This window comes from Quercus suber, unplaced genomic scaffold (assembly GCF_002906115.3).
Source record: "Quercus suber isolate HL8 unplaced genomic scaffold, Cork oak 2.0 scaffold_137, whole genome shotgun sequence".
Classification (NCBI taxonomy): Eukaryota; Viridiplantae; Streptophyta; class Magnoliopsida; order Fagales; family Fagaceae; genus Quercus; species Quercus suber.
The window spans coordinates 1,145,641-1,208,443 of NW_027069599.1; the positions used below are offsets into that span (position 1 = coordinate 1,145,641).

Sequence of the window (62,803 nt, forward strand, 5' to 3'; positions counted from 1 at the left end):
ACTTTAGTTATGTCTTCGTCCAGTAGTATGGAGAGAGAAATAGATGAGTATCAGGACGTTTCGTCTGAAAGCTATGAGAGCGGTGAGAGTAGTACTAGTTTAAGTAGCAGTTTCTCGGACGAGCAGTACTTGTCCGGGGTGCCTGGCATTTCCTTAGAAAAATTTTAGGAAATGCAACGTAGGATGGCTTCTGGAACTGGGGCTAGCTCGTCCAGAGTGCCACCCAGCCCTTCTCAGGACGAGGAGGAGGAAGAAAACATTATATATAGCTGTGCACCTGAGGTAGCATCCACTTTGGACGCTCCTAAGTTAAAAACATTAGTAGATAGATACCAAATTCCTACCGAGTTTAAACCTCGTCTGCCTAGGGAAGGAGAATGGTGTTGTTCACCTTCTTCTAGTTTGGGGGTTTACTCGTCTTATCTCTTAGCTGGTCTAAGGTTTCCCCTTAATTCCTTTTGTAGAGGTCTGTTTCATAGGTTAGGTATTGGTCCTAATCAACTTAATCTCAATGGTTGGAGGACGATAGTCGCCATGCAAGTGTTATGGCGTGAGGCACTGGAAGGGGATCGTCCTATAACAGTGGACGAGTTCCTCTACTGTTATAAGCCTTCAGAAATAAAACAGTTAGCTGGTTTTTACCAGTTCTCGTCCAGAGGCTCTCCCTATAGCTTAATAAAGGGCCGTAGCTCGTCTGATAGGCTCTGGAAACAAGAATTTTTTATCATTTCTGGTAACTGGGTTGGGGACCCAACAGATGTTAGTAATACCCCCTTCCCTCCTTTTACCAGCCCCATAGGTCGCCTTCGTCCTGAGGGTATGTTTTCTTTTCATGTGATTCACTTTATTATTTATATTCTTCATCTTTCATTCGTCTAACTATTTTTCTTTTGTTGGTGCAGCTGTTACTCGTCCACGTTTAAACAAAACTTTCTTAAAACGAATTGACCGTGTACGTGCCTTCCCTAGAAGGACCTTCCACGATTTAGTGACTCTCAGCAGTTTAGCCACGTGGGGTCTTGGTCCAGAACCAACTGCTGAGAATTTAAGCCACGAAGAAACTACTCGTAAGAGTAAGTATCATCCAGCTTCTTCCATTTCCATCTTTATTATTAACATTGCTTATTTTTTATTAACTGACTTCCTTCATTGTAGGAATATTTACGATGAGAGAAAATAGAGAAAAAACAGTAACTAGTGGGGACGAGGATGCTCCTCCACCTCCAATCGTCCAGAAGGCTACCGTCCAGCCTGGGAAGAGGAAGTCCAAGAAGATTTCAAGTTCCGTGGACCTGGACGACCTTCCTAGTCGTCAGGCCTAAAAAATCAAAAACCACTCAGACTCCTCTTCCCAAGGTCCCCAAATTCACTCCTCCCCCACGTGAATTTGGACGAGTCTCCTACCGACGTGGAGCCCGTCCAAACAGTTCATCCTGTTCAAACTGATCCTGCACCTTCAACCAAGACTTCTAGGAAGCCTCATCCGTCAGAGCAATCAGATCGTCCTTCTAACTTGGTGCTGGACGAGGGGTATGCGTGGAAGACGTTCAAAGGGATCGTCACTGACAATGAGGTTAACGAATGTTACAACATGTCAGTGAAAGAATTTGAACGTTCTGGCATCCACGACCTCTTTAAGGTAACCTTAACTCGTCCTTGTGCTTTATATATATATATATATATATATCTTGCTAACTCTCATTCGTCCATGTACAGGCTATGTCAAAGTTTTATACAGCGACGTGCCAGGCCAAGGAACTAGCTGAGGAGGCCAAGACGGCAAATGAGAAGGCTAAGGAGCTAAGCAACAAAGTTTTGCTAAAAAAGGGGGAGGTGATCAGGCTGACAGATGAAATCAACCGTTTGCTAGGAACTGAGACGAGATTGAAAGACGAGGTTGAGGAACTTAAGGCAGATGCTGTTGAAAAAGACACTCGCATCGCCTACTTGGAGGGACAAGTCTTGGAGTTCAACTCGTCCTTGGAGAAGGCACGTGAAGAAGCCATATCAGCCTTCAAGAAGTCTGGCGAATACAAGAATCGTCTAGACAGCCATTACGCTGCTGGGTATGAGGACTTCTGTGCTGATACCAAGGACGCATTCCCTGACTTGAACTTCGACGTATTTAAGATTCCTCAAGCCACAGAAAGTTCTTTGCTTATGACGGGCTCTGAGGACGTGAATGTGAAGGACGATGCCACTAATGAGGTGAACCAGGACGATCCGAAGACAAACCCAGCAGATTGAATTCATCTTCCAGAAAGTTTTTATGTTTTTTGTTTTAATGTGCCCTAGTGTTTTGGGCTTTTACTTCTTTTTTTTTTTTTTTAAATCTATTCAAGTACAATTTCTTCGTCCAAGTTTATGGACGAGTATTATGGATAAGTATTTGTTACTTTAAGGGTTTTTGGACAGTGGTCGTCCACCCTATGAATTTTATGCATGTATGAATGTTCCTTCTTTATCATTGTTCTGTGTTCAATTATTCTTTATGCTTTGCAAATGAATTCCATTTATATCGTCCATACCATTTTTGTAGTGGGATTTTTCCTCCTATTGAGGTTTTATCTCGTCTTGATCATATGGACGGATTCCTTCTTATATCATCATGAGATGTCCATTTTCAAGTAAAGGTCGTCCATGAATGACGTCTTTTTAGCAGATTTGATTGTCGCTCAAGCTTTTAGATGACTATTTATTCATCCTTAATGAATTTTTCCACATGCTCATCCATGGGTTGGACAAAGCTGGTTAGGTTCGTCTATGGGCTTGTGGTGTTTTAACACGCACATTGTTCGTCCATGGTGTAGACGATTACACTTAAGGTTTGTCTCGTCTTGAGCTTAGACGGACATACCTTTTCTTGCTTTATCCTTATTCAAAGGAAAGCTTTTAGACGATACTTCCTTGCGTCCAAGGATTTTGCTCGTCTTTGGCTTTTCGCCTTCCGTGGATCATTTTGAATCATAGAAAATAAAGGATTCCCATACAACCATACATATTTAAAACACACCATATGTATATTCAGAAATCCATACTTTGTAATCATTCGTCCACAATCATGGCACATGCTTAAGAGCTTGTGCTTTTAGAGAATTAAAAACACATAATACATAACTTCGTCCATAAGCAGCATAAAATACTTATACACTTAACAAACACTAATAATAAGCAGGTACTGGAAAGCATTAAACATATTACTTTAGACGTCCAAGGATCTCGTCCACAATCATGGCTCGTTCTTGATCACCCTTCATTGATAGTACCTCCTTAGGTGTTCAACGTTCCACAGGTGCTCCAACTTCCTTCCGTCTAGGGCTTCCAAATAGTAAGATCCTTGCCTCTTGCAGTTGATTACCCTGTAAGGTCCTTCCTAATTTGGTCCCAATTTTCCGTGGGCCGGATTTTTGGTGGCCAAAGAAACCTTCTTCAGGACGAGATCCCCAATGTTGAAGCGCCTAGGTTTCACCATGGCGTCATGCTATCTTGCCATGAGGTTTTTGTACCTTGCTACTCTTTGCTTTGCGTCCATCCTTACCTCATCTATGAGGTCGAGATTAAGACGAATCTATTCATTATTCTCTTCATTTTGATACTTCATCACCCTATGGCTGGCCATATGCACTTCTGCGGGCATGACTGCTTCGCTCCCATAAGCTAATTTGAAAGGAGTCTCTCCTGTGGGAGTCCTCACTGTTGTTCTATAAGCCCACAAAACACTTGGTAATTCGTCTGGCCATACTCCCTTTGCCCCTTCAAGCCGAGTCTTGATAATTTTTAACAAGGATCGGTTTGCTACTTCTGCTTGCCCGTTGGCCTGTGGGTGGGAGGGTGAGGAGTAGTGATTTTTAATTCCGAGTTGTTCACAAAATTCTCTGAAGGGTGTATTATCAAACTGTCATCCGTTGTCGGACACTAACACCCTTGGTACTCCAAATCTGCATACAATGCTCTTCTAAACAAAGTTTTTGACGTTTTGCTGTGTGATTTTCACTAAGGGTTCAGCTTCCACCCATTTAGTGAAATAATCTATCCCCACCACCAAAAACTTCATCTGTCTGGTTCTAGTTGGGAAGGGGCCCAAAATATCCAAACCCCATTGTGCAAAAGGCCAAGGGGCCATCATTGGGGTAAGTTATTCAGATGGTTGCCTAGGAATATTGCTGAAACGTTGGCATTGATCACATACCTTAACATATGCCTTAGTGTCAGCTTGGACGGTTGGCCAATAATACCCTGCACGGATGACCTTGTGGATGGGTGATCTGGCCCCCAAGTGGTTACCACACGCTCCTTCACGAACTTCTCTTAGTACATAATTCACCTCGTCTAGGGCCAAACACCTTAGATACGGTTGCGAAAAACCTCTTTTGTAGAGCACCTCGTCCATGAGGTTGTACCTGGCCGATCTAACTCTGAGCTTTCTGGCTTCGTCCTTCCCTTCTGGAAGCCTTCCGTCCCTCAGGTATGACACTATTGGGGTCATCCAATTCTCTTCACCTTCTATCTGCAACATTTCTGGGAGATCTATGCTGGGCATGTATCGTATTTCATTAAACTTGTCTATTGCATCATTAGCAGAGGCTTCCTTCGCTAGAGTGTCCGCTTCCATGTTCTCTTCCCTTGGGATTTGTACAAAGTTAGCTTCCTTGAATTTCTTTGCAAGGCGTAATACTTTCTTCAAATATTTTTTCATTCTATCTTCCTTGGCTTCACACGTCCCATTTACTTGGCCTATGACAAGCTGTGAGTCTTCGAAGACGAGTACTAAGTCCGCTTCTACAGATTTGGCCAACTCCAACCCTTTAAGAAGGGCTTCATATTCTACTTCATTATTCGTTGTCTGGTATTGCAAGCGAACCTTGTACTTCAGCTTGTCTCCTTCTGGTGACTGCAAAACAACTCCTATACCTCCTGTATGCAGCGTAGATGATCCATCTACGTGGACGACCCATCTTTTACCATTTTCTTTCTCATCCAAGTCCTCATAACTTGGAGTGAATTTTGCAACGAAATCTGCCAGGGCTTGAGATTTTATTGCATTCCTTGGTTGGTACCGAACATCAAACTCACTGAGCTCAACTGCCCACTGAATTAGTCGTCCTGCAGCTTCAAGTTTGTTCATTGCCTTCTTGAGTGGATGATTAGTCATGACATTTGTTGGGAAATATAGACCCCGGTTGATAGAATTAACAAGTTTTAAACCCAAGTTGTTAATTATATTTATTATGAACAAACCTTGTTAAAACAAACAAACATCAATATCATGTCAATAATGAATGCAGCGGAAAAGTAAATAAGACAAGATATGATGACCTAGGAAAACCAATGAAACCAACCAGTTTCATAGTAAAAAACCTGGGGGGAAACCTTCCCGAAAAGCAATCTACTATAGAAAAGAGAAGTTTCAGATCTAGTACAAAACCTTTGTCCGTAGACTCTACAATCCCCATAGATAAGCTCACAGCAGAAACCTTCTACCGCTTCAGAACCTCTGAACTCTTCAATATATGAACGCCACCCTTTTTGTTGCACGGATCCCAATACGTGACTAACTCCTTTGCACGAATCCTAGTACGTGACTCACTCACCAACTTGAGGAAGAAGAATGTTGGCTGCAAAGTTCTTCACTTCATCAACAATGAAGATCAAGAAGCACTTGGTTACAAAACCCTAAGGCGCAAAGACGCAGTAGCTTCTTTTAGAGAGAATAAGGCATCAATCACCTTTTTGCATATGTTCTCCTTGTATTCTCTCATGTGACGGCTTTTAAAATAAGTCTTATATAAGTCTAGGGTTGTGAGAAAAGAAACCCTACTCAAATACATAAGCCTGGCCCAAAAATCAAAAAGATGGAAATTCTGATTTCCTGTAACCTCGATCGATCGAGAGGTGTCGAGGTTTAATGAATCTCAACAGATAGCAGCTATCGAGGAGGTATCGAGAAGGTGTCGAGGGGACAGAAACTTTCTCGATCGATCGACCAGCTATCGAGAAGCTATCGAGATTGCGATAAGAATCAGCTGAAGATCTCGACAGATAGCCATGTGTCGAGGTAGCTATCGAGAAGGTGTCGAGCTTTAAAAACTTTGCACTTCAGCTTGCTTTTTCTTGGACAGACTTGATGACTTCAACACTTGACCTTGAAACATTGTTTCTTGAAGTATTAAAAACACCTAGAACTATCCAATTACAAGTAGAGTGCTTTTTGTCAAAGGATTAGCCAATTTACATAACTAAGTGACATATGTTCTTAATCAAGTTAAAACATATATGTCCTAACAATCTTCCCCTTTGGCAATCCGTGACAAAACCACAACAAACAAATGAGCATATGAGAGAAGTCATAAATCTCAACTCATATTCACTTGTTGAATACAATAAAATCTATCCTAACACAAACTCTTGAAAAACTTTCAAGAAGAGAGCTTATGATAAGTAGACTTTGACAACCTGTATTTTTGAAACACTTTAAACAAAACTCATCAAGGCATCTTGTGTGAAACAGAAATAATAGATTGCATACAAGTAAAGAAACATGTGTATAAAGAAAGAAAAGAAACAACACATGTAGAGATAGGTGAAAGAAACATACATCAGCATATAAAGAAGATAAGCACAATGTATGTAAACATGGTCACAAGACCCAAGGTACAAGAAGAAGGAAGTAAACACTCCCCCTAACAAGATGAAACACATCTCCCTCTTACAAAGGAATGTATTTCTCCCCCTAACTTGTAGAATGTTAAACAGAAACCACAAAAGTTTCCACAATTTCTCCCCCTTTTTGTCATGATTGACAAAGGGTACAAGAAGCTAGAAAGCTTAATCCGAGAAACATAAAGATGATCAAGGATGACCAAGGGGGTACAAAGAAATCCATATAAATGCATGAATGTAATGAAACAAGATGCTATGGATGGCAAGATAAAAGAAGGATGCAAAACATGAAAAAAAAAACACATCTCTCAATAAGAAAAAAATGTTATGCACATGGATCCCAAAAACACACACACACACACACTAAACAAGTCTAACAAATTTTATTTCAAAAATAAGTCATGACAGTTTAGTGAGCATACATTAGCACATGTAAAACCTTTGTGATGGCCAAATCACATTGTGCCTGCACATGTATCAAAAGTAGCAAAGAATATTGCGTGTTGTGTGTGAAAAATATCGCAAGATTGCATATGTGTATAGATGTTATGACGATTGAGATATGAGAAAATAACTTTTAACTCACACACAATCATAACTGTTTGATGGGGACTATCACCTTCGAGGTACATCCTATAACTCTCACATCTCCTAGAATACACGCTTGCAACCATATTTAAAGCATTTTTAATCTTTTTGCTTTTTATTTTCTTTGCATGTTTTCTTTTATTTTAGCATATCATACATGGGTATATAAAAGAGAGAAAAGAAATACTCAAGATGTTAAGCATTTGACATCCCACTTTTGCTATGCCGAAGCATATGAATGTCTTTGACACTACACTTTTGTTATGCTGAAGCATACAGGTGTCATATTATGATTGGCGGGGCAACAGTGGTGAGATGGTTATTTATGCCTTTCTCTTAGGATTTTCTAGTCCTACCCGTCAAAAAGAGTGATATGAGTGTTAAGTTTTAAGAGATAACCTAATCTTACTCATCACAAACAAGAGCCACAAAGCTCACTTACTTAGTTGTGCATAGAGATGCTCATCTAAGTTACAAGAGATACAAAGTTTAGAAAACTTTGTTTCATTGGCCATCCAAGGTACACAAGTACCAAAGTACACAAACACACACTGTTTTTGTATTTTTCTGATTTTTCCTTTTTATTTTTATTTTGAAAACAAAACCAAATAAAAACTAAACAACCAAACAAAAACAGATAAACAACATGTATGCATGAAAGAAAGATGCATATGCATGAAAACATGATTCCAAAAGCAGATAAGAAATCAAGCAAAAAGTCCTACTTTAGATAGAAAGAATCAAAGCAGAGGACAAACAGAAAAGACAATTAAGTCTCAGGCTCCTTTCTCACCCACATAGCACGAGTCTTTGGCCGTGAAGATGAAAATGCACGTGTCCTAGTACGTCTACTAAAGGACATTGAAGAATTAGAATTCTCCTGAAATTGAGTTAAAAAGCTCAAGACTTTTAATAACTCTCCAAACAAATGTGTAGGTCCTTGAGAGGAAACCTGTGACCGTTTGGACAATTGATTATAAGGATACAACTTAAAGCAATTAGGACGAATGTGTCCAGCAACACCACAATGGTGACAAACATGAGGTCTAACAAAGGATTTAGAATTAACCAGAATAGTTTTAGATTTCATACCTTTATTACCTTTCTCAGATTGTGGCACAAAGACAGTCCTTGATCCAGAAGCCATGGACGAGGAGGGGTTGGAGGAAACAGCATATCTTAAGCCAGTCTTATCAGAGGCTTCCTGAAGGGTCATCTTCTTAGGTACTTCATCATCAGAAGAATCCTCACTGTCACTAGCACTTTTCACAATCACCTTGTCGGTTGATGCAGCAAAGGCCATAACTTGACGACATTCATCCACAAACTCATTAGAAGAGTCATCCTTAGTATCACTCCAGGTAGCAACCAACCCTTTCTCTTTTGGCTTCTCGGTCTTTTCTTTCATGAGGTAGTTTGGACACTCTATCCTCATATGACCAAAACCTTTGCACTCATGGCATTGAATAAGGGGTTTTTCATTCTTGCCCTTCCTAGAGGATTTAGGTTTCCTAGGAGGTCTACCCTTATCCTTTTTCCTAAACTGAAGAAGCTTGATAATCTCATCAGTTATGAAGGTTAGATCCTCATCCTCATCTTCACTTTGATCTTCATCTTCAGAGTCCTCAGTCTCTTCCTCTATACCCTTAAGAGCCAAGTTTTTGCTCTTTCCACCTTTTCCCATTGAGCCTAATCTCATCTCATAGGTTTGAAGGTTCCCTACAAGCTCAGTCAAAGGAATTTGATCAATGTCCTTGACTTCTTCAATGGCAGTGATCTTGGCATGGAATCTTTTGTTAGCTTCCCTGAATTTCTTTGCAAGGCGTAATACTTTCTTCAAATATTTTTTCATTCTATCTTCCTTGGCTTCACACGTCCCATTTACTTGGCCTATGACCAGCTGTGAGTCTCCCAAGACGAGTACTGAGTCCGCTTCTACAGATTTGGCCAACTCCAACCCTTTAAGAAGGGCTTCATATTCTACTTCATTATTAGTAGTCTGGTATTGCAAACGAACCTTGCACTTCAGCTTGTCTCCTTCTGGTGACTGCAAAACAACTCTTATACCTCCTGTATGCAGCGTAGATGATCCATCTACGTGGACGACCCATCTTTTACTATCTTCTTTCTCATCCAAGTTATATTTCTTTGAGTGGGGGCCGTGATGACTCTTCCATCTTCGCTTTCAATTTTTCATCTTTATGATCTCTTCCAACGGAATGCCTCAACTTTCCTTGTTTGATGAGATTCTCAATCTGCTGTTTCAAGTCATAACACTCATCCGTGTCATGCCCATGATCCCTATGGAAGCGACAATATTTATTCTTATTGCGCTTGTTAGGATCTCCTTTCATCTTTTCTGGCCACTTCAAGGAAGGATCATCCTTGATTTGCATGAGCACTTGATCGAGTGGGGCATTCAAGGGTGTGTAATTCTGATTCCGTGCTGATGGACCTGCCTTCCTGTTATCCCTGTCTCGATCCTTCTTGTCTTCCGTTCGTCCCTTCTTTGGACGAGGCCCTTGGTCAGGATGATGCGGGGGGTTGGCTTCCATTCTCTCAACTTTCTTCCTCTTCTTAGCTATGATAGCGTCTTCTGCATTCATAAAGTTTTGGGCTAAATGGACGAGTTCAGCCATGGATTGGGGCTCTTTTTCATACAACTTGTGAATAAATAAATAAGAGTTAACCCCATTGTGGAAGGCTGCCAATAGGAGCTTGTCGTCCACCTCGTCTACTGTCAAGGCTTCCCTATTCAAGCGCGTGATGAAGGAACGCAGGCTCTCATTTTCTCCTTGCTCTATGGTCAGCAAACTGGACGAGGAACGTTTGTGTCTTTGTCCCCCAATGAAATTATTGACGAATAACTTGTTTAACTCCTCGAAGGAACTTACAGAATTCGGGGGTATTTTGCTGAACCATACTCGTGCTGGTCCCTTAAGGGTGGTAGGGAAGGCTCTGCACATGATCTCGTCCGGAACTCCTTGGAGATGCATTGTAGTCTTGAAAGTAGCGATATGATCGAAGGGATCACGTGCTCCATCGTATGAGTCCAGGGAAGGCATTTTAAACTTAGGCGGCAAGGGATGCCCATTGATGGAAGCAGTAAAAGGGGAGTCTGTTCGGTGGACCAAATCCTCTACGGGATTTGCCCTTTTCATGTTCTCCTTCATCTCATCCATAACCTTCCTCATCTGATCCATTTCCTTCTCCAGATGTGGCACCCTTCGCGAAGTGGTGCCTCTTGATTGAATCTCAGGCTCAGCATTTCCTCCTCCAACTCCTTGACTCTGGGATTGTCTCTCAGCATGCCCTTCTCGTCGCTGCCTTTCTATCTCCCTAGTCAACTCTTGGTTTTGACGGGTTAATTTCGCCATCGCAGCCGCCATGGATTGTATATGTTGGATGGAAGGCGACTGCGTGACAGGTGCTGATTGGTGATTTCGATGGGGATGGCTAGAAGCATCCCTACTCCCTTGGTGGCCTGGGCTAGTAGCCCTCGATCTGGTCCGAACCATTCGACTTTTTGTCCCAGAAAGAGCAAATCGCAAATCGTTTCACGAATTTTTCCCACAGACGGCGCCAACTGATGATGTATGGAATCAGTTAGTTGAACACTTCGGCTTCGGTGGACTACAGCGTTAGCGGAGGCCTACAAAGAGAGAAAGCAGTCAAAGGGTGACCGGGGCGAGCCGGCCAAACACCCTCCGATGATGAAGTTAGTTTTTCTCTTCTAATGGAGTTCCAACTTTATTCAATGTAAAATCTCAGGAAATTCATACCTTTGCATGGTGAAGACCGGGCCTTATATAGGGTACTCTAGGGCGGTTACTAGTTCAATAACTTCCCCCAGAATCTTGGAATCCGGACATAACCTCCTCAACGGCTACAAAAAATCATAACCGCCGTTGGAAGTTACATACATTGGAGGGATTGGCGGCGGTGAACGCGGGTTGATGAACCACTACGAAGTTCGCTAAGTGTTTGCGTAGTCGTCTATGGGCTCTGCGCATGGACGACTCTTTGTCATGCCATTGTGTGGTCGTCCATGCACCTTGTGCATGGACGATTCTCTCGACTTGATTCCCTGGAGTGATCAATTGCCCAACATCCCAAGGACGAGATATCTGGACGAATCGGAGATGGCCTGATGTTTGGCTAACCGCAACTCTCTAGACGACCCTTCTCGATGAATCGGAGATGGCCTGATGTTTGGCTAACCGCAACTCTCTGGACGACCCTTCTGGACGAACCATAGATGTGATTTTTTGTTATACATCATATAATATATTTAAAAATTAGAAAGTTTAGATCTACAGAAAAAAAAAAAAGAAAAAAAAAAAAGGAAAATGGTATGCACTATAATAGTAGTTAAAATAATATGGACCACCTTTAAAAAAGCAATCAAACACACCCAAATATAAAATAATAGAATTTTATATTTGTATAAATAGAGCAATGGAAAATACTTATAGAAATTGTTTTATTTTTAGAGGGAACAAATTTTAGAAAACATATTAGACATTATATTATATCACAAAATAATTATATATTCTCACATATTGCATGAGTCTGTAATGGTTCTACAAGTATACAACAAATCTCAAGACAATAGATAAAGTCTCATGCAACAACATTAAAACATATTTTATCTCCAAAAGGCATATAACACCCAAAATAGTAAAGAAAAAAGTTTACCTTCAATTAGTTTGAAGGAAAATTCTTTCAACTCACTACGTGGCAATTAATAAAATCATCCACATATGTTTTTAGTCATAGGACAAAATTTGGATACAAACTTCGTTGAACCAACAATAGTAAGATGACATGCGTCACTCTCATGTAGGGATGGAACTAGGATTTAGAGTCTCATAGCACTCACATCAGTGCTTGTATAATAGAAAATTTATCACATTTTAGCCAACCAAGCACAAATTTAACTCACATCAAACTATGCAAAATTGTGTAAAAATATATTGTTACTACAATATCTGTGTAAATTTACACTAGCATTATTCATGTTGTATTTAGTTTTTTTTATTCTTTCTTTACGTATGCCAAGGATAAAGGAAGAAAGTGGATGGTGGTTGTTATTTGTGAAGAAAGAGAAACAACAAAAAAAATAAAGAAAAATTAATATTTTAAAGAAATATAGTGTATAAGTAGATAATCTGATGTGAGGTGTTTTCGAAAAGTGAATATGTAAAATAAAAAAAAAGTAGGTTTTTTTTGTTAAAATAGATAGAAATTTTTTCATGAGCTAAGGTGAATAGGAGACCAAAGTATGAAAAAAAAAGTCATAAAACCAATTTTTTAATACATTGAAATACACTAGTCTATTAAAAGATGCAAATCAATGGTGCAATCAGTAAAGTGTCACAAATTTCATTCTTAATGTGAAAAAAAATAAGGAATTACATGAAATAATTTTATTCTTCATGGGCAACTTTTATAAGTTGGATGGGCTGATTTTGTAAGGTTGATAGCTTTTAGGACTGAAAAAGAATAGTGACTGGGTTCATCAAGCTCTCTTTCTTATTGATTTATTTAATAGTAATTATAATAATAACAAATAAGAATGATAATCACTCGGTGCATTAAATTTAATAAGAAATTGATCAATTTTTCTTACAAAGAAACAAAATTAGGGATGACTCTACATGAAAGTGATTGGGTTCATCAAGCTCTCTTTCTTATTGATTTATTTAATAGTAATTATAATAATAACAAATAAGAATGATAATCACTCGGTGCATTAAATTTAATAAGGAATTGATCAATTTTTCTTACAAGGAAACAAAAATAGGGATGACTCTATAGGCAAAAGTTGTTTTCAAGTTTGTATGGAAATAATGGAATGGAACCTTAGCTTCATGGAAGCTATTTGTTGACTCATGGCTTGAGTCTTGAGTCATGGCTTCAATTGGATATGAAGGTGAATGGAACATCTTTCACATCACCCACACCAAATTTGTCCATTATTGTCGGAAGCCTCTTACCATTGAATATCCAGGTAAGTTCTTTTACCCTCCAATAACTTTTCAAATTATAAAAAGAAATTTATGTTCACAATATTTTCACAACAAATTCTAATAGACAGGTTATTACTAGCTGTTATTGGTGATAAAAAAAAGAAGAAGTAATTTTAGTAAGGGTTTAAATTAAAACCAGTAACAACAAACCATCAAAGATTTGTAGTGAAAATATTGTGTACGTAGCATTTTTCTTTAATAAATTCTATAAAAGTTTTGTAACTTAATTGATATTTAATAATGGAATATATTGGCCTAAGTGGTATATCTTCAAGTACAATGTCCTTGAAAGTTGGGCATAGAGGTTGCAGATGCAACAACTAATATTTAGTAGATATTCTAAGCAATCTTTTAACAAAGAAAAAAAATTACACTTTCTATTATTTATAGCAAAAGGTATGTGTTTTAATTACCCCACCCCATTGTCAATTTAATAGAAAAAATAAATAAATCCATGAGTTCAATTAGAGCATTCACACAAGCTCATAGAAAATAACATAAAGCCTAAAGAATTCAAAAAATCACCAACATCATATCATGAACTAGTTATGCAAAATAGGGGGGGTCGTTTGGTAATGTTGTTTTAATAACGTTGTTTGTATTTTTTGAAATATATGTGAGTGAAAAAGTATATGAAAATGCATATAATGTTATTAAACATGTTGCTAAAATGCTTGTGCAAGATAATTTTTTATTATTTCTTTACGTTTCTTGAGGACCAAAAAAAGTGAATAATAGTCATGTGTGAAAAGAGAAAAAAAAATTGATATTTTAATTTAATAAAATATATAATAAATAATTAGATTTTGTTGACTCATGACTTGAGTCATGGGTCATTGCTTCAATTGGATATGAAAGTGCATGGAACATCCCCACACCAAACATGTCCATTATTTTTTTGGGGGGGGGGGGGGAGAGGAGGAAGGGGGTGTTATTCTTCCCAAGCTTTTCAAATAGTTAATAAATTTTTTATGCCAACCTTTGAGCTCAACAAGGTGGTATTTCTTAAAGTGTCCAAAATATGGATGATTTTTTTTTTTAGTCTAGTGTCATAATTTTTCATTCATTCTAATTTGAGGTTTACATTTTCTCACTAATATTATGCATTTAGAACTACTTGATGATGTTATAAAATAGTTTAACTATTTAATTCGTCCATATGGTTCGTCCACAGGAAAGGGATGAGTTGGCTATAAGCTCGTCCATCCGTCTATCCGGATGGACGTTCATCCGAGTATTGACTCGTCCATCAATCTAGTAAGATGGACGAGTGTACTGGACATTCCCCTTTAAGCAGACTCCATTTTCCTATCAGACTAACTGTTCCTTCCAATAAAACGGTTATAGTTAATAAACCCCAAATAATATAACTTCCATGGTGGTTATGGAAGTTATCTCCGAATCCTCCGAAACCCACAACGGTAGGAGAAATAATTGTCTGAAGCGAACACTATATAAAGGCTCTTCTACAAGAAGGTAAGATTCATTCAAAGATTTCCATAGGAAAAAGACTTCTCTTTGCTGAGAATTACAAACTCACTGACTTGATCATCAGAGGATCTTTGGCCGGCCTCCACCGGTCTCCTCTGACTTCTTGTTTGTTATTTTCAGGATTCAGCCTGTAGATCGTTAACACCCGAGACTTTCAACCTACTGATTCACGAGAACCATCAGTTGGCGCCATTTGTGGGGATCAGGACCGAATCCCCACTTGAAAAGATTGCAAAGATTAACTAAGGAATGAAAATTCCTATTAGCGTGAAGACGAGCCCTATGGACATGGTCACGATGGAATTTGCTCAAAGATGAACGTTTAACACCTGTGAAGCAAATAATACATGAGTTAGAAACATTGAGATAAGATATATGTATACAAAAAGAGGGAGAGAAAAATAACAGGGGAAAGACGTACTCTCAGGACGCAGGTTCCCTAAATCTCCAGTGTAAGGAGCAAAAGGGTCCCTTCCAACATCTACAAGATTTTCAGACCAAAAACCAGAGACGAAAATAAATTCCGCCTTCCAATTCCTTTCAGACGAGGGCAAGGACTTGATCAATCTACAATCCCTGCCCCTTGCTGTAAATTGGTGAAAGCTAAGAGATTGGCTTATCTCTGAGGGTTTATAACAGAAAAGAAACTCGTCCATAGTAAGAGGACGATCTCTTCCAAATACTTTTTTCCACAAAATTTGCATTGAGATAATTAATCTCCACGCATTTGGATTGAACTGACATACACCCAAACCTAACCTAACTAACAATTCTCTAGCAAATGAATTTAAAGGAAACCTAAGACCCCCCAAGAAGTAGGCTTCATAGACGCCTATTCCAAAACGGGGATTGCAGCACCATTCTCCATGAACGGCTAACCTTGGGTTGAATTCGTCCGGAATCTGATACCACGTCCTAAGATTGGCAAGCCTTTGCTCAAATGTTTTGGAATGAACATTTACTATACAACTATAGACGACCTCTTCTTCGTCCATAGGGTTGGACGAGGGAACATTAGACGAGGTACCAACTTGGGAACCTGAAGCTTTCCTAAGTTGCTCTTGAAGAGCTTTTATAGGAAACCCAAGAACACCAGAGATATATTCCTCGTTCGTAGAACCTCCTTTGCTACTATAATTACTATTATTGGAACCACTATAACTGGTGGAATCCTAATACTCGTCTATAGCCTTTTTTGTACTATTTCAAGATGAAGAAATAACTGTTGCTGACATTTTAAGGAAAAAGGAAAACCTAAAGACAAGAAAAAAGAGAGTACCTAGCTCTAGACGAAAGGAGACTATGGATGCGAAGAGACTTCTAGACGAGGCTCTAGACGAGGGATTTCAAGAAGAAAATTTCAGAAAATGTGAAGGGTACAGGAGGGATTCCACTATTTATAGAAAACCCAACAGGGCACTTAAAGCAACACAAACCAATTAGAAGATGCCACGTGGCATGTGCCTCAAAAGAATAAAACGATGCAACCAGAAACCAACAGAATTACGACACGTAGCACATCCCATAAATGCGTCCAACAAAAAAAAGTGATTTGAAAACATATATTTCCTTAGACGACCTATGGACTGGGGGCAACTGATGATGTTATAAAATAGTTTAACTATTTAATTCGTCCATATGGTTTGTCCACAGGAAAGGGATGAGTTGGCTATAAGCTCGTCCATCCGTCTATCCAGATGGACGTTCATCTGAGTATTGACTCGTCCAAGTATTGACTCGTCCATCAATCTAGTAAGATGGATGAGTGTACTGGACATTCCCCTTTAAGCAGACTCCATTTTCCTATCAGACTAACTGTTCCTTTCAATAAAATGGTTATAGTCAATAAACCCCAAATAATGTAACTTCCATGGCGGTTATGGAAGTTATCTCCGAATCCTCCGAAACCCACAACGGTAGGAGAAATAACAGTCTCAAGCGAACACTATATAAAGGCTCTTCTACAGGAAGGTAAGATTCATTCAGAGATTTTCATAGGAAAAAGACTTCTCTTTACTGAGAATTACAAACTCACACTTCTCTTTACTGAGAATTACAAACTCACTGACTTGATCATCGGAGGATCTTTGGCTGGCCTCCGCCGGTCTCTTCTGACTTCTTGTTTGTTATTTTCAAGATTTAGATTGTAGATCGTTAACGCCCGAAACTTTGAGCCTACTAATTCACAAGAACCATCACTACTAATATAACTAGGAGTGTCGTGAGACGAGCTTAAAAAATTGAACAAATCTACATATGGACATATATGATTTCAATGCTTTTCGTGTTTATTTTTGAAGTTACACTCATGCCACTTCTGATTGTATTAATAGTTCTAAATATGTAATATTAGTAGAAAAATGTGTAAACCTCAAATTAAAATAAATGAAAAATTATGATACTAAAAAAAAAAAAAAAAAAAAAAAAGTCTCATTACATGCGCCGTGTGATGAATCTAGTATTATTTTAATAGATTGTATATTAAAATAGGAAATGAAACGTACGATGTATTATTAAGTGACGAGGTGTTAAAGTTGATAAACTAGGTGCTACATGGGAATGATCTGACAAATTCTAACCCCCTATGCAGGGCAATGGGCCAATGTCACTGCTAATCATTGCCCGGATTGAGCATCTTTATCTTTATTGAGTGGTAGTGGCCCTAGTATCGAGATAAAAATAAATCAATACGCGGATTCCTCATGGCTTTTCAAAGGGGGAATAAAGAGGGCCTCCTTTATATGACTAAATTACCTCCCTTTTGTGAAAAGTCGTTCTAAAAGATCAAAAGGGAACTTCCACTAATTAAAGTGAGTAGACATACTGCACCATCAAAATTTAAGAGTATTTAAAAAAATGACCGAAATTTTTCACCGAGGGTGACAAGGTGTCCTACACGTTCCACATTTTCCACAAGGAGAGAAAAAATTCACGTCAATTGATTTGATTAGAAATCCCTCTTCCACGAAGTTTCCTCAATGCAATTTTCCACTGAGGGTATCCTACACATTTTGCATTTTTCACAAGGAAAGAAAAACTTCACGTCAATTGATTTGATTAGAGATCCCTCTTCCACAAACTTTCCTCAATGCCATTTTCAACTGAGGGTGACAGGGTGTCCTACAAGTTCTGCATTTTCCACAAGGAGAGAAAATTTTCACATCAATTGATTTGATCAAAGATCCCTCTTCCACGAACTTTCCTCCATGCAATTTTCCATCGGGTGTCCTACACATTCTGCATTTTCCACATAGAGAAAAAGTACAAACAAATTTATCACTGTAGCTTCTCAATTTCGTCTAAGAGCTTAAAAAAAAAGAGGTGAATACTCTCTTTCACAAATTTTTTTTTCTTTTGCTGAATTTTTTATTGTTTCTTAACCCTCGAGCTAATGAAATTTTATTTATTTATTTATAATTCTACTTTGTGTTGACACGTTTTAGTGTTATATTTTTTAAGTCTCCTCTTTTCCTCTTATAATTTATGTTGATTTTAGTTTGGATTAATATTTAGTTATTTTGAAAATGAATATTTAAGTTTATATTCAAACAAAATCTGCTTGGTAATATATTTAAATATGCCTACATGTTGTGTTAGTAATAAATTATTATATTGTTTATCTTTATCGCCTTTAGTTTATTTTTAATTTTGGTTAAGATAATTTTATAATTTTGTAGTAAGTTTTGATTATCATGATAATCTCCTAAATTAAGAGAAGAAGAAATTTGTATAATATATTTGAAATTTTGAAAGTTTAGTTTTACAAAAAAACAAATTAGAAAAACATAATGCACTATAATAGTGGTTAAAGAATATGGACCACTAGTTTTGATTATCATGATAATCTCCTAAATTAAGAGAAGAAGAAATTTGTATAATATATTTGAAATTTTGAAAGTTTAGTTTTACAAAAAAACAAATTAGAAAAACATAATGCACTATAATAGTGGTTAAAGAATATGGACCACATTTGAAAAAATATCAATCAAACACACCCAAATATAAAATAATAGAATGTTATATTTACGGAAATAGAGCGATGGAAAATAGTTGTAGAAATTGTTTCATTTTTACAGGGAACAAATTTTCTTCAACAAATTTTAGAAAACAAATTACGCATTATATTACGTTCTTGACATTAGTAACATAAACCTTTAGTCTCTCAGCTATTTGACTTAATGCTCTGTTATGATCGAGTCGTGTTAGGCACGTGATGTTTTTCGCTGGGATTGAAGGAGCAAATTCTTTCAAGATGGGAGCATTGGTGTTTGCAGGGTTGGCAACAACTAGCACTTGCATAATGAAGCAATGAAAGGGCATCACCGAAGGAAACAACATTCTTCTCAAAAAAAAGAAAAAAAAGAAGAAAACACTTGGGAAACAATATTAATTCAAAAAATTAGCCGCATAACAGTGAATATTAAAAAAAGAAAAAGAAAAAAAGAACTCTTTAAAGATTTCAATCTTTCAACATTTGTAATCATTAGAAATCTGACAATATGCTTGATTATGAATAAGTTGGAAACAGACATATAGTATGTGTTTGGATTTTATGTTCACGGCTGCATTTCGCGTGTTTTCTCTTCCTTTTTTTTTTTCAGCCCACATCGCGTGTTTTCTCTTCCTTTTTTTTGTCAGCCCACAATAGTTGACAAGTCAACTGTAAACAGTATTTCTATGCACTGTTCACAAATCTCACGCATTACACTTTTTAGCAATTTTTTTAATTAAAAATAATCTCACAGTATTATTCACACATTTAAGAATTATTTCGCTATAGTATTTTCAGTTTTCAATTTTAACAAAGTAAGGATTATACAATCGGATTCATAAGAAATCTGGTTTTCACTTAATATGTTCGTTAATGAGTTGTAAACGGTCAAACTACTTATTGTCCCAAAAACTTAGGTTTTTGTAAAGAGATTATGTGGGCTTATTGGGCTTGCTATAAGGTGCAGTTTACCCAAGTGCTTGACCGCACCTCACCAGTGGAATAGTAAAACCGGTCTGCACGAGGTGCGGTGCAAGATACCGGTTCGGTGCGGTTAGTTCGGTGAATTCCTCAATTTTTTCAGAATCCAAATACAGAATTTAACACTCCCAAACCACAACATAATCATTAGATAACCCATATATTCTGAACCAAAAAAAAAAAAAAACATGCACGAAAGAAAACAAACAAAATATGCACAAATTCACAATCTCTCTAAAAAATATACCATTTCAAATCACGAGAAAAAAAAAAAAAAAAAAAAAAAAACCCTAAACTAAACTAAACTAAACCTAAGTCATACAAGATGAAACAAAACTATCAAAGGAAATAGATTAACAAACCTGATAGAACAAGGGGAGGGGAGAGACTGACAGCAAGTGGCGGGGCTGAAGAGAGGAGAGGCGGAGATGCTTGGGTAGGAAAGACTAACGGGAAGAGAGAGAGAAAGAGAGGTACGAAACTGATTGGGATGGGGATAAAAAATATTTAGGGTTTATAAAACGACAACGTTACAAGTTTTTTTTTTTTTTTTTCAATCTAATACCAAAACGACGTCGTTTTATTAAAATTAATATCAGGCTCAAACGGCGTCGTTTTGGTATTGTAGAGTTAATATTTAGAAACCCCTACGTCTTATATTATTCTCTCTTGCGCCGTTTCCCCTTCTTCCTCAGCCTTCCTTCCTTACCTCTCTCTACTGAAACTCTCACCGGTCAGTTCCTGCCTATGTCAGTATCTCTCTCTGAAGAAGCTAATTTGTTCCTACAAGATGGATCATCTGCTTATGAATATACGACCACTCTTCTCACTAACCTACCATCCCATCTTTCTTCTGTTCCTCTCTTTATCCATCTCTAAATTTTCCTTAGCTACCACACTTTCAAACGAAACTGATAAACTTGCACTGCTCCAATTCAAGTCCCACATAGATAGCCCTCTGGCTTCTTGGAATCACTCTTTCCATTTCTGCCACTGGGTTGGGTCACTTGTGGCAACAAACACCAAAGAGTCATTGGTTTGGACCTAAAAAACAATAAGTTGGTAGGCACCATATCACCCCACATTGGAAATCTTTCTTTCCTTCGATCCCTCAACCTTGCAAGTAACTCTTTCCATGGTGGAATTCCCTCAGAAGTTGGTTACTTGACCAGGCTTCGAAATTTGAACCTGAGTCATAATCCAACATTGGGAGGGGAAATTCCTGTCAATCTTTCTCACTGTTCCAACCTACAGTATCTTGATCTCCAGTACAGCGATTTAGTACAAGGAATCCCTTCAGAACTTGGCTTTTTGTCAAAACTTCAGAAACTAATTCTTCACAACAATCATCTAAGTGGAAGGTTCCCACCTTCTCTGGGGAACTTGTCCTCTCTCCAAAAACTTTCGTTTGCATATAACAATTTGGAGGGAGAAATCCCAAATACAGTAGCCCAAATGAAAAGCTTGACAACTTTTGTTGTAGGTGTAAATCATCTTTCTGGTGTGTTTCCACCTTCCCTATACAATTTATCATTGCTCACACGTATTGTCTTGACTGATAACAACTTCACTGGTAGCCTCAGCCCCGACTTGGGCATTGTTCTTCAAAATCTGCAGATACTGGATATAGGAAGAAACCAATTTACAGGAACAATTCCAGTTTCATTTTCCAATGTGTCAGACATTCAAAGGCTTGATATCCCAGAAAATCAATTTACAGGAACCATTACTATGAGTTTTGGTAATCTACTAAATCTTCGAGGGTTTGGTGCTTATTCTAATCTTCTAGGAAATAACTCAGTTGATGATTTGAGTTTTCTGAGTTCTTTGAACAATTGCAGCCAGTTAAACTATCTGGTTGTCGACTACAACCAGCTTGGAGGTGAGTTGCCTAACTCCATAACAAACCTCTCAATCCAATTATTATGTCTCGGGCTAGGAGGCAATTCTATTGGTGGGAGCATACCAACACGAATATCAAATCTTGTTAGCCTAACTCAACTTGACCTGGGATCTAACTTGTTAACAGGGAATATTCCATCTTCAATTGGAAAGCTCACAAACTTGAACGCTTTGTACTTGGATGAAAACAAATTGACTGGGGTGATCCCATCTTCCGTTGGCAACATGACTCAATTACTATACCTCCAATTGTTCAATAACAGCTTAGAAGGGAGCATACCCACTAGTGTTGGAAGGTGTAGCCACCTGCAAGAGGTAAGCCTTAGCAATAATAAATTAAATGGCACCATACCCGAGCAACTTTTTGGCCTTCCTCTAGTCCAAATTGATGTGTCTCATAACTCCTTGACCGGTTTTTTACCACCAGATTTTGGAAACCTGAAACTTCTTGTTGTACTAGACGTTTCATACAACAAATTTTCCAAAGAGATTCCAGCCCAGCTAGGGGACTGTTTGGCCTTAGAAGAACTTGACATGCAAGGCAACTCCTTTGAAGGAACCATTCCAGACCTAAGTAAGTTAAAAGGTATTCAATATCTTGATCTTTCCCACAACAACTTGTTCGGCCAAATCCCAAGCTATATGGTTAATTTTCCCGTGTTGCAAACTTTAAACCTCTCTTTCAACAATCTTGAGGGAGATGTACCTGTAGAAGGGGTCTTCAGAAATGCTAGTGCATTTGAAGTCAAAGGCAACACTGGTCTTTGTGGGGGGATCCAAGAGCTGCATTTGCCTGCATGCCCCATTCAAAGATCCAAGAAACACAAAAAGCATTTTGCTTTTAAATTGATACTGGCAATAAGCATTGCAGCTGCTTTCTGCTTGACATTGTTTTCTTTGATGGCTCTTTCCTGGTTGAAAAAGTCGAAGAAAAAAAGCCTTTCCATTTCCACCTTTGGACCCTCCTACCAAAAGATCTCTTATAAAGAATTACACAATGCAACTAATGGATTCTCTTTGGAGAATTTGATTGGTTCAGGTAATTTTGGTAGTGTCTATAAAGGAAAACTTGGTCCAGATGAAACACATGTTGCAGTCAAGATACTCAATCTTCAAAAGCAAGGAGCTTCCAAGAGTTTCATTGCCGAATGTGAAGCCTTGAGGAACATCCGGCATCGAAACCTCGTTAAGATTCTAACTGCTTGTTCGAGTATTGATTTTAAGGGCAATGATTTTAAAGCTTTAGTATATGAGTTCATGCCAAATGGAAGCTTGGAGATGCAGTTACATCCTGAAGATGGGCTCAAGCAATTGAGAAGTTTAAATCTTCTTCAAAGAATCAACATTGCTATAGACGTGGCTTCGGTTTTGCTTTATCTTCATCATCACTGCCAAACCCCTATTATTCATTGTGATCTAAAGCCAAGCAATATTCTTCTCGATGATGATATGATTGCTCATACAAGTGATTTTGGTTTGGCTAGACTCCTTTCGAAATCTGGGAAGGAAGCTTTTCTTAATCAATTAAGCTCAGCAGGGATTAAGGGAACTGTTGGATATGCTGCTCCAGGTAATGTATCATGATTTCACTCAATTCTAAAAGTATTAACGTATAATGAATGCATCAATAATCAAAACAGGGATGACCCGTATTGAATATTTATATACGAACTTCACCAAATCACTAGTTTCATAGCATTGACTAAGAATTGTTCTTAGTGTATGAAAGTGCTCTAAATTTTTGCAGAGTATGGAATGGGTAGTCAACTTTCAACTAATGGGGATGTGTACAGCTTTGGGATTCTCTTATTGGAGATGTTAACTGGAAGAAGACCCACTGATAAACTATTCAAAGATGACCTGAACCTTCATAACTTTGTTAAGTTGGCATTGCCAGGACAAGTGATGGAGATTGTGGACCATTCAATTTTCAACAAAGCAAGAGAAAATGATAACATGGTTTCGAGTTGGAGTGACTGGACAAGTGGACAGACTGAATGCTTGATATCAGTCTTTTAGATTGGACTTGCATGTTCAGCACAATCTCCTATAGACAGAATGGACATGAACAGAGTAGCCTTGGAATTGCTTTCAATTAAAAGGCAAATTCCTTTGGAAGCTTAACGTTACAGACAAAGCCCAAGAATAGGTATCCACAGTAGTTAATTAGGTTTTTATATTTATTTAGTTATTCTATAGTCAAGGGTATTTTAATAATTATATAATTGTTGGGTATGGGCTGGGTTTTCTTCTATTAATAAGTAAGTCTTATTTAATTTATGGGTTTATACGTATGGTTTTTTGTTTAATTCAATTAGTAAGTTGTCATGTACGGTTAATATTGTAATGTTTTATGTAAGATGGTTTTGAAGAATATTGTACATATATTATAGCATAATGGTAAGTGAATTCAAATTCTTAGTCGTATGACCTATAATAATTTAGTTTTGTTTTTAATACTTTATAAATTTGATGTTTTTTTAGGACTTACGAAATAATATAAAGTCACTGAACACATATGAGTAATAACATGGAACTGATTTTTGGATTTGGGGAGGTGCTTGGTGAACTAGTCTACATTTTTGCCAACACATGAAATAAGATAAATCAGGACACATCTTGTTCTGTCATTGTTCCAAAGCTTATAAGTGACTGATAAAATTTGTAAATAAAGTTGGGATGGAAATTGGAAATCCCTTTTTTCTTTTCATGTATTATCAAGTCTTCTTCATTATTCTCCAGGGAAGATGGTTTTATTGTTAGTTGAGGCATGAATGGGCCACTTCTTTTTCGTCAATGAGGTCTTTTGTTGTTGCATCCATCTTTGCCCTTGAGAACTCATCGATCTCGAGCCTTGCCAATGTGTAAGCAGGTTCCAAACACTAAGTGCACTGAAATAGTCTCATGCAAGTAGTATTAAAACATTTGGACCATTTTTTACAACATTTTGGAATATATAACATGCTAATTGCTAACACAAAAGTATAATAGGCTATCATAATTTCAAAACCCAAAGTTTGGGAAAATAACTAACCAAACAATAAACAGAATTCAGAACAAACCTTGAGGTTAGTTGCGGTAGCGCCAGCTCCAGAACGACGAGTGCGGCAGCGCCAGCGGCGGGGTGGAGCTCCAGTCCGGTGGTAAGAGGAGAGGAGTAGATGGAATAGGTCTAGGCATGTTTGATAGAGTCTGCTCTCTGATACGTGTGTGAGGAATATAATTGTGTGTAAGAGGGTGTACGGGTTTTTCATTAAATGTATGATGTAGCAAACACTGATTGGTGGCGTAAATCTGGCCTTTTATGCCAGCTCCTGACCGCATGTTTTCTCATGTGAATATTGTCAACATAACTAGGTTGTTAAAGATCCTGCAAAGGGTTGCAACCTAAAATTTCAACATGCACACTACTTTACCCCACTCCAACCTAAAACTTTGTTGTTTAATAATTTTTCAATATCAAAGCCAGGTCCTAACAGGATTCTCAAGACAAATTGAAGTATATAATTTTTTTTTTTTTTTGATAAGTACAAATTCAAGTATAAAAATTGTTACCACCTACGCCCTAAAAATTGGGATCCCTGGGTTAGGTAATTGGCATGTAGATACTACTTGACAGTACACCTGAAGCTATTGCTTAAAAGAAGCAAGATAATCTACGGAGAGACATAATTTCACTAGGTCAATTTTCTCTTCAAAGATGACCAATGACTATTTATTTTGAGGGGAAGGGATTGCTACAATTACCAAAATCCTAAATGTTGATAAAATTATGTAGTTGACTTAGATACAAGTTATACTAGAACAATAATTAAATAATTAAATTTACCATTTCCTAATAGTTTTAAACTTTTAGAACAAGTAGTAGTTTATCATGGTATGTGGTCTGAATTTGAACCCTACGTTACTATACCTCTCATTTGAAAAGTTTAAAGTAGTTTATCAACCTATGTTTCCAAGTGATTTAAACATGTGAAAGTGGTAACAGACAAACATGTTGGATATGTTGAGATACCAATGATCATCAACAACATGCTCTCTGATCGGTCTATCTCCATTTCTGGTGGTGAAAGTCGCGTGATTGACATCAGGATATTGAGTTGTAGAGTAATTTCCCCAGATGATTACGTTCTTGATATCACTAACATGAATCTTTAGCCTCTCAGCTATTTGGCCCAAAGCTCTGTTGTGATCAAGTCGTGTTAGGCATGTGATGTTTTTCTTTGGGATTGAAGGAGAAAATTGTTTTAAGATGAGTGGATTAGTGTTTGCTGGGTTGGCAACAACTAACACCTGCCAAATAAACATAATGAAAATGCATCAACTTAGGCAATGATATCGATTCCAAAAATGTAATTTTAGTTTATGAAAGGGTCTAAGAATATATTCCTAATTTCAATAAAGAATTTGTAAATTTTTTTTTGACTTTATAAAAAACGTTTTCGTGCATTGCAAGGGTTTGTAGATTGCAATCCTAATGTGCAATCAAACAATAAGAAGAAGAAAAAAATTGTTTAAATTTCCACGTCAGCACAATATTTAAATAAAATTATCATTTTATTTAAATAAAATTAATTTTGTTTAGTCCAAACGTAACAAAGAGTAAAACTCTATCTCTATAACAAGTCCATCTTAAACTCAAACTCATCATTATCATTTTTAAAATAAAATTATTTTTTTAATCCAAACTTAATAAGGAGTAAAACTTTATCTCTCTAACAAGTCCATTTTAAACTCAAACTCATCATTACCATTTTTTTAAACAATATTATTTTTGTTTAATCCAAACTTAATAAGGAATAAAACTCTATCTCTCTAACAAGTTCAACTTAAACTCAAACTCAAACGTTAATAATTTATCTCCAAATTTGCGAGATTAATCATGAACACTATAAAAGCAATGCAAACACCAATATATATATATTTTTTTAAGCCGAGTAGAGGTATGAGCTCTTCTTATATTATTTTTATTCTCCTCTACTTTGTTAAAAAAAAAAAAAATTTATTTTATGATTTTTCATGTATTTTTCAAAAAGTAATTTTCATACATGAACCGATAAAAAAGTTTGCAATAATTGAAATTATTCTTTTGAATGTAACCCATTTTTCTCTTATATTTCTCTATTGTTTAGTTTTTTTTTTTTTTTTTCAATAATTCTAAGTAGTGAATCATCTAATTCTTTAATATTTTTTAGTCTTTTAGAAGTTTTAATATCTGAATTTTTGAGTTATTTTTTTGCAGTATCTGAAATTGTCTGACAATTTTTTTGTAAGCAATTGGACGTTCAAGCAATACCTTCTTCATCAAATTGTAACACAAATTGAAGTCATACAAGAGCGAATTATGCAATGGTGTAGTTTCTTAATCAATTTAAAATTTTATAAAATTATTTTAATTAACCTCACAAATAGGTAGGTTCCCGTGCAGAGCATGAATGAGCGACTAGTATCTTTATAGATGGGAAATGAACAACCAAGGCATGTGATTTGGGGTTTTCTACTTATCTAAACAGGACACGCAAGACTTTTATTTATATAAAATTTATAAATTAAATTTAAAGAAGTCCATAAAAGTTATCTCATTTAAAGATTATATATAACTTAATTCAACTTAACAGTGTTTATTTAAACTTTTAGATTATAAATACTTTATTTAAAATCCATTATATTTTCTTTTAGATATGCAAAAGTACTAATGATTTTTTTTTTTTAGGTTTTCAATTGATAAAATGATTAATGAAGTAAATCTTCATGTAACAATTGATTTGAAGTTTCTCTTTCATTTAGTTTTTATCTTTTAAATAAAAATATTAATATACGTGTAGATAATTTCATACTATAGACATGAAAAGCAAAAAATAAAAATAAAAAATAAAATCTCCTTTTGAGATTGTATTGAAACACTGATGGGTCGGGTTGTTCAGGTCCTTACTCAGCCCTACTTTGAATTTATGCAAACTAGTTACAAGAGGATGTGATTTTTCCAAACACCTCTTAGGAAATTCAAGGTGGTCCTATATATCTTTAAGATGGTCGTTTCCAGAATGAGATATATTGCAAGTCAAGTCTAGAGAAAGAGATTCATGTTGTGGCTCTATCAAGTCTCTCATCTTTTCTCTTGCAAAATAACAAATGTTGATAACCACTTTACTTCATGGAGTTGATGACTTGACTAATAATTTGACTCCCATTTTATAAGATAGCGTGCACTCATGAGAACTCAATCACTAGGGCCCTGTTTGATTATTATTGGAGGTGGATTCATTTTCTCTTTTTATTTTCTAAACTCTTTTTTTGTTTCTCAAATCTTATATTCATTTTTTCTACTCAACCCATTTCATGTTTGGCATTATTTTCTAGTCTAGTTTTTGCTTCTTCTTTTTTATATATATATATATATATATATATTTTTTTTTTTCACTTTATATATTTCAATTAAAAATTTATCACAATTGAAAGAGAGAGTGTTTTTTTAAGGGACAAATCAATGTTAGAGGACCCACAGATTTGGTTTTTTACGAAAATGTAACAAATTCAATTTCAAGAAAATGAAAACACCAAAAAGTTGTATTTAGTTTTATATTCAAATCCTATATTTTTTTATACTGAAATTGAAAACCATAGTTGTCAGTATCGTACGATACACGATACGTATCATATCGTGTACAAAAAGTTTCATATCGTAAGGGCGTATCGTTAGTGCTCATGAATCGTCCGATACATAGGTGCGCATCGTATGAATCGTATTGTACGATACATAGACATGTGGATTTAAAATGAGTTTTTTTTGTTAAAATTTGTGATTTTATTTGATTTAAACAAGTTGTTAGACTTTGTTAACACAAAATTATTGGGAAACTTAATTAAGTCTAATGAAATAGCAAGTCCATGAGTTTTTTTCCTCCCTTCTCTTTCTCCTACAAAATTTAGACTATACTTATAACACTCACTTTCATATGTGCAAATTTATTTTCTATGTTATTAATAATGTATTAAATGAAAATATAATTATTCTTTATTTTGTTATTATTATTTTGAGTCTAAAAAGCTAGAATGCCAAGAAAAAATATAAAGAAAAAAAATATAGAATAAAAAACCAAAAAAGAAAAGTAAATGTTGATAATAATAAAAAAATATCTATGAAAAATAATTTTGCAAGATGCTGAACATGATGATATCATTGATTTAGATGGAGTTGATTAGCCAAGATGACGAAAAGATATTATTATTTTGGTTCATATATCATGTATTACTTTTGAGTTTAATCAATTTGAATGTACATGTTATAAACGTAAGTTAATTTGATTTATTTAGTTAGCTTTGTTAAATTTTATTACATAAGTAATAATTAAATTGGTCATTAGTTGAATATATTTTTAATTTATAATAAATATACTTTTTATATACATATATCTATAATTATTTTATAATTTTATTAGGTGTTTGTGTATCTTACGATACACGATTCAATATGATACACGATACAAAAAATAAAAAATCGATTCATGATACGATTCACGATTTGACAACTGTGTTAAAAACTGAATATAAATATAAAGCCAAACAAGTTTTTTAATGGTGGGTCCCACGAAAAACTAAAAATGAATATAGAATACACACCTTTTTTGCTCAAACCAAACTGGCCCTAGATTTGGGTATTTTTGTCGTTTTCACTTTTTTTTTTTTTTTTTCTTTCTTTGCATGAGAAGTTAAATTATTGAAATAAAGGAAAAAGCACATAGGTTAAACAGTCATTTCAACAAAACACTAGAGCTAGACTACCAACTACAACAGACTATTCGACTGAAACAGACTAAACTTTCCATCTACAAACAACTAAACATAAGAAAGATAACTGGAGATAATTTATTTGTTGTTTTAACTTTTAACTTACTTCCCAACGTTTAATTTGTTTTGTTCCTTAATTTTTGTTAGATATATGCTTGACAAAGATTAATTCAAATTCATTTTACAATTTGCAATCTTCTTTAGTGCTTATGAATTTCAATGATTTCAAGCGAATTCAGATTTTTGAATCCAATAGTTGTAGAGTGGATTCATTAAAATTTACTAAAAAAAAAACTTGAATATTTCAGCAGTAAAAGAAAAAAATAATAAATAACTTGTAAGCACATGAAATTTTACAGTTTCTTTTACTGACAAAATGAATGCAAAAAGTTACTAATAAGAGATAAAGTGAGAATTAATAAGAATGTTGAAATAAGAGTAATAAAGTTAAAGAATCTAATCATTATGAGAGATAGAGAGAGCAGCGGATGATAAGCCGAGTCATCGAGGAGAGTAAAGCTTTAGCGATTGCAAAGATTAGGAGAACTCACTACCACAATATCTCTCTCTTGGTATCAATTTTTTTTAGGGAAAAAAAAAATGAAATTATAGATTATTTTAATACAATGGGTTTAATGGATTATTAATTTCAATGATTTTTTTTTTCAATGAGTTTTATTGAATATTTTGTTCATTTATTCTGTTTAGTCTAATTTTGTTGTTGTTGTTTGAACTATTTTTATTATTATTTGGACTAACTTTTAGAGTTATGTCTAGGTGCATTATCAATATATTGATAGCCTTGACAGGTGGAGCAGCCACTACCGTCAATAAAGACCTCAGAGTCAATACTTGGTACCATCGCACAGGCAATACCACTTTCAACTTTGATAATGTTTGTAATTATCATTCATCATTACACACTTGAAGTCTGGTTTTCAACATCAAGAAGGGGCCTAACTCATCAAAGAGGACTAACCTCATGAAAGCTCTGTGGCTGTGGGTGTTCTTAGATATTTTTTTTTTCTTTTTTCCTTTTTCTAATTCTATTTCATAATTCCTTGAGTTCGAAATTAGTAATTGCATGGATGAGAAAGTAATCAAAGAATTTTGAAAGTTATAATAGTCATAACTATTATTTTAAACTTTGTAGTTTATAGGTGTAACAAATTAAATCTTGTAGTTTTAAAAGTAAAAAAAATTAAATTATAAAGTCTTAAAAAGGTAATAAATTAAAATCTTATGACATCTTTGGATAGTAATTGCACGACATGATCATGGTCACCATATTCTAGAAGACCAATTCACCAAGCAAATTAGACGAATTATAAAATTTGTATTACAATCTTTGATGTGACTGACTTGATCAAAGATTGAAGAAGGGTAATCTAATTAATTAAGAAAACTCTAGAAATACACTTATTTTCACGCCCAAACCTACAATATGCTTTAGTCTTAGCTTATGATAGTACACTCAAATTTACTTTTTCATCAAATATCCGTGGTAGTCTCATTTGTATATGCTGATATCCAATGACAAGTTACACCCAGTACTGAATTACTAGTTAATACGAGCAAAACTCATTCACTATTCCAATGAATATCAATGAATATAAATTTAGATATATAACCACTTAACGCCCTAAGAATATTATATATTATATAAACTATAAACTATAAATTATATAGCAATGAATTTTTTATATAAAAAAATATAGAATTAATAAATAGTAAGTAGAAAGTAATAATAGAAACATTATCTATTTATTTATTTTGAGAAAATTGTTAAGTTTGTTCTCTACCTATTCGCGTGACTCCTGTACACGGTGCGGTGCGGCCGGTTATGAGAGTGTTTTTAACACTGCACCTATAAGGTGCAGTTTCCCCAAGTGGAGTAGTAAAACCGGTCTGCACAAGGTGCGGTGCAAGATACCGGTTCGGTGCAGTTAGTTCGGTGAATTCCTCAAGTTTATCAGAACCCAAACACAGAATTTAACCCTCCAAAACCACAACATAATCATAACCCAAATATTCTGCAAAAAAAAAAAAAAAAAAAAAACCCTAAGTCATAAAAGATGAAACAAAACTATCAAAGGAAAATAGATTAACAAACCTGATAAAACAAGGGGGAGGGGAGAGGGTGAAACTCGAAGAACAAAGCATCAAGCAGTAGAGAATGGTGGCTGAAGAGGGAGGGGAGAGAGAGGAGAGGCGGAGATGCTTGGATAAGAAAGACTAACGGGAAGAGAGAGAGAAAGAGAGGTACGAAACTGATTGGGATGGGGATAAAAAATATTTAGGGTTTATAAAACGACAACGTTACATTTTTTTTTTTTTTTATAATCTAATACCAAAACGACGTCGTTTTATTAAAACTAATATCAGGATCAAACGGCGTCGTTTTGGTATTGTAGAGTTAATATTTAGAATCCCTACGTCTTCATCTCACTCTTGCGCCGTTTCCCCTTCTTCCTCATCCTTCCTTCTTTACCTCTCTCAAACTCTCACCTTCTCTATACTGAAAGTCTGAAACCTATAGTAACTACATATACAAATTATACAGCATATAAATATATATATATATATATACACACCAGTGCGGTGCGGTTTCTCATCGGAGTGAAAAATGGTCGCCGATCGCCGCATCATCGGTGCCGGTCAAATTCTGAACAGGCCTACGCGTGAGAGTTCCTGCCTATGTCAGTATCTTTCTCTGAAGAAGCTATTTTGTTCCTACAAGATGGATCATCTGCTTATGAATACACGACCACTCTTCTCACTAACCTACCATTCCATCTTTCTTCTGTTCCTCTCTTTATCCATCTCTAAATTTTCCTCAGCTACCACACTTTCAAACGAAACTGATAAACTTGCACTGCTTGAATTCAAGTCCCACATAGATAGCCCTTCTAATGTCCTGGCTTCTTGGAATGACTCTTTCCATTTCTGCCACTGGGTTGGGGTCACTTGTGGCAACAAACACCAAAGAGTCATCGGTTTGGACCTAGAAAACAATAAGTTAGCTGGCACCATATCACCCCACATTGGAAATCTTTCTTTCCTTCGATCCCTCAACCTTGCAAGTAACTCTTTCCATGGTGGAATTCCCTCAGAAGTTGGTTACTTGACCAGGCTTCGAAATTTGAACCTGAGTCATAATCCAATATTGGGAGGGGAAATTCCAGTCAATCTTTCTCACTGTTCCAACCTACAGTATCTTGATCTCGGGTACAGCGATTTAGTACAAGGAATCCCTTCAGAACTTGGCTTTTTGTCAAAGCTTCAGATACTAATTCTTGACAACAATCATCTAAGTGGAAGGTTCCCACCTTCTCTGGGGAACTTGTCCTCTCTCCAAAGTCTTTCGTTTATATATAACAATTTGGAGGGAGAAATCCCAAATACAGTAGCCCAAATGAAAAGCTTGACATCTTTTAGAGTATCAAAAAATCATCTTTCTGGGGTGTTTCCACCTTCCCTATACAATTTATCATTGCTTACATTTATTGCCTTGACTTATAACAACTTCACTGGTAACCTCAACCCCAACTTGGGCATTGCTCTTCAAAATCTGCAGATACTTTATATAGCAGGAAACCAATTTACAGGAACAATTCCAGTTTCATTGTCCAATGTGTCAGACATTCAAATGCTTGAAATCTCAGAAAATCAATTTACAGGAACCATTCCTATGAGTTTTGGTAATCTACTAAATCTTCAAAGTTTTGGTGCTTATTCTAATCTTCTTGGAAATAACTCAGTTGATGATTTAAGTTTTCTGAGTTCTTTGAACAATTGCAGCCAGTTAAACCACCTGGATGTTGGCCTTAACCAGCTTGGAGGTGAGCTGCCAAACTCCATAACAAACCTCTCAATCCAATTATTATGGCTTTCGCTAGATGGCAATTCTATTGGTGGGAGCATACCTACACGAATATCAAATCTTGTTAGCCTAACTAAACTTGCCCTGGGATCTAACTTGTTAACAGGGAATATTCCATCTTCAATTGGAAAGCTCACAAACTTGAACGCTTTGTACTTGTATAAAAGCAAATTGACTGGGGTGATCCCGTCTTCCGTTGGCAACATGACTCAATTACTAATTCTCTCCCTGTACAATAACAGCTTAGAAGGGAGCATACCCACTAGTCTTGGAAGGTGTAGCCACCTGCAAGTTGTAAGCCTTGGCCATAATAAATTAAATGGCACCATACCCGAGCAACTTTTTGGCCTTCCTCTAGTCCGAATTAATGTCTCTCATAACTCCTTGACCGGTTTTTTACCACCAGATTTTGGAAACCTGAAACTTCTTGTTGCACTAGACATTTCATACAACAAATTTTCCAAAGAGATTCCAGCCCAGCTAGGGGACTGTTTGGCCTTAGAAGAACTTGACATGCAAGGCAACTCCTTTGAAGGAACCATTCCCAACCTAAGTAAGTTAAAAGGTATTCAATATCTTGATCTTTCCCACAACAACTTGTCCGGCCAAATCACAAGCTATATGGCTAATTTTCCCGTGTTGCAAACTTTAAACCTGTCTTTCAACAATCTTGAGGGAGATGTACCTGTAGAAGGGGTCTTCAGAAATGCTAGTGCAGTTGAAGTCAAAGGCAACACTGGTCTTTGTGGGGGGATCCAAGCGCTGCATTTGCCTGCATGCCCCAAGAAACACAAAAAGCATTTTGCTTTGAAATTGATACTGGCAATAAGCATTGCAGCTGCTTTCTGCTTGACATTGTTTTCTTTGATGGCTCTTTCCTGGTTGAAAAAGTCGAAGAAAAAAAGCCTTTCCATTTCCACCTTTGGACCCTCCTACCAAAAGATCTCTTATAAAGAATTACACAATGCAACTGATGGATTCTCTTTGGAGAATTTGATTGGTTCAGGTAATTTTGGTAGTGTCTATAAAGGAAAACTTGGTCCAGATGAAACACATGTTGCAGTCAAGGTACTCAATCTTCAAAAGCAAGGAGCTTCCAAGAGTTTCATTGCCGAATGTGAAGCCTTGAGGAACATCCGGCATCGAAACCTCGTTAAGATTCTTACCGCTTGTTCGAGTATTGATTTTAAGGGCAATGATTTTAAAGCTTTAGTATATGAGTTCATGCCAAATGGAAGCCTGGAGATGCAGTTACATCCTGAAGATGGGCTCAAGAAATTGAGAAGTTTAAATCTTCTTCAAAGAATCAACATTGCTATAGACGTGGCTTCAGCTTTGCTTTATCTTCATCATCACTGCCAAACCCCTATTATTCATTGTGATCTAAAGCCAAGCAATATTCTTCTTGATGATGATATGATTGCTCATATAAGTGATTTTGGTTTGGCTAGAATCCTTTCGAAATCTGGGAAGGAAGCTCTTCTTAATCAATTAAGCTCAGCAGGGATTAAGGGAACTGTTGGATATGCTGCTCCAGGTAATGTATCATGATTTCACTCAATTGTAAAAGTATTAACGTATAATGAATGCATCAATAATCAAAATAGGGATGCCCCGTATAGATTATTTATATACAGACTTCACCAAATCACTAGTTTAATAGCATTGAATAAGAATTGTTTTTAGTGTATGAAAGTGCTCTAAATTTTTGCAGAGTATGGAATGGGTAGTCAACTTTCAACTAATGGGGATGTGTACAGCTTTGGGATCCTCTTATTGGAGATGTTAACTGGAAGAAGACCCATTGATAAACTATTCAAAGATGACCTGAACCTTCACAACTTTGTTAAGTTGGCATTGTCGGGACGAGTGATGGAGATCGTGGACCATTCAATTTTCAACAAAGCAGGAGAAAATGATAACATGGTTTCAAGTTGGAGTGACTGGACAAGTGGACAAACTGAATGCTTGATATCTGTCTTTCAAATTGGACTTGCATGTTCAACACAATCTCCTATAGACAGAATGGACATGAACAGAGTAGCCCTGGAATTGCTTTCAATTAAAAGGCAAATTCCTTTGGAAGCTTAACGTTACAGGCAAAGCCCAATAATAGGTATCCACAGTAGTTAATTAGGTTTTTATATTTATTTAGTTATTCTATAGTCAAGAACTCTCTGTTCTCTTCCGAACACTGCTATTACCGATGAACTTGACAACCAAGTCAGTTTCAACTTTCAAGAATTACCTTTTGTCTATTCTCTTTCTTTAACCCCCCACACACTAACTCTCTTTCTCTCTGTGGCTCTCTCTACAGGTATTGGTTGAGGGCAAAGCTTGGTCTAGAACAACAATTCTGAACAGGCCTTCTATGCTCAATTGTCTTAGTACTGCAATGGTGTGTTTTTTACTAGATACTCTGTGTGTTTGTGTTTTTGGCTATTGGGTTGGTACCCAATTTGTAAGATTGGTTCAGTTAAAGATTTGTTTTCTTGGTCTTTGTTTTTATGGTGTTTGGTTGAGAATCATTATGTTTAATTGGGTTTACTCCAATTGTGTAATATCCTGTATCTGTGTTGTTATATACCCTCCATTTGGTTCAATTGAAAACATTACTTGGGTTATTATTTTTATGGTGTTTAATTGACAACTATTACCTACTGATTCATGTTACAAACACAAACTATCTACAACATTGTTACAAATTGTTGATATGACCATTTTTTAGTGATTCTCATCTGAGCCCCCCAATAATATCATTTTTTTCACTTACCAATAAACATTCACCAGGTCAGCAGTTTGTAAAGAATATTGTAAAATAGTTTGTATCTCTAACATTTTCCTTATTATTTTATTGTGTACACACCAATCACAACTTGCAAACTCAACAGTAGTGGAAAAAGTTGGGAAATTCATAGTATGAGTAGACTTACTGTTTTGCTTCCTAGTGTCTCAATTTATATGATTTCAGTTTGTTATATAGGTTTGTTCTGTATTACCAACTAGAAACATTTATCTGTCTTTTAATGAGTTGTCTTTGGTTTCTAGGGGGCTAGATTGCAAAAGTTGTATACATCTTGGAAAAATAATCCAGATATTGGTTTTGTGGCAATGAAGGTAAAAAAACATCTATGCTGTTATCAGATATTGGATTCATTTACATGTAATATTTCTAGTGGGAAAGATAAAGTTTAGTTGGGGTTGCTTTTTGCTCAAGAACTGAACATTGTTTTGCATTTTCTGAAGGGCAGTGGCAGGGCATTTTGTGCTGGCAGAGATATTGTGTCACTTTATCATATGATAAACGCAGGTAATAGACTCATCTTACTTCTGCTTTTAAGATTTATCTGGAAAAAATATTTTACTTAAAAGTTAATTATTATTGTGAATAGATTATTTTTCTTCATTGTATATGATTTAGAGAAAGCAAGGCTAGTTAGCCTTAATTAGAGGGAGATGAGATGGGATTGTGGAATGCTGTTGTTAGCACTTAGCAGTAAACCTAAGCTGGAACTATAGGGAATATTTAGTGGTAATGGGATCTTCTCTGTCCAAACAAAAGATTCCCAATTTGATTGTCGCTTTGTTTGGGAGGAAGTGGAGGAAGTCTTGAGGTTAGGATAAGCAGGAGTAAGATAGCTAAGAGCCTTGTAATTCAATTGGTTGGCACTTCTTGGCGTTTCCAGTAGAGACATTGAGGGTTCAAATCTCCCTTCCCCCATCTATCTAATTATAAAAAAATAAAAAATAAAAGGATAAGCAAGATTAAGATAGGGTATTAGTAAATATAGCTTTATTAAATCAAAAATTAGAAATGAGGTGACAATAGTAGTACTAAATGACCCATAGATAAATGGATCTCAGAATTTGTTTCTTTACACTACCTTGGATTGATCTTTCCACAAGAATTGAGAGTTTGAAAATATTCCTAGTGTTTACTGTATAAGAGCGGGATCAATAAAGTATGGAGGTGCATACAAAATGTTTTGTGATGGTCAGTTATTGATAAAGCTAAAGGAAACTTTATACTAAAGTACTTCACAAATCTTTAAGTTGCTAATCTTTGTTATGGAGTTGGTGCTTGTTTCTCATTAGAATCATCCTTTAACCATTGGTTAACTCTATGCAGGGAAAATGGAGGATTGTAAGGAATTTTTTAGAACGTTATATACTTACATATACATTTTAGGTACATATTTGAAGTCACATGTAAGTTTTACTTTTCTTTCTTTCTTTTTTTAAGCATAGTGGTTAATAAATTGGGGACTCTTATGTTTGGAGTGTTATATTACCATCAATATAGCTTTGATATGGTCATTTATGGAGATTTTTCTTTGAGATACTTGGTTTTGTTATGGCTAAGAGTCTTGTAGCTCAGCTTGCACCTCCTAGTGTTTCCAACTAAGACGTCCAAGGTTTAATTTACCCCTCCCTCAACTATGAAATTATCAAAAGATACTTGGTTTTTTTAGTATATTGATCTTTGGCTCCTATTCTAGCGCTGAACAATTTTCTTTACACTTATTTTTATTTTATCCTTCCTTTTTCTAGCATACTTGGATTTCCTAAATTTTCCCGAAAAGTTTTGAAGTTGTTCCCCCTGCTGTACTCATGTTAAAGAAGTCACTGAGTTCTGGTTTAGGGAACTTTGGTATCTACTCAAAAGTCTCATATCTGTTTCTTTTTTTATTATTATTTTTTTCCCTTTCATGTGGGGATGATTTTTATTAGCCCCAAGTCCCTATGGTAGAATGTTGGACATTAACTTTTTGTTTATTATAACTACATTAGTCAAAACCCAGTATATTCATGGTAGTGTAATAATAATCTCCATGCAGGTGGCTCTTTTGAATGGAATTACTATGGGTGGTGGGGCTGGAGTTTCAATCCCTGGGATGTTTAGGGTTGCAACTGACAAAACTATATGTAGCAACTTCGCATGTAGCCATGTACTTTCGTCCTTTTCTTCTCTTATCTTTATTTTTTTAAAAGAAACTTTTCTTCTCTTATCTAGTTGGTTTTGATGATTGTTTCAAATTTTTTTCCTTACTTTCTTTTGTGGAAGAAATTTTTTAATTATTTTGCACCCTCTAGATTAGACTAATTATTTAATATTGTTATAGGAAGTTTATTTTTGTAACTTAAATTTGTCGTGCATTAGGGTTGATTTGGTTTGTTGACTTATAACTGAATTACTGAATGCTCAATTTTATTAGATAATTGAGGAGTATGACCTTCTACTTACATTAGCATACACATATTGTCATGGCCTAAGGAAGCACTAGCCACATCTATGCTATACCTTAAAAGGATTAGTCAAGTTACAATTGGGGTTGCTTGTGATCTTCAATATAGCTCAAGTTTGGTGACACCAATCCACATAATCTGAGTATCACAATCTTTCCACTCAATTCCTTATGTTATTGTCAAGTCCCACATTGACTCTAACACTATTTGTATTGACTCAAGTAAGCGCTAGCCAAATCTATGCTATACCCCAAAAGGACTAGTCGGGTTACAATTGGGATTCTTCATAATCAATATATAGCCCAGTTCAACCTAGTAAACACTCGATATGGGACTTAGCACTTGTACACATTACACACACCTATCCAATCCATGTAATCTAGGAATGAAACTATATGTTTGATTCTTTTTGCATATTTATGTGATTGGAAAAGTAGTGTTGAATTTCTTATTTGTTTCAGATTCCTTATTTGCTATACATCATTTGCTCAGAAAGGTTCAAAAATAATTTATTCTCACAATTCACTGGTTTTTGCTACTTCTAAAACTCTAGTTGGTTTCCACCCTGATGCTGGCGCATCATTTTTCCTCTCACATCTACCTGGTCACCTGGGTATGCCTGTAGTGCATTGTAGTTTTTCATGTGTAGTCAAAATTTTCACTGAATTTCTTGTACATGGTTTTGTTGATTTGGACTATTTCTGGTTCTTGCATAAGTCTGATAAAAACATCATGTAAAGCATTGTTTTTGCGATGAACATTCTGCCCTAATATGAATTTACCTCAATCTTTTATGATTTTCTTGTAATGTTGCATTGGAAGAAATTTAAGGGATATATGAACATCAAATTTTTTAAAAGGCCTCTAAAATTAAAATAAAATCACTCAGTTTTTTCTTAGGAATGGGGTGAATGTGGAAATGAAGTGCCTCTGCAAAATATTTTTATTTTGAAGTATGCTCCTTATCTCTAGAAGTACACAATGGCAGTTGGTTCAGCAATGTTCTTTATACAAATTGCATTAGGACTCTTGTCATGAATTTGTTGTGTGGATGTTGGATAAAAAGCTCTAGCAAATTGCTTTAAAAGTTCTGTAGTCTAAAATTTGTGTTGAGGCACTGTTATGGCTGTTGGTAGTTGACATATGGGGAGCTGCATTTGGTTTCATTGCACCATAAGATGTCACTTCCTATGTGACCATTATACTGAAAGTAGACGTTGCAATGACAAATATTCTAATGCTAAAGTTTACTTTGGATAGCTGGGTGACTTTATTCAATGTTGTTTTCCGAGCAACTTGTGGGGTTAACTTGACCCTTTCTACATATCAAGCAATGTTGACAATGTAATTAGGACTCGATAAATGAGAAACCAATTAGTAGGATGAATCATTGATGGCACCTGTATTTGCTTCTCAATTAAATTCTTATATAGTTTGTATCTCTTCTTTTTTGCAGGGGAGTACTTGGGTCTCACAGGAGAAAAACTTAATGGAGCAGAAATGATTTCTTGTGGGCTTGCTACACATTATGCGCATAGCTCAGTTAAGATCGTTGGACCCTTTCATTGTTTTAATCATCTTTCCTGTTTATATAACACTGTATTGACTCCTTTTTTCCACAGAAGCTTGCATTAATTGAAGAACAACTTGGGAAATTGGATACTGATGATCCTTCTGTCATTGAAACTTCTTTAGAAAAATATAGTGACCTTGTCTATCTAGATAATATAAGTGTATTTCACAGGTATGTCTATTATCCCCTCAGGTGTGTGAGTATTTATGTAGCAGATATAAAATGCTGATCTATTTATTATGCAATTTTGTCTAGGATTGAAATACTTGATAAATGTTTCAGCCATGACACAGTTGAAGAAATTATCAATGCCTTGGTAAGAACATGTTGATTTGCATATTTCCTTTTGTTTGAGAACTATTAAGTATTATCCCATTACAATATAACAGATTTCCATGATACTTTGTGGAACAAAATGTTCAGTATGTCTGATTTCATACTCAAATCTCTCTGTTATTTTTAAAATTGATGGTATGAAAGAAAATAACAGAAAATCTTAGGCATGAGAAACCATATTTCTGGAGAAAAGGAAAATTAAATGAAATAATATCTATACCAACTCTTACTTGGAGAACTGTATCATTTTTAAAACTTTTTGCCTCATCAAGGAGACACTTTTCAATTAGTCGATCTGAGTACCCTGTAGATGCTTCCTGTCATCTTGATCTTTACAAGTGGCTAGAATGACTGAAGCAGCCATATAGCCAAAATCATTTTATTGAATTCAAAAAATACAACTTAACAGCATTATGATGAATGTCTTTAGCTACCTCACAGTTGATTGGAAAGCAATTTTGTAGGGATACATTTTATATACAGTTAATGGAATTGCTAATGAGCCCTAGCTCAAATGACACTTCTTAACTTAAGAATGGGATGGAGGCTAAGGTCATGGGTTTAAGACCAACCCAAAGCATGTGTAAAAAAAAAAACCCAAATAATGGAAGTGTGTCTTGAACTGGTTACTTCTTCCTTTTGACTTTTTGGACCATATATATATATATATATATATAGTGTGTGTGTTGAGTCTCTTAAGTACTAACTTGAAGGTTGGGCTGTATGAGTTGTAATTGTTGCATACTAGTATTACCATTTTTATGGCAATAAAATGAAACAAAATATGTGGGTATTTCTCTAAATTGTTACTCCCTATACTTTTCTGGATGAACCTTGTGAGTTGTGATTGCGTTTTTAAATTAAACAATTCTCTCAGGAGAGTGAGACAAGTAAAACGAATGATGCATGGTGCATTTCCACCCTAAGGAGACTTAAGGAAGCTTCACCATTGGGCTTGAAGGTTTCTTTGAAATCTGTGAGTCCCTAATACTCAGAACTGGGCCTTTTTTCCCTTGTCCCCACCTCCTCCCCCTTTAAGAAACTATTGCATTACGACCTAACCACCATACTGGCTCAGATACGAGAAGGTAGATTTCAGACCCTTGATCAGTGCTTGATACGTGAATACCGAATGTCACTGCAAGGGATATCTAATTAGGTTTCCAGAGATTTTTGTGAGGTATACATTCTCCTGATTATCTTCTTAATAAAAACAAACCCTCATGATCCTAGTTACTTAATTTTTTTCTATACTTTTTCTAAAGGGTGTTCGTGCACGAATGGTAGACAAGGACCTGGCACCAAAGGTATCATCAACTTATGTTATCAGCCTTTTGGACAAGTGGGGTAGCAATATTGCATTTAAGAATCCAATCTAAAATTCTTTTAAAAAAAAAAAAAAAAAAAAAAAAAAAAAAAAAAAAAAAAAAAAAATCCTTCCCCTATCTATCTAATCTAAAAAAAAAAAAAAAAAAAAAAAAAAAGATAAGCAAGAGTAAGATAGGGTATTAGTATATATAGCTTTATTAAATCAAAAATTAGAAACGAGGTGACAATACTAGTATTAAATGACCCATAGATAAATGGATCTCAGAATTTGTTTCTTTACACTACCTTGGATTGATCTTTCCACAAGAATTGAGAGTTTGAAAATGTTCCTAGTGTTTACTGTATAAGAGTGGGATCAATAAAGTATGGAGGTGCATATAGAATGTTTTGTGATGGTCAGTTATTGATAAAGCTAAAGGAAACTTTATACTAAAGTACTTCACAAATCTTTAAGTTGCTAATCTTTGTTATGGAGTTGGTGCTTGTTTCTCATTAGAATCATCCTTTATCCATTGGTTAACTCTATGCAAGGAATATGGAGGATTGTAAGGAATTTTTTAGAACGTTATATACTTACATATACATTTTAGGTACATATTTGAAGCCAAATGTAAGTTTTACTTTTCTTTCTTTCTTTTTTTAAGCATAGTGGTTAATAAATTGGGGACTCTTATGTTTGGAGTGTTATATTACCATCAATATAGCTTTGATATGGTCATTTATGGAGATTTTTCTTTGAGATACTTGGTTTTGTTATGGCTAAGAGTCTTGTAGCTCAACTTGCACCTCCTAGCGTTTCCAACTAAGACATCCAAGGTTCAATTTACCCCTCCCTCAACTATGAAATTATCAAAAGATACTTGGTTTTTTTAGTATATTGATCTTTGGCTCCTATTCTGGCACTGAACAATTTTCTTTACACTTATTTTTATTTTATCCTTCCTTCTGCTAGCATACTTGGATTTCCTAAATTTTCCCGAAAAGTTTTGAAGTTGTTCCCCCTGCTGTACTTATGATAAAGAAGTCACTGAGTTCTGGTTTAGGGAACTATGGTATCTACTCAAAAGTCTCAGATCTGTTTCTTTTATTATTATTATTATTATTTTCCCTTTCATGTGGGGATGATTTTTATTAGCCCCAAGTCCCTATGGTAGAATGTTGGACATTAACTTTCTGTTTATTATAACTACATTAGTCAGAACCCAGTATATTCATGGTAGTGTAATAATAATCTCCATGCAGGTGGCTCTTTTGAATGGAATTACTATGGGTGGTGGGGCTGGAGTTTCAATCCCTGGGATGTTGAGGGTTGTAACTGACAAAACTGTATGTAGCAACTTTGCATGTAGCCATGTACTTTCGTCCTTTTCTTCTCTTATCTTTATTTTTTTAAAAGAAACTTTTCTTCTCTTATCTAGTTGTTGGTTTTGATGATTGTTTCAAATTTTTTTCCTTACTTTCTTTTGTGGAAGAAATTTTTTAATTATTTTGCACCCTCTAGATTAGACTAATTATTTAATATCGTTACAGGAAGTTTATTTTTGTAACTTAAATTTGTTGTGCAATAGGGTTGATTTGGTTTGTTGACTTATAACTGAATTACTGAATGCTCAATTTTATAATTTTTATTAGATAATTGAGGAGTATGATTTTCTACTTTCATTAGCATACACTTATTGTCATGACCTAAGGAAGCACTAGCCACATCTATGCTATATCCTAAAAGGATTAGTCAAGTTACAATTGGGGTTGCTTGTGATCTCCGATATAGCCCAAGTTTGGTAACACCAATCCACATAATTTGAGTATCACAATCTTTCCATTCAATTCCTTATGTTATTGTCAAGTCTAACACTATTTGTATTGACTCAAGTAAGCGCTAGCCAAATCTATGCTATGACTAGTCAGGTTACTATTGGGGTTCTTCATAATCAATATATAGCCCAGTTCAACCTAGTAAACACTCGATATGGGACTTAGCACTTGTACACATTACACATACCTATCCAATCCATGTAATCTAGGAATGAAACTATATGTTTGATTCTTTTTGCATATTTATGTGATTGAAAAAATAGTATTGAATTTCTTATTTGTTTCAGATTCCTTATTTGCTATACATCATTTGCTCAGAAATGTTCAAAAATAATTTATTCTCACAATTCACTGGTTTTTGCTACTTCTGAAACTCTAATTGGTTTCCACCCTGATGCTGGTGCATTGTTTTTCCTCTCACATATACCTGGTCACCTGTGTATGCCTGTAGTGCATTGTAGTTTTTCATGTGTAGTCAAAATTTTCACTGAATTTCTTGTACATGGTTTTGTTGATTTGGACTATTTCTGGTTCTTGCATAAGTCTGATAAAAACATCATGTAAAGCATTGTTTTTGCGATGAACATTCTGCCCTAATATGAATTTACCTCAATCTTTTATGATTTTCTTGTAATGTTGCATTGGAAGAAATTTAAGGGATATATGAACATGAAATTTTTTAAAAGGCCTCTAAAATTAAAATAAAATCACTCATTTTTTTTCTTAGGAATGGAGTGAATATGGAAATGAAGTGCCTCTGCAAAATATTTTTATTTTGAAGTATGCTCCTCATCTCTAGAAGTACACAATGGCAGTTGGTTCAGCAATGTTCTTTATACAAATTGCATTAGGACTCTTGTCATGAATTTGTTGTGTGGATGTTGAATAACAAGCTCTAGCAAATTGCTTTAAAAGTTCTGTAGTCTAAAATTTGTGTTGAGGCACTGTTATGGCTGTTGGTAGTTGACATATGGGGAGCTGCATTTGGTTTCATTGCACCATAAGATGTCACTTCCTATGTGACCATTATACTGAAAGTAGATGTTGCAATGACAAATATTCTAATGCTAAAGTTTACTTTGGATAGCTGGGTGACTTTATTCAATGTTATTTTCCGAGCAACTTGTGGGGTTAACTTGACCCTTTCTACATATCAAGCAATGTTGACAATGTAATTAGGACTCGATAAATGAGAAACCAATTAGTAGGATGAATCATTGATGGCACCTGTACTTGGGTCTCACGGGAGAAAAACTTAATGGAGCAAAAATGATTTCTTGTGGGCTTGCTACACATTATGCGCATAGCTCAGTTAAGATTGTTGGACTCTTTCATTGTTTTAATCATCTTTCCTATTTATATAACACTGTATTGCCTCCTTTTTTCCACAGAAGCTTGCATTAATTGAAGAACAACTTGGGAAATTGGATACTGATGATCCTTCTGTCATTGAAACTTCTTTTGAAAAATATAGTGACCTTGTCTATCTAGATAATATAATTGTAATTCATAGGTATGCCTATTATCCCCTCAGGTGTGTGAGTATTTATGTAGCAGCTATAAAATGCTGATCTATTTATTATGCAATTTTGTCTAGGATTGAAATACTTGATAAATGTTTCAGCCATGACACAGTTGAAGAAATTATCGATGCCTTGGTAAGAACATGTTGATTTGCATATTTCTTTTTGTTTTAGAACTATTAAGTATTATCCCATTACAATATAACTGAACATTTAGAAAAGAAGTTGATCCAAAAGGATACAAGTTGGAGAGTTTTTTTTAACCCAACGTTGAGTTGATAAATTCTCAACCCAACTCAACTCGTTGGACATGTAGAAACCAACCCAACCAAACCTACACGAGTTAGGTTGGATTAGTGGGGTTGTACACTTATGCTTACATGTTTCATGTCTTATAAAAAATTTGAACTTTTATTAAAACTATTTAAGATTTTTTTTTCCAATAAATTATTATAATTCACATAATATACCTAAATTATATTCCAAATATATCAAAACTAATTATCAAAATACCAAAATAAATCAAACTAAAAAATTGAAATATAATTAGGTATATTATGTGAATTATAATAATAATTTATTGGGTTTAATAATTTAGCCACTAATTGGGTTAATTTTATTGAACTATTTTTTTTGGGGGGTTTAATACTAATTTATTGGGTTAGGATTAGATGAGTTGAAAAAGTTATTAACCCAAATGGGCCAAACCCAACCCAACTTATCAAACAAAAACAAATCTCAAGTGTTGGGTTGGGTTGAATTAGCTCGGTGGTTAGATGCACACTCCTATAAGCATTAAGAATTTAATCCAATTTTACTCATACAGTCATCTGCCACTATTACATGACCAAATACTTTACCTCTTCACGGATATTATTATGGAGAGTCATCTATAAGAATTTTTATAAAAATAATGGCAGCTATGAAGCACGAAAAAAGAGAGTTGTTTAGGACCTTGTGCAATAAGGCTCCAATATGCACATAAATGCTGAAGAAAACGTACAATTTTGAGAAACAAAGGAGAAAAGGAAATTTAAATTGGGTCATTTGACCATGCAGGTGTCACTTCCATGGAGAAAATACAACTCAAATATTGATACCTTTACTTAGCGCACCCCACAAATAACCCACACACTTCGGAATAGTCCAAAGTAGTACATACCAAAAAAAAAAAAAAAAAAAAAATTTCCCTAAATCAGCATGATTCTCAAAACAAATTGACAAACAGAAGCAGCTTCACTATAAAATATATATGCCATCCTGCAAGTAGAAATCCAATAAAATCAGAATTTATAGCTTTTCATGTATGTGAAAATACATGCATGGCACAGGCTTGGATCTGTGGTGATTGATGTGTATAATTGAAGGAACAAACACCAAGAAAGTCAGAACAAACATTGTATTGCTCTCTATGAAGATAAATATTAGATTATGAAACAATACACTGTCAAGAATTATGATACATGCTTGTCCGACTAGAAAGTCGAGTAGTATTGTTAGTGTATTACACAGGATCAAACAAAAAAGGGGCACCTAAATTTATTTCTGCTTTTCAAAATTTATTGATCTACACAGGATCAAATTTATCACAATAACCTTGTAAAGTTGATTAAAAAAAATTAAAAAATCACTATAATAAGACAAATTTAGCCTATCAATTAATATAAGGGCAAATGCTTCAATTGAAATTCCCCACTACTCAGCTGGTTTTGTGCCCCTGTAAGTATTAACTAATTGCGTCTGAACGTCATTAGAAACAGCTGAATGCTCTTTGTATTCCATTGTAAATTCACCCTTTCCCTGCACGGATAGGGACAAAGAGGTCAACAAGACAATTCTAGACAATTCAACTGGGAAACAAGTAAAGCAAAAATTTTCATTTACAATGCAGTGTCCTGCTTTACCTGTGTCATTGAACGAAGAGACGTTGAGTACCCAAACATGTTGTTCAGAGGGACCTGGGAAGACAACAAAATGACTTCTGAGAAACATTTTTTATTTTTTTGATAAGGAGTTCTGAGAAACATATGACTACTGAAACCAAAGAATTCAACAGCGTAATAAACATTGACAATTTGGCATGATGGCAGACTGATTTGCACTAGTTTTTTGCTAGCATAACAATCCAATGTTTTGAATTTCGAAATTCCTCAAATAAATCAGCATATTAGCAAATTTCTCATTGCTCTAAAATCAAATCATCAGCTTTAGACATCAATATGGATGTTAGTAGGAAATAATAGGTTTTGTGGACTGATCAGATGCTACCATTCCATGCAAAAATTAAACATTGATTACAGTTAATAGGATGTAAGATAGGAATTAGAAACATAGCAGCAGAAAAAATTTATGTAGTTGACTCATAGGAATTCATAAAAATGTCACGAACGAAGTTAGTGCAGAACTTTTAGCGAAAAGATAGCTGGAAAGTAGCTGGAATTACATTATTACATTTTTTGAAAAATTTTTTGATCAGTGGAATACATGATTACTTGATGCCAGACTTATAAAGCACAGTATATAACATCCATATGCTACAGAGAAAGACAGACCAGATGTCTGAGAACAGGCCAAGACATTATTGTTTATTGTGAAATCTAAAAACCAATCACAGAAACTATTTCCTCTATTCATTTAAGACAAATTTTTTGATATTCAACAGGAAACAAGAACAGATTTTCATGGCATGCAATTTTGAGGACCAAGGTTCCTTAGGAGGAAGCTTTTATTTGCTTGGACTGTGGCTCACGGAAAAATTCTTTGCAAGTGCAAGAATATCATTGCTAATTAGTGTTGTGTGCAAAGGGGCTGGGGAGTCAATCAATCAACTCTTTCTGCATTGCACTATTTCTAGGGAGCTTTGGTCTCTCGTTTCTGCTTTATTTGGAGTCTCTTGGTTCATGCTAAACTCACTGAATGATTTGTTAGCATGATGGAGATGGAGCTTTAAGGTTCATCATAGTTCTGTTGTATGGAATTCTATCCTAATATGTTTGGTGTGGTGTTCTTGGATGAGTGTAATTCTAGGATGTTCTATAATATAGAGGAAATCAATATCAAAATCTAGATATTCCAAGGAATCTTGATATTCCCTTTCTTCTTGTACATAATTTTTTTGTTTTTCTTTTCTGTCGCTTGTACAAATTTCTTCTGGCTACTTCATTTCTTTAATGAAGTAGTAGTCTTCTTTTAATACAATTTTTCTTACTTGTAAAAAATAAAATAAAAAGAAGAAGAAACCCAAGCATTGAGGTTTTGCAGTGATTAAACAAAACTCTGCCAGTAATTTCTTGAAAAAAATGCAAGTCATGCACAAATATGCATGCATAAGTTATTTATATATATATATATATATAAAAGAAAAAGAAAAAAGCTTACATGGGCAGTAATCACAGAATCATCTCCATCCTGGTCATTTCCGACAATAACACCTTTTCTCCTATCATGTGATAAATGCACAGAAATAATCAGACAAAAACATTAGAAAATCTTTATGATATTCTGGTTAAAACAAAAAAAAAAAAACTCACTTGTTGATATCACCAGCAACAGTGCCCTGAAATTCAGTTGGAACTTTCAACTCCACCATCATGACAGGCTCCAAAATTACCGGTCTGGCAGCTGTATAGCACTGTTTCAAATAATTGAAATATAAATGCATGGAAGTAAAATAAAGCCTAGTAATTAGGTTATACTATAATTAAAAGGCTAAGAATAGCCCAAATCGCCAAGAGACGATTTAAATCCATTTTACAGGGAATTACACCCTGAACACAAGATTTGAGAATAACCTGTCTAAATGCATATATTGCGGCTAACTTGAATGCAAGTTCACTGGAATCCACAGAATGGGAAGCACCATCTGTTAAAACAACACGAAGATGTTCGACTGGATGTCCAATTAGTGAACCCCTGTACATGCAAGAACAAACATTATACCAATTCATATTCACAATGAAACTAGGCCATGGTATGATATAAGATCATAACACTTCCTAAAAAAAATAAAAAGCTAAGATGACCATAATACTTTGAAAAACTCATGCAATATTATAATAACATGATGCTACTCACGAATTTGCTGCTTCTTTAAAACCTTTCTCGATTGCCGGGATAAAGTTTGATGGTATAGCTTGCCCAACAATCATGTTATCAAATTCAAACTTAGTTGACGACCCTTGAGGAAGAGGTTCGATATATCTGCAGTATACAAAATAAAAGATAATACATAACTAAACCGTGGGGAAAAGCAAGCTATTAATAGAACCATTCCTTACTTGCCACTGAATTAATATTTATAATTAATATGATATTATTGGCATTGTAAAATTGTACAGAGCCAAAGTCATAGCCCACTCTACTCAATAGGTTTACCCAGGCACTAACATGGGCACCTAATCAACACCCAATTCACATGCAACACAAATCATGCCATATGTAGCACACCTGGTATTGCTATTTTAACTAATTATACATTAAAAAGTGTTGTTTATTGTTACAACAAATATATTTAGAGATTCTTTTTGGTAATGACAAATGCATCTGGCAGAGATTATGGTAACACACTAAGATCAAATAAGCCCCTTTGTTCTATTTATACCTTGGGATCAATAGAAGTTGATATAATACACCACGTCTAACATATGCACTCAACTAGATCAACATGAAAAAGGAACAAATAAGGGAAGTATCTAGAAAACCTCCAGCACAATAACAATCTGTTCCTCTTTTTAATGGATCAGACATATTCTGAAGCATCAAGCACTAGGTAGGCCCACAAATAATAGAGAACTATACCCCTGTCATGCTGTCTCCAGAATCATTTAAATATATCTTATATTCTTTTTAAAGATTATGAAAGAAAATTCATTTTAACAAAAGGCAAATCCCTTGTGTAATCTATACCGTATCCATGTCAAACTTGTAAGTTTACCATCAACCTTTAGTCAGGTACATAGCATCCTTAAATAACAATGTGCTCTGAGAGTTCCATATAATTCAAGCATAAGTTGGCCAACAATTTTTTTTTTTTTTTTGGATAAGTAACGAAAATTTTATTACCACAAAAAAAAAAAAAAAAAAAAAAAAAAAAATAGTCATGCACAAATATGCATACATAAGTTATATATATATATATATATATAAGAAAAAGAAAAAAGCTTACATGGGCAGTAATCACAGAATCATCTCCATCCTGGTCATTTCCGACAATAACACCTTTTCTCCTATCATGTGATAAATGCACAGAAATAATCAGACAAAAGCATTAGAAAATCTTTATGATATTCTGGTTAAAAAAAAACTCACTTGTTGATATCACCAGCAACAGTGCCCTGAAATTCAGTTGGAACTTTCAACTCCACCATCATGACAGGCTCCAAAATTACCGGTCTGGCAGCTGTATAGCACTGTTTCAAATAATTGAAATATAAATGCATGGAAGTAAAAGAAAGCCTAGTAATTAGGTTATACTATAATTAAAAGGCTAAGAATAGCCCAAATCGCCAAGAGACAATTTAAATCCATTTTACAGGGAATTACACCCTGAACACAGGATTTCAGAATAACCTGTCTAAATGCATATATTGCAGCTAACTTGAATGCAAGTTCACTGGAATCCACAGAATGGGAAGCACCATCTGTTAAAACAACACGAAGATGTTCGACTGGATGTCCAATTAGTGAACCCCTGTACATGCAAAAACAAACATTATACCAATTCATATTCACAATGATATAGGCCATGGTATGATATAAGATCATAATACTTCCTAAAAAAAATAAAAAGCTAAGATGACCATAATACTTTGAAAAACTCATGCAATATTATAATAACATGATGCTACTCACGAATTCGCTGCTTCTTTAAAACCTTTCTCGATTGCCGGGATAAAGTTTGATGGTATAGCTTGCCCAACAATCATGTTATCAAATTCAAACTTAGTTGATGACCCTTGAGGAAGTGGTTCGATATATCTGCAGTATACAAAATAAAAGATAATACATAACTAAACCGTGGGGAAAAGCAAGCTATTAATAGAACCATTCCTTACTTGCCACTGAATTAATATTTATAATTAATATGATATTATTGGCATTGTAAAATTGTACAGAGCCAAAGTCATAGCCCACTCTACTCAATAGGTTTACCCAGGCACTAACATGGGCACCTAATCAACACCCAATTCGCATGCAACACAAATCATGCCATATGTAGCACACCTGGTATTGATATTTTAACTAATTATACATTAAAAAGTGTTGTTTGTTGTTACAACAAATATATTTAGAGATTCTTTTTGGTAATGACAAATGCATCCGGCAGAGATTATGGTAACACACTAAGATCAAATAAGCCCCTTTGTTCTATTTATACCTTGGGACCAATAGAAGTTGATATAATACACCATGTCTAACATAAGCACTCAACTAGATCAACATGAAAAAGGAACAAATAAGGGAAGTATCTAGAAAACCTCCAGCACAATAACAATCTGTTCCTCTTTTTAATGGATCAGACATATTCTGAAGCATCAAGCACTAGGTAGGCCCACAAATAACAGAGAACTATACCCCTGTCATGCTGTCTCCAGAATCATTTAAACATATCTTATATTGTTTTTAAAGATTATGAAAGAAAATTCATTTTAACAAAAGGCAAATCCCTTGTGTAATCTATACCGTATCCATGTCAAACTTGTAAGTTTACCATCAACCTTTAGTCACGTACATAGCATCCTTAAATAACAATGCGCTCTGAGAGTTCCATTATTAAGTTCGTATTCAACCGGTTGTTAAAAAAAAAAAAAAAAAAAATGATAAGTAACAAAAATTTTATTACCAAAAAAAAAAACACTAAGTACAGCGGTGGTGTACTCAGAGAGAAAGGCCAACAATTGTGATGGAAGACAGAAGCTAAGACAGGTCTACATAATCTTACCTTGATATCAAATTATGAAATTAAATGCAAAATATCACAGAAGACAGCAATAATCTAAAACTTTTGAAATGTCCTTGAGCACTTGGGCAACACACAATTGTGATTTAACAATTTTGATACATAAAAACTGTTAATTTCTTTTATGCAGAAGAAAACAAATTGCAAAGCAGATAAACTTGCCAATACTATTTTCCAACCAGTATAGTGTAAATATATAAAGTACTAAGATATTCATCTTGAAAGATATATAGTCCCACATTACTAATCAAGCAAAGAAAATTTTTTAGGACTAATGGCCTGTTTGGATGAGGAGGGGGAAGGAGGGGGAGTGGAAGGGAGTAGAGTAGAGTTGGCTAAAAATAAGCTAATTTTGTGCTAAATTTACTCTACTCTATTCTCCCTCCTTCTCCCTCAATCCAAACGGACCATAAGTAATAGCTAAGGTTTCTGCACCAAGTCATAGTTATAAGCAACTTAACCAAATCTAGTTTTTCCCAATGGAGAACCAAATCTAACAATCTACATAGAAACTTATACAATGTTCACCAAAGATGATATGATTATGACAGATAAAAAGAAATGAAATTCACCAAGTGCCTTAAGTATAGGCACAAATCTTAAACATTTTTTCTCACCCGCATACTCGTCCATATTGACCTTGTCCACCAGTTTGTTTCTTATGTAAATAATCAAATTCAGCACGTTGAGTTACAGTTTCTCTGAAGTTTACACGAGGCTTACCAACAGTAGCATCAACCTAGCAAACAAAGAATAAAAACATGATGCAAGGCTGCAGACTTCCTCTGAGAAACAATATCAAAAATCCTAATTTAATATATAAACAGAGACAGAAAGGATAGGCACCTTATACTCTCTCCGAATGCGTTCAACATATATGTCCAAATGCAGCTCTCCCATTCCAGAAATAATTGTCTACTCAGAATAAAAATAAATTGACATTGTAATGCACGATATATATTCTTTGTGACCTCTATAATTATACGGGTAAAAAATATGAGATATCATATTAACAACTCAGACCTGCCCACTCTCAGCATCCAGCCCAACTCGGAAAGTAGGGTCCTCTCTCTGAAAACGATTCAAAGCCTTTGAAAACTATCAAAAATGAAAACAAGAAGATTGTCATGTAACACTGGACACCAACAAATACAATATGCACGCATATAGGCACACTTAAACAAACCACTCACTTGTCCTCCTGAATCTTTTGAAACTGGTTGAACGGCTAAAGACATCACTGGCTCAGGGACATTCATAGAAGTCATTGTGTATTTAACAGACCCATCAGTGAATGTATCTCCTGATCACACAAAAAATGCATAAGTTGAGAAAAATTAGAAAAACAAAAGAAAAAAGCAACTAGAAAAAAAAAAAATGTCATAATCATCAGGTTTCAAAGCCTCATGCCCTCATCTCAAATATTAGCAGTCTAAGTAATTATAACCATTCTGAATACCATTATTATTTTCATACATTTCAAGTTGGGGAAGGGAGACTCGAACCCTAGACATCTCTATTTCAAACTATAGGGAATGCCATTTTACTTAAAGGTCATGGGCTTGAATGTCCATTTTGATATTTTCCTCACTTTCAGAAACTTCAACTTGCACTAGCTCCTCAGTCCTCACTCCGACCCCCATTCTATTCAGACAACTATGGAAAACAACACAGAAACATAAATTATTGTGTACACATATGCAAAGGGATAAGTGGGACCTGATGCACAATCCACACCAAATACAGCAACTATTTGCCCAGCATGTGCCTGTTGAATATCCTGTAGATATAAAAAAGAAAATCAACAACAAAAACCCAAGGAAGAAGAAAAAGAGTACAACTAGTTGAGACTAGAAAACATATGACTTGAAACCCCAATCTATTAATCTAACACAAATATTCTTTTGTTCTGAAAGATTAGAGTGCAACCTACCCCAACTTCCCCCCTACCCCTTTACCACTTAAGCCACACAGCATGGGGATAGGCAGAAGACATTGTAGAGATAGTTGGTTCGCAAAATTTGATTTCATGTATAAAAAAATCCCAATCATATCATTAGAATTAATTACTAAGATGAATGTCAAAGCAAAACTAACCTCCATCTCATTAGAATGCATCCGAACCAAGCGAGGAATCTGTACCAGGAAGATAATATATCCATAACTATTAAATTTAATTTACAAATTCAATCAGTATCAGAACGCTGATAGCATGATACAATGGGCATACCGGAAAATTCATTAATAAAATAAAATTATTTTTCAAAATTTAAAGGATGTAATTGTCCAGATTATATCATTCATAAAAGCACAAGTGCACAACACACATACAGCATGTCTTACCATATTGAACCATAATAATAAGCATTGCAATCAGAGAAAAATAGAAGCTTGGTCACCTTACTTATCAAAAAAAAAGAAAGAAGCTTGGTCGCCTTGCAGTACATACTGAAACGATCATAACATATGCAAACAGCAATCTATCCCATACACTTCCTCTGTCTCAAAATGTTAGTCCCTTTTCCAATTTTAAGATGTTCCAAAAAGGATGTCCCAAAATTGATGTCCAACTTGAAAATTCATTTTTGATTGGTAAGTTACACATGCAGCTGGTGGGTTTTGAACCATGACCTCACCTTCCACCTTCCTCTTACAAGGGGAGGAGGCATATCATATTCACCACTCAATGTGATTCAAGTTTTTCCAAAAATTATTTTTATATGGTGTACCATAGAAGGTTACAAATTGCAATATTTTCAGGCAGGAACACATTACAGAAGGATAAGTTTTGAGAAACAAAAATTTGCTGACATTTGCAATTATCTTCTTTCAAATGACACTGAAAGATTCTAAATGGATTAATTAACAGAATAACTCAAAACAAAAGATCTCAAGCCCATAAGTGCAACTTCATCTGGAAACAAACAAGCTAATAAATTACACGTCTTGAACTGACCTTAACCTTCTTTCCAGTATTTATGTTATGTATAAAATCACCCTTCCGAATGACACCTTCATAGATTCTTCATTTAAAATAAAATAAAAAAAACCATGTTAGCATAATGGCTCATCTACATGTCTAAGTACTAACATTGCCAGCACATGAATGAAATAATAAGATAGTTGGACTATCAAGAAAATGAAAATATACCACCTCTCAGACAGGCATACCTTAGATATGTCAACTGACCAAAGCGCCCTTCCTCCAATTTAAAAGCTAACGCCACAAGAGGCCCATCTGGAGTTCCAAACAATGTGACCTTTACAAGAATAAAATATATCAATTCCCCAGTCAGGTTATAAAACAGATGACTGTACAAAAGATTTTTTAGATAAGAGATGATAGTACAAAAGATTCAGGACAAAAATTTATTTTCATCAACCCAATACCTTCTCTTCATTCTTACTTTGGTCAAGAGCATAGCTACTGACTTCAGTTGGACAAGGCAAATAACTAAGTACACCATCCAAAAGTGGTTGTACTCCCTGTAATCCAGAAAACATAAAAGATGAGGAATATAATCAACAGACTTCTGATAGTTGAACAAACAAGTAGTTTCAATAATTGTTTACTATATAGAAGGCACCATTGAATGGACCCTAGTAATGCATATATTGTGTGTCGTTTTATTTAGGATGATAATTAATTATAAGATAGGACTGGGCAATATGAAATGATGAAGAGAACTCCAATTATGAAAATTTCAAGCAACATCGCAAGCAGGCCAAATGAAGAGAAAAATGGTAGTACGTTCATCAAATTGCCATAATAGCATTAACAACCTCAAATGTCACCTGCACGGACTGCATAGTCCCCACAAAGACATGCAAGAAAAAGTTACTTGACAGGTCATGGTGTATTAATCTAACCAGCATCGCCTTCTTATAAGAACCAAACAACTATTTTTATTCTATTTCAACCAAACAACTATAGATAGAAAGAAAAAATCTCTAAGAACAAACAAATTAAATATATACTCACCATGAAATCTACAAAATTGGCAGTGTATACAGCGAGATTAATGGGGAGAAGACAAGGTATCAATTGACAAGTTAAAGAGGGGAAAAGTATACTGACTATATTCTTAGGTTACCTTGTTTTTAAATGCACTACCCATGAATACAGGTACAAATTTCCGTGCTACAGTTGCTCTGCGAATTGCTTCCTACAGATAAAAATAAATCAAAATTCTCTCAAACAAACAGAACCTATAAAAGTTAACAGTGCCTAACAATGTAATTGCAATATGCAAAGAATAATGTTAAATTCCTGAGAATGACATTCCATTTCCTAATTCAATATGAACTTTGTATTTGTTAGCTGATGTCACATTTACATTTTTAGACAAAATAAGAGCTCAAGCGGTCATCACCACCTAACAAGTTGGTTTTTATTTTATCATGCACAAGCGTCCACCCCTAACATGTAAGGGCAAAAAACTGACAGTCTTCATCAGCTATTCTCTTACTCTTATGACCTCTGTTGCCAAAAATGAATCGCGTATTCAAATTATTGTTTCACAGAATATTTTTTTAAGAAAGCATGCTGGCGCACCTCAAGTTCAGTTGATGATACAGGCTCATCATTGAGAAATACTTCAGCAAGTTTATCATCAACTTCAGAAACAGCCTCTATTAGTTCCCGTCTCTTTTCTGCAACTAAGGCCTCCATATTAGCAGGTATATCCTCAGCAACTATTTTTTCACTGCAACATGCAACAAGAAGCGGTAAATTTGGAACCATAACACAATGTCCATTAAAAAAGATACACAAACACCATATCTTAGAAACAGACCCACTGGAGCCGTGAAAATATAATGCTTTTAATTGCACAAGGTCAATAAGCCCCTTAAAATCCTCCTCCAACCCAATTGGAACTTGCATGGCAGCACTGTGATGCCGGAGTTTAGACCTTGCCTGTAAGAGAAATCAAAATAATCAGCATATCATTGCTCTGAAATTTCAAAGTTATCATCATCTAGAACTAGAATGGACCTGATAAATTTTCCAAGTAAACAACAAAAGCATCCTAATTGCAGAATTTTAAAGAACACTTATTTCATTTAAGAATGTTGTATTCCATGTAAGAAAATGAAAATAAATTACGTAAGATGCACTTAATAATGTTTTCACAAAAATAATCAAGCATCAGGCATCAGGCAATCAAAGTAGAAGTTAAAATGTTTTGCCAACCCAGGAAAATGATAGTTTGTTAACTATTACAATTCACAATATTCACTAATTCTAAGTACTCAAGCTGTCAAACATTTTTTTTTTAAATAAACATCATTAAATTGTTTTCTTCAATGAAATTATGGACAAGAATCTTGCTTTGTCTTCAATATAAATAAATGTAAACTAGATATTCTACCTTCGGCTTATGATAAAACAGTAAATAAAACAATACAGAAACCATTTAAGATATTTCTTATGATGTCTCATAATTCTACAACACACCTGGTTGAGAACTTTCCATGGATCTGCTCCCATCCGATCAAGTTTGTTAATAAATGCAAGTCTCGGAACCTCATATCTTCTCATTTGCCGATCAACGGTAATCGACTGACTTTGCACACCGCCAACACTACAAAGTACAAGAATGGCACCATCAAGAACACGCAAAGCCCTCTCAACCTCGATCGTGAAATCTACGTGACCGGGGGTGTCAATAATGTTAACCTGCAAGAGCAAGTTTTCCAGATAGTATTAGAAATCCAGCAAAGCAGGCAGCAGTTTTTTTTACGAACCATGTATATATTCAAATTCACTACAATCATTTAGCAATTGGTCATTCAAAACCAAAACACTTAGGCTCCGCTTGGGAGTTCATAAGGGAATGGAATGGAATGGAATGAGATAATCATAAAGGAATAGAAAGGAATGGAATGGAATGGAATGTATTTAAGTAAGGAAAAGGAATGGAATAGAATTAGGAAACCTTGTTTGGATGTTTTAAAATAAAGGAATAGAAAGGAATAAAAATGAATGGAATGTAAGTAATCATGTTTGGGAGCAATATGGAGGGAATGGAGTGGAATCATTTTATGACAATATTACTATTAAACCCCTGTTTTAAAATAAAGGGTTGAATATATAGGGGTATTTTGGGAGTTTTAGTAAAAAAAATCATTAAATCTAATTTCATTCCCTCCCATTCCTCCCAATTTCGGGGGGAATGAAAATTTGAGGTTTTAAGGGAATAGAAAAGAATGAGTGTTCCATCCTACCCATTCCATTCCCTCCCACTTAAACTCCCAAACAAGAGAATGGACTTTCCATTCCCTCCATTAAAACTCCCAAACAAGAGAAGGGAAGAATATTCTAAAATTATTCTTTTTATTCCTTTCCATTCCATTCCATTCCCTCCTCCCAAGAGGAGCCTTAAATTTTTGGTTAAATTGCAAATTTGGTCATCAGTTCATCAACCTTTAACCTTTGTTTTAGAATCATCCTTATACTTTAAAATGTTCATCTTCAGCTGATGGATGGAAAATGCTCACATAAAAACAGGAATTCATGAAACCAAGGTCACTTTAATGATGTGGAGCCTATGACATGGCATGAACTCTGCTTGCCACGTTAGAATTTTAGACTTTTTGGAAACAATTTTGAAAATACAACAACCAAAATGAAACATTTTAGATTATAAGGAAGATTCTGAAACAAAATGCAAAGGTTGAGGACCAACTGTGTCCTTTAACCTAAATTTTAATTCCTCAATTTCATGGCCAATTAACAAACCAAGTAGCTGTGGACTATCTTATTTATCACTTAACAGTGGTTTCATTTTCATTAGTATACAAAAATGCCTGTATATTTGACACTCAGCTGAAAATTTCTAGCTACTAGTAGTAGTAGTAGTTTCTTTGAATTTTTTTTTTGATAAGTAATAAACTTTATTGAAAAAAGATGTAATTAAATACAGAAGAAAGAAGCATACAGGCCGTGTGCTAGAGGCAACATTGAAAAAATTAAGTAACAAAGCAAGTACAAAAATCAAGCATATCAGGTAACGAAATGAAAGAAAAAATACCCGAAGCATAGTAGTAGTTTCTTTGAAATTCATTCTAGTTTTGCTAACACTGTCTTGGGAACCAAAAAAAATCCAGATAAGCAGGCAGCAATATTTTTTTTCTCAAACCACGTATATATTTGAATTCACAACAACCATTAAAGTTTTAAGAATACCAATCATCCAAAACAAAAACACTTAAATTTTATTTTGAATTGTATACTTCGTCCTCAATCTTCAACTTTTGTTTCAAAATCCTCCTTATGTTTTCAAATATTTCAAAAAGGTTTTTGCCATCATTTGATAGATGGAAAATGATCGTTTAACAAATAAAATTCATGAAACCAAGGTTACCTTCATGACATGGCACGCCACATCAAAAATTTCCATTCATTAGATGACAATAAAGACTTTTTGAAAAAATATAAAGACTTCAATTTTAATTCCGCATTTTTATGGCCAATTGATGCACTATGTAGCCATGAGTAATGCCAGAAACATGACATTTTTCATAATAGTTGAGTTGGTGTCAGGTTTTTATTGGTTCTCATCTCGACCCACATTACTGACATCACTTTATCATCTACCGTTAACAACTTAATGCCCCAAAAATTGTGAATATTAATGTAACTCTAGACGTATCGAGTGGCCATAGACTAATAGACTGGACACTAACAAATTCAACACTTAACAAAACAACAGTGATTTAATTTTCATTAGCATACACAAAAATGCTCACATATTTTGCACTCAGCTGAAAACTCTAGTACTAGTAGTGATGGTAGTAGTTTTCTTTAACCCTATAGACACAACAATTTTCACATCAGTTAAATTGACAAGTTCTTACTATTACTTGCACTTTTTTACCTACCAATAACAACATGCCACATCAGCAATTGTGAAATTTTTGGTGACCTATACTTATTGAGTAGTAGTTTTTTTCCTTTGAGATTCGTTCAAGTTCTCCTACCATTTTCTCGGGAACCAAACAGAAGGGAGTAGTACCTGATAGTCTTTCCAAGTGCAGTAAGTGGCGGCGGACTGGATAGTAATACCCTTCTCTCTCTCCAAATCCATAGAATCCATTTTAGCTCCGACTCCGTCTCTACCTCTAACCTCGTGGATCTCATGGATCCGACCCGTATAGTAAAGTACCCGCTCGGTTAACGTGGTTTTACCCGAATCGATGTGGGCCGAAATCCCGATGTTTCGGAGCCGACTCATGGAGTCCTTCCACCAGGGCTCTTTCTCGTCTTTCGACGCCGCTCGGGCCAAGCTCCCGGAGGAGAAGTGGCGGAGGAGGAGGAGCGCGGTGGTTGGGGAGTGAGTGTGGGAATGGGACGGTGTGGTTTTGGATGGGGAAGTGTAGAGAGTGTAGAGTGAGCGAGGTGTGGAGGGTCTTGGAAAGCGAGCCATGGATGGTGGTTGTTTTTGGTTTTGGGGTTTTTTTGGAGGTAAAACCCTAAACCCAGGGGTTTGTGTGACTGTGTGTTGGAGAGAGAGAAGAAAAGGAAATGGTGGTTAGGGGGTTTTAGACGGTAGAAGGAGATTGTATTGAAGCGGGTCGGGTCAAATGGTCATATTGTAACGGGTTTGAGTTTTTTTTTTTTTTTTTTAATTGGAGATTTTCATTTCTAGTTGAAATTTTTTGCATAAATATAATATTATGGATAAGGATATTGTGTTGTGTCCAAAAGAAATGTGATGTGGTGGATGTGATTGTAACCACGAATCCATGTTTTCTTTTTTTTCAATAAAAGATTAGAAACCAAAAATCCATGCTAAGAGGTTTTTTTTTTTCTTTTTTTTTGGTATGGTGTAAAGTTTTAGATGCAGAGTTTTCTTCCAAAAAATTTGTAAGTGAAAATAATTTCTATTTTTTAATAAAGTCAAATGTTGATGCTCATTTTTGCGAATCTGTATCCAAAAGCCCATGAAGAAGGAAGCTCAATGAAAAGTGTAGGTACTCAAGAATTCTTCGCCTTTGGCTTTGGCTTTTTTTGGCTTGATTGCCTTGCCTTTGGCTTTGAATTCTTTTGTCCCACATTGGAAAGATGTCTTTCCTCTTTCTACCTTATAAGGGATGAACCAATGGTTATCTTTCCAATGTGGGACAAAAGAATTCAAAGCCAAAGGCAAGGCAATGGTACTCTCACTCCATTGGTTCATCCCTTATGAGGTAGAAAGAGGAAAGACATCTTTCCAATGTGGGACAAAAGAATTTAAAGCCAAAGGCAAGGCAATGGTACTCTCACTCCATTGGTTCATCCCTTATAAGGTAGAAAGAGGAAAGACATTTTTTCAATGTGGGACAAAAGAATTCAAAGCCAAAGGCAAGGCAAGGCAATCAAGCCAAAAAAAGCCAAAGCCAAAGAGGAAAGACATCTTTCCAATGTGGAACAAAAGAATTCAAAGCCAAAGGTAAGACAAGGCAATCAAGCCAAAAAAAAGCCAAAGCCAAAGGCGAAGAATTCTTGAGTACCTACAAACTAATGGTACTCTTACTCTATTGGTTCATCTCTTATAAGGTAGAAAGAGGAAAGACATTTTTCCAATGTAGGACAAAAGAATTCAACGGCAAGGCAAGGCAATCAAGCCAAAAAAAGCCAACGCCAAAGCCAAAGGCGAAGAATTCTTGAATACCTACAAAAAGCAAGGCCCAAAGACCCACCAAGAAGACCAAAGAATAAGAAAGGTCCAAAGAAAGAAGTGAAAGGGAAAGCGATTTATAGCAAAATACAGATCTGCAGCAGATTACAAATCTATCGCAGAATACAGTTCTTCAGCAAAATGACTTTGACAAATCAAGGCAAATTGGGCCCAATACCCTTTTGATCCAGTTAACATTATTTAGCCCATAAAGGCCTAAATCATTTTGTATAAAAATATAGGCGTGAAAACTAATATGAAGAAGCACGATGAAAAGAAATAAGAAACAGTAGAAAGTGTCAGTAGCAGGAATTGTGTGAAGGAAAGAAAAGTTAAACCAAAGGAAATGACAAACACGACAGGAAAAGCATGAAGAAATAAGACAAAAACACGCAATAGAATGAAACAAAGCTAATCTGTTATGGCAGAAACGGCGTGGGAACGAAAGAAGATAAAAACAGAAGATAGTAGAGCAAGCACATAAGGACTAGAGCACTACCAACTTGTATCCAGCCAATATAAGGGAGGTGGACCCATGGTCAAAGGGATTCAGAAGGTGTGGTTTGGTGGTGGGAGGAAAAGGGGTTTATATTTGGTTTTTAGTCGTAACTTCTTTTAAGAATATACCTTGCTGGGATGGTATCTTACCCAAAAGAAGTAGTAGATGGCTGGGACTATCTGATGCATGCCATAGAGGTAGGTGGTGAGGTAACTCAATCCTTATCCATTTGAACCTAGAGGTAGAGGTATACAACAATAACAAACAAAATTGAATTTTGTCATGAAATAAGTAATGGTGCAGCAAATGTATTCTAAGCAGAGATAATGGCCAGGCAACTAATGGGTTGGTGGGCAGTCATGAAGGAATGCCCACAACAAGCCAAAAACAGTTTGTGAAACCCTAGGGGTAAATGGGAGAAATCCCATTGAATTAGTTCACTATAAAAGGAGGAGGTATCCATGGATTGGGGGGGGGGGGGGGGAACACCCAAGAGGGGAGCCCAGGGCAAAAGGGCAGTAAGCACCTAAAGGGGGCACTTAGAG

General features: G+C 35.3%; 6 protein-coding genes and 1 long non-coding RNA gene across 13 annotated transcripts; 4 read left to right on the plus strand and 3 right to left on the minus strand.

Moving 5' to 3' along the window:
- Nucleotides 1-9,386: 9,386 nt before the first annotated feature.
- On the minus strand, nucleotides 9,387-10,637 carry LOC136068842 (uncharacterized). The gene has a single exon (XM_065776593.1). It carries the CDS (start codon nucleotides 10,635-10,637, stop codon nucleotides 9,387-9,389), a length of 1,251 nt encoding a protein of 416 aa, XP_065632665.1.
- Nucleotides 10,638-16,641: 6,004 nt separating this feature from the next.
- On the plus strand, nucleotides 16,642-24,028 carry LOC112031739 (putative receptor-like protein kinase At3g47110). The gene is made up of 4 exons (XM_065776594.1): nucleotides 16,642-16,742; nucleotides 17,072-17,114; nucleotides 20,698-23,215; nucleotides 23,393-24,028. The coding sequence occupies exons 1-4, from the start codon at nucleotides 16,642-16,644 to the stop codon at nucleotides 23,662-23,664; spliced, it is 2,934 nt and encodes a 977-aa protein (XP_065632666.1). The 3' UTR covers nucleotides 23,665-24,028.
- A 7,150-nt stretch (nucleotides 24,029-31,178) lies between these two features.
- Nucleotides 31,179-31,761, minus strand: LOC136068835 (uncharacterized). Its single transcript, XR_010630154.1, has 2 exons — nucleotides 31,547-31,761; nucleotides 31,179-31,466 (listed from the first exon to the last, which is right to left on the minus strand). It is a non-coding gene; the product is annotated as an uncharacterized LOC136068835 (long non-coding RNA).
- Nucleotides 31,762-31,876: 115 nt separating this feature from the next.
- Nucleotides 31,877-35,940, plus strand: LOC112031748 (putative receptor-like protein kinase At3g47110). The gene is made up of 3 exons (XM_024064454.2): nucleotides 31,877-34,853; nucleotides 35,031-35,432; nucleotides 35,634-35,940. Exons 1-2 carry the CDS (start codon nucleotides 32,060-32,062, stop codon nucleotides 35,405-35,407), a joined length of 3,171 nt encoding a protein of 1,056 aa, XP_023920222.2. The 5' UTR covers nucleotides 31,877-32,059; the 3' UTR covers nucleotides 35,408-35,432; nucleotides 35,634-35,940.
- Nucleotides 35,523-41,906, plus strand: LOC112008687 (3-hydroxyisobutyryl-CoA hydrolase-like protein 1, mitochondrial). Its single transcript, XM_065776595.1, is given in 13 exon segments — nucleotides 35,523-35,543; nucleotides 35,634-35,714; nucleotides 36,365-36,433; nucleotides 36,563-36,626; nucleotides 37,446-37,525; nucleotides 38,155-38,237; nucleotides 39,091-39,176; nucleotides 40,020-40,105; nucleotides 40,186-40,307; nucleotides 40,392-40,452; nucleotides 41,350-41,448; nucleotides 41,551-41,652; nucleotides 41,738-41,906. Coding segments are annotated over 13 exon segments (1,068 nt in total). The 3' UTR covers nucleotides 41,852-41,906.
- Nucleotides 41,907-41,936: 30 nt separating this feature from the next.
- Nucleotides 41,937-47,949, plus strand: LOC136068854 (small ribosomal subunit protein mS47-like). Of its 5 annotated transcripts, none has more exons than XM_065776627.1 (5): nucleotides 41,937-42,411; nucleotides 43,044-43,154; nucleotides 45,008-45,129; nucleotides 45,214-45,274; nucleotides 47,802-47,949. In XM_065776627.1, the coding sequence occupies exons 1-5, from the start codon at nucleotides 42,337-42,339 to the stop codon at nucleotides 47,835-47,837; spliced, it is 405 nt and encodes a 134-aa protein (XP_065632699.1). In that variant the 5' UTR covers nucleotides 41,937-42,336; the 3' UTR covers nucleotides 47,838-47,949. The 5 variants fall into 5 exon arrangements, with proteins under 5 accessions (XP_065632699.1, XP_065632702.1, XP_065632701.1 ...); XM_065776630.1 differs by having other exon boundaries at nucleotides 41,937-42,391; XM_065776629.1 differs by lacking the exon at nucleotides 41,937-42,411 and adding an exon at nucleotides 42,418-42,853.
- LOC112008686 (elongation factor G-1, mitochondrial) lies at nucleotides 46,525-60,650 on the minus strand. Of its 3 annotated transcripts, none has more exons than XM_065776625.1 (20): nucleotides 60,116-60,649; nucleotides 57,556-57,777; nucleotides 56,894-57,015; nucleotides 56,653-56,803; nucleotides 56,192-56,263; nucleotides 55,488-55,583; nucleotides 55,269-55,357; nucleotides 55,054-55,120; nucleotides 54,195-54,233; nucleotides 53,817-53,877; nucleotides 53,291-53,400; nucleotides 53,121-53,195; nucleotides 52,944-53,012; nucleotides 52,715-52,836; nucleotides 50,990-51,115; nucleotides 50,708-50,828; nucleotides 50,447-50,547; nucleotides 50,304-50,364; nucleotides 47,044-47,097; nucleotides 46,525-46,939 (listed from the first exon to the last, which is right to left on the minus strand). In XM_065776625.1, the coding sequence occupies exons 1-20, from the start codon at nucleotides 60,524-60,526 to the stop codon at nucleotides 46,835-46,837; spliced, it is 2,274 nt and encodes a 757-aa protein (XP_065632697.1). In that variant the 5' UTR covers nucleotides 60,527-60,649; the 3' UTR covers nucleotides 46,525-46,834. The 3 variants fall into 3 exon arrangements, with proteins under 3 accessions (XP_065632697.1, XP_023896789.2, XP_065632696.1); XM_024041021.2 differs by lacking the exons at nucleotides 50,304-50,364; nucleotides 50,447-50,547; nucleotides 50,708-50,828; nucleotides 50,990-51,115 and adding exons at nucleotides 48,518-48,578; nucleotides 48,670-48,770; nucleotides 48,931-49,051; nucleotides 49,214-49,339 and having other exon boundaries at nucleotides 60,116-60,645; XM_065776624.1 differs by lacking the exons at nucleotides 46,525-46,939; nucleotides 47,044-47,097; nucleotides 50,304-50,364; ... (1 more) ...; nucleotides 50,708-50,828; nucleotides 50,990-51,115 and adding exons at nucleotides 48,666-48,770; nucleotides 48,931-49,051; nucleotides 49,214-49,339 and having other exon boundaries at nucleotides 60,116-60,650.
- Between the last annotated feature and the right edge of the window lie 2,153 nt (nucleotides 60,651-62,803).

What these genes read in the sequence shown, in the direction of transcription:
- LOC136068842 (XM_065776593.1), bottom strand. Translation starts at nt 10,637, where the DNA reads ATGGCGGCTGCGATGGCGAAATTAACCCGTCAAAACCAAGAGTTGACT.
- LOC112031739 (XM_065776594.1), top strand. Translation starts at nt 16,642, where the DNA reads ATGGCGGTTATGGAAGTTATCTCCGAATCCTCCGAAACCCACAACGGT. An exon ending in AAAGGCTCTTCTACAGGAAG is followed by an intron (nt 16,743 to 17,071) that starts GTAAGATTCATT and finishes TTATTTTTGAAG; the next exon opens with TTACACTCATGCCACTTCTG. An exon ending in GTATTAATAGTTCTAAATAT is followed by an intron (nt 17,115 to 20,697) that starts GTAATATTAGTA and finishes CCACATAGATAG; the next exon opens with CCCTCTGGCTTCTTGGAATC.
- LOC112031748 (XM_024064454.2), top strand. Translation starts at nt 32,060, where the DNA reads ATGGTCGCCGATCGCCGCATCATCGGTGCCGGTCAAATTCTGAACAGG. An exon ending in TGTTGGATATGCTGCTCCAG is followed by an intron (nt 34,854 to 35,030) that starts GTAATGTATCAT and finishes AAATTTTTGCAG; the next exon opens with AGTATGGAATGGGTAGTCAA.
- LOC136068854 (XM_065776626.1), top strand. Translation starts at nt 42,957, where the DNA reads ATGTTGGACATTAACTTTCTGTTTATTATAACTACATTAGTCAGAACC. An exon ending in GCAACTTTGCATGTAGCCAT is followed by an intron (nt 43,155 to 45,007) that starts GTACTTTCGTCC and finishes TTTTTTCCACAG; the next exon opens with AAGCTTGCATTAATTGAAGA. An exon ending in AAGAAATTATCGATGCCTTG is followed by an intron (nt 45,275 to 47,801) that starts GTAAGAACATGT and finishes GATATTCAACAG; the next exon opens with GAAACAAGAACAGATTTTCA.
- LOC112008686 (XM_065776625.1), bottom strand. Translation starts at nt 60,526, where the DNA reads ATGGCTCGCTTTCCAAGACCCTCCACACCTCGCTCACTCTACACTCTC. An exon ending in GGTCAGTTGACATATCTAAG is followed by an intron (nt 55,121 to 55,268) that starts GTATGCCTGTCT and finishes TTTTAAATGAAG; the next exon opens with AATCTATGAAGGTGTCATTC. An exon ending in TGCATTCTAATGAGATGGAG is followed by an intron (nt 53,878 to 54,194) that starts GTTAGTTTTGCT and finishes TTATATCTACAG; the next exon opens with GATATTCAACAGGCACATGC.